Here is a 72089-nt window from a genome sequence, read left to right as displayed (position 1 = left end):
CTCAAACTATCCAATTCACACCTAGGGTCCTGAATAAAAGGTTTTATCCATCTATCTCTTGCCACACTGAGCAAGTAACAGCTGAACAGAGAATGTGGAAGGGTGTCTATTGACCAGAACCACACTGACACACTTGCTCAGAATACAGAACCTTATTTAAACGACTCAACAGGTCCCCTGAGGAACGGCATTCGATCTAGCCAACATAAATAATCATCTGTAATTTGGGATTATCAGGAAGTAGGGTTGCCAGGTGCCCCCTCAGCTCTGGCGGAAGGTTTTTTGGGCAGAGCTGAGTCAGGGACTGCATGCGCATGTGATCCCTGCTTCCAAGCCAGGCATTGGATTGACTGGCAATTGCCTGCCAATCTAAGCGACCTGGAAGCCCCTGTCAGGAAGTCAAAGTATGTTGGCAGAGATTGTGGCATTAAACCTAGAGTTAAAGCTTAAATACTCTACATGCTCTTATCGTAGTGCTTCTAAAATCCAGCTTTTCAAGCAGTTTAAGATTAAAGTAAGAGCTGCTGATGGCCCACGATCTTTTAAGTCGTAAAGAGAGATTCCTAAAAACTGAATATACTGTTCAACCAATTTGTTCCACGAGCTCTGATAAGAATCAGCTCGCAGTAGATACAAGTATCTGTTCGACTGGAGAACAGCGCTCTGGGTATGTGTGGACTGAACATGGGCTTTAATGGGAGTCACAGAGATCAGACTAGCTGCACTGAAAATGCAAAAAAGTTCAGTAAGAAAATAAAATGTGCACACAGAATATGTAAACGAAGCAAGAATAAAAGGAAAGATGATAACACCGGACTTGAATCTAATTGTTCCACTGCAGACCAACATGGCTACCCTCAGAAATTAGACAGTATGGTTGATAATATAGCAGCTTTGACACACTGTATTCTTCTGCTTTGTGTAGAGAACAGTCTAAAATATTATGCATAATAAATAATACTAATAAATAGTCTAGCACATGTAGTGCTGAGACCTGTGTGTAAAATCGCTGCTGAGAAACTCATTCTCCTCTGATCTAGCACACAGTACCTTCTGGGAGGGGGATGGAATAATCAATTATCACCTCAGTTAGCATTCTGCCTGGCTTCTTTCCCTCTCTCCAGTCTCATATTTATGGGAAGGCAAGCAGCCAGGAAGGCAAAGATACCGAGTCAGCAAGTGGGAAACAGCTGGACTAAAGGTACTGAAGGACTAGACCATCAACCATCATTCCTTTAGCAGCTGCTCTCTGCTGAGGACTGGCATGTCGGCCGAAAGGGAATCAGCAGGAGAGACATGCCTGGTGGGCAGGAACTGAGCGTAGAGTTCTTTTGGACTGACATCTGGGTGAATAAAGGGGCTGGGCGAATAAAAGTCCCCGATAGAAATACTTCATCCTGTTAAGATTTATGAGCTGCTTTTGATGTGACACCTTGAAACAGGGTAGGAAAATCTAGAGGAATATATGGCAGTCTATATGGCAGTCTATTTATTAGATCCATTTCTGTTGGTTAGAGTGTAGAAGTGTCGCATGATTCTTCCACATTTCTCTACCATGTGGGCCAGGGAGAGAAGATACCCCATTGAAAAGTATCACTGTATCTTCTCCTTGACAGTGCAATCCTGAACCAGAGCTACACCCTTCTAAACCTAGGGTTGCCAACCTCCAGGTGGGGCCTGGAGATCTCCCAGTATTGCAACAGATCTCCAGACAACAGAGATGAGTTCCCCTGGAGCAAATGGCAGCTTCAGAGGGTGGGCTCTATAGCATTGTATCCTACTGAGGTCCCTCCCCTCCCCGGGCTCCACCCCCAAAATCTTCAGGCATTTCCCAACCCAGAGCTGTCAATCCTATCTAAACCCAAGAATTTAAAAGGGAGTAATTTGGTTTAGGACTTCACTGTGTGTTTCTGTGAGAAAGGTGAACTATAAATGAAGTAAATATGTAATACATTCTAGCTCAACAGTAAGTCAAAAGAAACATGTAAATTAGAGTGTTTAAACTAGTTTCCAGATCTGTAGTTTAAAATCTGGAGTCACAAGATCAATCTGGCATCCTAAATACCACAGATTGCTGTTTTGACAATAACATTTCTGGCCCAGATCCCCCCCTTCATTATTATAATTATAGAAAGCTTTCTAAATTGTCTTGTGGTACTGGTACCTTTTGAAAGCCCCAAGTGTTTGTGATTCTTCCATCTTGGACATAAAGGCAGCAAGTCTAACTGTTTACTATAATCAAATAACCAAGTAACATGACTGAGGTGAAGACATATCGGAGAGACACAAACACTGACGTGCATACTACAAAGATTTGCAACCATATTTGGGGGAACCTAATAGTTAGTGTCTTTATAAACAGATAAGCAGATGCTGAAGATATCTGGGAACCTGGTTTTGGATTAGGGTTGCCAACTCCAGGTTGGGAAATACCTGGATATTTGGGGAGTGGAGCCTGAGGAGGGCGGGGTTTGGGGAGTAGAGACTTCAATACCATACAGCCCACCTTCCAAAGTGGTCAATTTCTCCAGGTAATCTTTATTGCCTGGAGATCAGTTGTAATTCTGGGAGATCTCCAGCTACTACCTGGAAGTTGGCAACCCTAGTTTGGATCAAGAAATTAAGTAGGTGCTAAAGTGAACATCATTTTTTTTTCTTAGTCGCACTTCATTCTTTGTCTATTCATCACAGACAAGAGTTACAGTTTACAGACTTCTGCTTTAGCCTTGGCAGACATTATAATGTTCCTTCTTTCTGTTGGCATATTAAACTTCAACATTTAGCCTGGAAAGTCTACTCATTCCCTCTGCTCTTCAATAGTGAGATTTATCTCAGTGTGTTCACCTCTGCCCTGCAAATCAGTTTTCTATGCAGAATTTCCAAAATCAATATATGATGATTCTGTTTGTATTGGCACATCTAATGCTGACTTGTGAGCATAGAAATCCAGCTGGAGTATTTGGAACTCTATAGCCCTGGGTTTTAGAGTCAGGGTCACCTGAGGTTCCAGACTGCTTTACATTTAATCGCAAAGCATTTTGGAGCCAAATGGAGGGAGAATACTGTAGGCTTTCCACCAGCCTGGAATGTTAGTAGCGTCATCAGGAGTTTGTGCTGCAGGCTGAACCTTCCTGTGGAATTTATAAATGTCTGTACGGCCTTCATAAGAACCTCTCATGCCCATATAAAAGGGATGCTTTTTATGCTGAGGATTGCCAAATATGAAAATGTGACATGCTCTTGAAATAAAGCAGAAACTAACCCATACAGCCTTCTCTCATGTGTTTTTGCTTGAACAGAATCTTGTCTCGTTTGTAGAACGAGTTCCTTGTTTTGAAGTGGTGCATTCAGTTATACTATACAAAATAAGGTCAAATCTATGATATAGATAATGTACGCATTAGTCAGTACATCTTGGCTGATCTTTTTATAAGACGACGAGATTCTGACTTACAGTATGTCTGCACTTCCTCCTTCTGGAATTGAGGGCTTGGTTTTTAATTATGTTTTTTAAACAATACTGGCATTTGAGCAGATATACTTTTGTACGGCTCTAGGATCCCTTGTGTTTAGCAAAGTAAATTTCATGCTTCAGTGCTCTGATTAACTGAGTTAAATTTGCCAAAAGAAAGATTAAAAACAAATACTACCACACCTACCTGAACCATTAGCTTGGAAATTACCTGCACAGTGGAAGTAAATTCAATAGGACTTAACTGCCTAGTAAAGTGTGTATGTGACTACAATCTTAATTCAGACATATGAGCAAAACCCTGAACCATGTGGACTGGCTTGCAGTGGTTGCCTCCTTGCCTAGGATTTCCAACAGGCCTGGAGAAAAATGTCCTGTTCATTTAATAGAGGCTTAATGGGATTTATTTACCATGTGATGTTATTTACCTACATGCCATGAAAAACTTCAACTGCCCATTTCCACACAGTAAGCCTTTTATTAAAGAGATAGGACATTTACCCCCCCCCCCTTTTTCAGGCCTGTTGGCAACCCTATCCTTGTCCTTTTGTGACGTGGAGACAGTGGCTGGTGAGGAGGAGGCAGTCAATCCTCTTCCCACCTGGACCACCCTTCTTGTGACGCTGTCATAAGAAGGGCAATGGTGTCAGTACCACCTCCTCACCTCAGCCATGGCCACTGTTATAATATTCTCTTACTTCAGCCACCATGATCAGTCCGGAAGGTTATCAAGCTGGGGCATGGGGTGGGACATAGGAAGAGAGGTGTGCAACGTAGTGACATCACTTCCACGTGAAGACCTGAAAGTGAGATCACCACATTGACTGTCAGTCTAGGAATTTTCCCATTTGCTATAGTAAAGACCATAAAGATTGGAGGAATTCCTAGAGCGTCGTTTGACACAATGACATCACTAACAAGTGATCACTCTAAAGTGATGCCACTGTATCATGTGACATTGTTCCTTCCCACATCTCTCCCCCCACCCCCGGCTGCTTGATTGAGTGAGCTTGGAGGATGGAGGGCAGGGTAGGGAGTTTGCCCTCCCAGACCAGATGAACGATAAGTGAGTGCGTGGCGACCCCGTAGAGTTTTCAAGGCAAGAGTCATTTGGAGGTGGTTTGCCATTGCCTGCCTCCATGTGGGTTGAGAGAGTTCTGAGAGAACTGTGACTGGTCCAAGGTCACCCAGCAGGCTTCATGTGGAGGAGTGAGGAAATGAAACCGGTTCTCCAGATTAGAGTAAGGCTAAGGGTAAAGCTGCCCTGACCTGGATGGCCCAGGCTAGCCTGATCTCGTCAGATCTCAGAAGCTAAGCAGGGTCAGCCCTGGTTAGTGTTTGGATGGGAGACCACCAAGGAATACCAGGGTTGCTGTGCAGAGGAAGGCACTGGCAAACCACCTCTGTTAGTCTCTTGCCATGAAAACCCAAAAAAGGGGTCGCCATAAGTCAGCTGTGACTTGTTGGCACTTTACACACACATACACAAGGGTAAAGCTACTATAGGAATAGTTGTGGAAATCATTTCCAAAGGCATTTGGAATTTTGACTGAAATGTGCACATAATAAGATGCCCTAAAGACACTATTGTTTGGATGCAGACTAAATTTTCCAATGATAGAATGGAACTTTCCTCCCGCCCCCCCAGTGCAGCCCACTAATCTCCATGAAGTGCTGTTCCTGGGAGAAATGGGGCACAGAGGAAAGACATGGGTGGGGGGAGGTCTGCAGCAAGAAGGGGGATGAATAAGTGGAAATTACTAATTTAGTCTGGTTCCAACCCCATGTTCCTATACATTTTTCCAATTAGAGCTTTTTTTTAAAGAATGAAACTTTTCAGTATATTGTAATTTCAACCCTGTCCAGCAGCTAAACAATAGAATAATTTCCTATATTGCTCGAATTCTTTCCTTTAATATCCAAATACTCCAAATGAAAAAAAGACAGTGTTTTCAATGAGATAGACTGCAAAGAAAGAAAATGGCAGAAAGTCTGTCTAGAGGAGCAGGATTGGATTTAAGAAGTGAGTCAGGTGGGATTTGTTTCACAGTCTCTTGTTAGCATGGCCTAGCGAAGGTTCAACTGACGATGATGCAACTCTATGAATAGCTTCCAGGAAGTAAGCCCCACTGAACAGACCTGAGTTGGATTCTGAATGGACCTGCTTCAGATTGCCCTCTGAAGAGGGGTTGCCAAATGTAAGGAAAACCAGCAAATCTGGTCATTTAGTTGTCAATAGGGTTGCTAGGTCTGGGTTGAGGAATACCTGGAGATTTGGAGCAGAGCCTGAGGAGGGTGGGGTTTGGAGTTGGGAGGGACTTCAATGCCATAGAGTCCAACTGCCAAAGCGGCCATTTTGTCCAGGTGAACTGATCTCTATCGGCTGGAGATCAGTTGCAACAGCAGGAGATCTCCAGCCACCACCTGGAGGTTATTACAAAAAAAAAACACCCTTAATGCTGATACCAAAGGTAAAGTCAATGTAGCATTAAGACTCCAAAAATAATAATAAGTAACAATGATTGGGAGGAACCCACAAAGGTCCAACTAGTTGTAAGAAGCGGTAAGGATGCTGCGGAATAATGAATTAATGCATTAAATGAAAGATTCACAAGCTGAAGAAATATATGAAACCTTAATAAATACTCGAGCAATGCGTCCTTGTGATCTTATGTTCATTTGAACTTGGCAATACATTCGTCTAAAAAGTGCATCATGCTTCCTTTGGAACTGCATCTGGAACTCAGTGAAATCCTATACGTAGTGGAAAGTATACTTACCAATTGGAACTGTTTTGAATTTTTTTGCTTCTCTTATTTGAATTTGCCTCTCCTATTGGAACTTTAGGGTATTTGCATTTAGAAGCCCAATTTGTAACAGGGTTGTTACTTATTATTTTTTGGTTGACTCTCCTTTTCTGTTCCTTATCATCTACCGGATGTTGTAGTGATACCTTTGTATGTGTGAATTTAACACTGTTATTCTATTTTTGCAATATAGTTGTTTTGTGATATATATTAGTTGGTATTATTAGTTATATTCAATATATTGAGATTAGACACGTTTATATACATATTGAGTCTTAATACCACCTGGAGGTTGGCAACCCTAGTTGTCAACTGTGATAATTCCTTACAGAATTTGGGAATGGGGTTAGCTGGGCTGTCCTTGTTAATCATTGATGATCTATCATTACAATTGCAAGGGCAGACAATGCCAGGAGGTGATTACTACATTGCAGACCTGGAGAATAGCCTGAAGGAACATGATGCTGTTCTGCTGCTGAAGATAAACAGGTCTGGCTTTGTAAGCTGCCTTGATGGGGTGAGGTTGTGGAAGATGGGAAAATGCTTGGAAACCATGTGTAAGCTGCTTTCAACTCCTTGAAAGTAGAGTAAGATCTAAGTGTAATAAATAACCTTTCCTTTTTAAACCCACATACAACAGCAGGTTCTAAAGCTTCAAGGAGGCTTGCATACATAATTTATGTGCCCATAACTTCATGCATCACCTGCAATTGTGCACATAAAGCACAAAATGATTTTAAAAAAGGGGGGAGGGACTATTTCCTTTAAACAAACATTTGGAAGCCCATGCAGCAGATACATTTGGAGGTCCCTTGGGAATATTGATTTTTTCCCTGTGCTTATTTTTAATCATAATTAAAGACAATTTCTTTATTTTATTGTTGCTTATCTGACATTATTATTAGCCATGAGGTCCTTGGGTATTTTGCTCTGGGATGATATCCACTGCACAGAGGGGGATTTAATACATTTGAATCGCCATCCTAAGCAGACTTAGAAGGATGTCATTGTTGTTCAAAATGTGATAGATATGAGCAAAGGGTACAGCCAACAACATATCTTTTTTTGCCATCAAGTCACATCTGACCTATGGTGAACGGTGGAGTTTTCAAGGCAAGAGACATTCAGAGGTGGTTTGCCGCATCATGACCCTGATATTCCTTGGAGGTCTCCCATCCAAATCCTTGCCAGGGTCAACCCTGCGTAGCTTCTGAGATCTGACAATCTCAGGCTAGCCTGGGTTATCCAGGTCAAGGCACAGCCACCAACACAGGGACAAGTATTTTTTTTGTTTACAGCAGCCATATACACTGGGTAGGTGGGAGCTTTTATTCACTTTAAGGCGTTTTTATTCACTTTAAGGGTTTTTTATGATGTCCAAATGAACCTATCGATCTTTCCTACTGGAAAGCAGAGGTTGCAGTGAGCAGTGAATTGTGCTGCAGGAGTCTCAGGGGTGTGTGTGTGCCAAATTAAAGTATGGGTGATATGTGGCACCATGGCATAAGAAAGGATTAGTTAAAGGACAGTTGGTGGTACAACTGATAGCAAAGACAGTGTGGATGTTGTAACGAGGGGTTGGAGACACTTTCCTGTCCTGTTTTCCTATAAACGTCAGGAAATTAGTGATAAAAGCTATCAAAGGTACTAGTGGCAAATAAAATATACTGTGCCAGAAATAATTTCTCAGGTAAGGTATTGGTCAGCAGAAAGAACAAGACAACCAGGGCACACATATAAGGAAAGGCAATCCACCCCATTCACTCATCTAACTGAATAAAAATACGTTCTTGATCACCAGCTACATTATTGGTGGGTGGGACTGGCAGACAGATTTTAGCACACTACCTGACAAACCCATTGGTTATGTTAATTTGCCATGACTGTACACACTAAGGGTTAAAGAGCTTTCTGTGGCTGAGAGCAGCCATCTGAGCTCAACATTTCACAAATTTCTGGGAAGCTAATAAGATGTGTGGTGATGCACCATGCCAAGAAATGGGCAAATGGCATCAGAAAAGCATTTTAAGTCACTTCAGAACCCTTGATGAATCATATTATTTCCAGCGTCTTCTGACTGACTCCACATCAAATTAGGAAAGGGACTTCATTTTGCTCATCTTCGAGATTTCTGCAGCTAATTTACAACATCTGTCCTCAAAACAAAACAAGTTCAAAAGTGGAGCCGCTAAGCCATGTGTCTGAAAATCTGATATCCATTCAGTTAACAGAAGTAAACACAAGCACTGCAGATGTGGCACCCACAAACAGCAACATTTTTTTTAATAAATAGACTGTAAAATTGTGGGACCATCATTTGCTCAGAAATGTTAACATTGATACTGTATATTAATCTTGGTTTTGAATTAATGTAATGGAACAAATATGATAACCCATGCCTTGCCCTACCAAGATGGATGACTTCCCACCATGCTGAGGAAACTTTCCATCATAGGTTTAAACCAAACTCACCATTTCTCTGAACTTCAAAGGTGTGGTGGAGTATCGGGCAGCTTTTGGCTCAAATTGAGAACGTCAGGGTGAGTAGGCTTGGTTTTAACTTGAGACTGTATGCCTCCTCCCCTCAGAGCCCTCTTCATGCACGCAAGGGCATAGAGGTATACAGCATCAGTCCCTAGAGATGGCAGGCGGAAGCCTGTGGGATGGCCAGCTTTAACTAGTAGGATCCTAACAAAAGCCACAGTTCTCAGAGATGCTGATTTGGAGAACACAGTGAGGGAAACAGAAGGTACTGTTTTGTTAATTAGGCAAAGACCTCACCCTAGTTCTGAGGAAGGGTTGATGTAGCTGTGTGGTTAAAGTCTTTAGGTGAGCATCTAGTCGGCTTTTAAACATGTACAATTTAAGACTTTTGTTGCTGCAGACTAGTGCTCTTATTGTTCCCCCCTCACACTGTGAGGTTTCCCCCACGCCTTTTGTTGTCCTGTTAGGGTTGCCAACTCTGGGTTGGGCAAGTCCTGGAGATTTGGGGGTGGAGCCTGGGGAGTAGGGTTGGGGAGGGGAAGAGCTTCAGTGGGCATCGGGGGTGTGTGGGGGAGGTAGTTGTGAGTTTCCTGCATTGTGCAGGGGGTTGGACTAGATGACCCTGGTGGTCCCTTCCAACTCTATGATTCTATAGTGTCATAGAGTCTACCCTCCAAAGCAGCCATTTCCTCCAAGGTAAGTGATCTCTGTTGTTTGGAGATCAGGTCTAATTCTGGGAGATCTCCTGGCTTTGCTTGGAGGCTGGCAAATCTGTGGAATATGTATGTTGGCTGTATGCCTCTTGACTAGGGTGGTGGAGATCTCCCGCTATTACAACTGATCCCCAGGTGATAGAAATCAGTTTCCCTGGAGAAAATGGCCCCTGTGGCAATTGGACTCCATGGCATTGAAGTCCTTCCCCTCTCCAAACCCTGCCCTCCTCAGAATCCACCCCCATAAATCTCCAGGTATTTTCCAACCTGGAGCTGGTAACCCTACTCTTGACCCAAACAAAAAACTTGCTGGGTCAAAGAGAGGGTTGGGCTGCTCTTGGTGATTGCCTAATTGTCCTTATCAGTGGTATCCTAAGCAGAGATACACCTTTCTAGATCTACTAAAGTCAATGCTTAGGATTGCACTGGAAGAGGCCTACCCATTGTTCTAATCCTTTGTCAGTTCTCCTAGTTCTAAAGCTTTAAATTTCATGTGCTGTTTAATTATTTTGCCTACTTGTTACATTTGTATTCCACTTTTCCTCCAAGGAGGTCAGAGCAGAATATACATGATGCTTCTGTAGTTTCCCGTCTTAGAAGAGCTCAGGTCCAGACTTGCATAGCTACTGTGAAAGAATTGCATCATGTGCCTTCAGGGCAAGGTGATCTTCATGCTAATATTTCTCATAAATCTGATTAAATCTATCTCTTCATCCAAACTATTAATTAAAAAGCTGGACCGACTTTTAGAATCCTATTTCAACAATAGTGCCCTATTTTTATTTGTTACCCCACAATAGGGTTGCCAACCTCCAGATAATAACTGGAGATCTCCTGCTATTACAAGTGATCTCCAGCCAATAGAGATCAGTTCACCTGGAGAAAATGGCTGCTTTGGCAACTGGACTCTATGGCATTGAAGTCCCTCCCCACCCCAAACCCCACCCTCCTCAGGCTCCGCCCCAAAAACCTCCCACCAGTGGCAAAGAGAAACCTGGCAACCCTACCCCACAATAATTTCTCCTACATTGGAGAACTCAAACTGGTTTACAGAACCCTCCACAAAATTACAATTTAAGACATATATACAAAAAACAGCTTCTCTATTGTTGTGCTGGAGTAATCATACCTGAGTAATCATTCAGATATACACACAAACTACACACATAAGCTGCTTACAAACAGAACCACAGAAGCCGCTCCTCAGTGGCCCCCCCTTTTCCTTTAGCACGAAGCACGTAGGCACACACACATTCCAAGGGCTGGAAAAGTAACGTTAGCTTCACCCAGCAAGGGAACACTCTGAACTGCTCCATAAGATAGGCTCCATTCATTAATGTAGTGAGGCTTGCGCACGCGCTGTAGAAACTAATGACGTTGCATTGACAAGCTAATATTGGATGTTAACAAAATGTATCATTGTTGTATTGGAATGTCAAATGTCTATAAAACCTCTTGCATTTGCCCTGCTTCGGTGTGACAGGATCGTGGAGCTGTTTGTCTGGATCCTGACTCACCCAATTATGGCCAATAAAGCAAGCCGTAAGCTCAAACCAACCTCCTGCCCTCATCGATCTCATTGGACTCGACAATAATGGGGGAGCACATCACTATTAGCCCACAGGCTAAATGCCTCTTAATAATAAAACGTCAGGGTAGATGTCTGTGTTCTTACAATGCCGAGGGTAGGGTTGAACTGCTGTTCTTACTCAGTTCTGGCTGAAACCCATTTTCTCCCTTATTAAGAAGACCACTGATACATAAATTTAGCTTTTGGCTATTGCTTTGACATCAAACACAACTAAAATTATTTTTGCTCATAAATTAAATATTTTAGTTGGTTCTTGTAGGTTATCCGGGCTGTGTGACCATGGTCTTGGTATTTTCTTTCCTGGCGTTTCACCAGCAGCTGTGGCAGGCATCTTCAGAGGAGTAACACTGAAGGACAGTGTCTCTCAGTGTCAAGTGTGTAGGAAGAGTAATATATAGTCAGAAAGGGGTTGGGTTTGAGCTGAATCATTGTCCTGCAAAAAGTTTCAAAGGTAATGTGCTAATCATTGTGGTCCCGATGTAAACTTGTCCACAACTGCAAGATATATGATATACCTACAAACAGTGTTTAAACCCACCAAGAAAATAACCTACAAACAGTGTTTAAACCCACCAAGAAAATACAACAGATGCTACGATCAGCAAAAGACAAAAGAGACCCCCTCACCTCTGCAGGAGTATATCTTATACCTTGCAGTTGTGGACAAGTTTACATCGGGACCACAAAACGCAGCATACAAACAACGATAAAAGAACATGAAAGATACTGCAGACTTGGCCAACCTGAGAAATCAGCAGTGGCTGAACATGGACTGACCCAAACAGGACACAGGGTCTTATTCCAAGAGACTAAAAGACTGGACAATTCTACCAACTATTTTGTCAGATTGCACAGAGAAGCCATTGAAATTCATAAACATCAGCACAACTTTAACAGAAAAGAAGAGAGTTTAAGAATGAATAAGGCTTGGCTTCCTGTCCTGAAAACCTCCAGACTAACAAAGACTACAGTACACAATAGCCATGCAGATTAGCTTTGGATTTCACACATTAACAGATCACTTCAGGATACAATGGTTCCATATTAACATACCACACCCTTATTAGCACATTATCTTGATACTTACAGGACAATGATTAGCACATTACCTTTGATACTTTTTGCAGGACAATGATTCAGCTCAAACCCAGCTGCGTTTGAAGTCAGGAAAATTGCTCAGGGGAAAGAACGCCATGTCACTACCATGATTTGAATAGGGTCCCCCAGCAAAGAAATTGCATTTGAAATCTGTTTATTGAGCTTCCAGCATGTCACCTGGTTGAGTCTGTTCAGCTGAACTACACACAACCAGAGAGACCTGTAATTAGGATTTCCTACAGTTTTCTTGAAAGCCTAAAAGGGGGGGGGGAATCCAGAGCAGGGCCGTATCTTTCCTTCTGCATCATTTCCCCAGTGCAAACTGTTCAAACAAAGCAACAGTTTGCTCCAATGGGGGAAAATATACAAGTCCCATAAAGCATTTGTATGATATTCAAACAGCAATGACATCAAGAGGAATGAGCATGACCATTCCATACGGGGATATGTCTTTAGGACATAGGGCAGTAGAACAGCCAGTGTGGTGTAGTGATTATATATATAGATAAATTTTTTCAAATTAATTCAAATTCAATTACAAATATCCATTAACATATTGTGTAGTCTAACAAATTCTATCTTATCATTTAACTAACATATATATCTTTGACTTCCCCTCTCCCCTCCTCTGTCCACTTATTATCATTGTTACTCTCTTTGTATTTGTCTAATTCATTTAAAATAAATCACCTGTATCTTTATCATATATATCTAGTTGACTATTGTCACCTCTTAATTATCTCAACAAATCTGAATTAGATCAAAACATATCCCTTAATATCACTATTAAATTCATTCCTACAATATATTGTCCATGCCTCCCATTCTGCCACAAATTCAATGTCTTCTTTTTGATTTATTAATGCTGTTAGTTTTGCCATTTCAGCTAGCTCCATCATTTTATCTATCCAATCGGTCTTGTCAGGTATCTCCGACGTTTTCCATTTCTTGGCGTAAACCAGTCTAGCAGCAGTAGTGGCATGTATCAAGAAAGATCTCTGAGTCACTATAGAGTCCGGTATTATACTTAACAGCATCATCTCCGGTGTTTTAGGGATATTTTGTTGTAATATCATCCTTAATTCATTATAGATCACATCCCAAAAATTTTTTGCCTTCTCACATAGCCACCAAACGTGATGAAAAGAACCCAGTTCTTCTTGACATTTCCAACATTTTGGTGACATATTTCCATACATTTTGGATAATTGCTTTGGTGTTAAATACCATCTGTAAATCATTTTATATATATTCTCTCTCAATGATTGTGAACATATATATTTCATATCTTTTGACCAAAGTCTTTCCCATTATGCAAAGAAATGTCATGTCCCAATGTCTGTGCCCAAGTTATCATCGTTGGTTTAATTTGATCTTGTTCAATAACATCTTGTACAGTTTTGATATTAAATGTTGTTTTCTAATAATATTCGTTGAAGAAGTGATTTGTCTTTAATAAAACCATTCATATCTTGTAAAAATACAGATTGTATTTGATGATATTGAAACCAAGTAATGTATTCCTTCAATTCTTCATATTTTTTTAGGGCACATTTATTGTCCTTCCATACCAATAAATCTTGATAAGTAAAAAATTGTGATGGTCTCAATGGTCTCAATGTTAACATCTCTTGTGTAGAGATCCATAAAGGTGTTCTAGGTTCCAAAAGATGTTTATATTTTAGCCAAATTTTTATTATTGAAGATTTAACAATGTGGTGCTGGAAAGTCTTATGAATCTTAAGTTTATCATACCATAAGCAGCCATGCCACCCATATCTATTGTCAAAGCCTTCCAAATCCAGCAACCTATTATTTTTTAATTGTATCCAATCTTTTAGCCATACTAAAGCTGATGCTTCCGCATATAGTCTAAAGTATGGTAAAGCAAATCCTCCTCTTTCTTTAGAGTCAACCAAGTATTTATAGGCAATTCTAGACTTTTTCCCTTGCCATATAAAATTCAGCAAGTCTTTCCTCCAAACATCAAAATATCTAGGTTGTTCCACTATTGGTAGAGTCTGAAATAGAAAAAGTAACCTTGGTAAAATATTCATTTGTGTTACTGAAATACGGCCCAGCAATGAAATATTTTTATTTGACCATGATATCATATCTTTTTTTACAGATTCCCAAAGTTTCACATAATTATTCTCCAATAAATCTTTATTTTTATTTGTAATCCAAGTACCTAGATATTTAACCTTATTAGTTTTCTCCCATCCTGTAATATCCACAGTCTTTTTGTTCTTCTTTTGAGAGATTTTTAAATAAAGTTTGGGTCTTATCTTGATTTATCTTAAAACCAGAAACTTCTCCATATTGCTTCAGTAATTCTAATAGATAATTTGCAGATTGATGCGGATCTGTCAGAATAAATAATAAGTCGTCTGCGAAGGCTCTCAATTTGAATTCTTGTTTATTTACTTTCAAACCATGAATTGCTTCTGTTTCCCGGATCTTACAACATAAAGTTTCCAAAGTCAAAATAAAAAGCAGAGGAAATAACGGGCATCCTTGTCTGGTTCCTTTTTGTATTTCACAGCTTTCTGATATTGATTCATTTACTAATATTTTAGCTTTTTGTGTATTATATATCGCATCAATTCCTGTCCAAAACCTTGTCCCAAAATTCATTTTTTCCAACACTTTTTTCATATATCCCCAAGAAACCATGTCAAAAGCTTTCTCTGCATCCAAAAAGACAAAAGCTACTTTGTGTTGATTATTCTGCTCATGGTATTCAATCGCATCTAATAAGATCCTCAAATTATCTTTTATCTGTCGTCCAGGAACGAATCCCACTTGATCTTCATAAATCAAAGATGTTATAAATTGCTTCAAACGGTTAGATAAAATAGAAGCGTATATTTTGTAATCCACATTTAAAAGAGATATTGGTCTATAATTCATTACTCTTTCCATGTCTCTTCCAGTCTTATGAATCAACGATATGTAGGCATGCGACCATGTCTCTGGGGATAATCCTGTGTCTAAAATTGTATTACATACCTGCAAAAAAGAATTCTTCAAATTGTCTTTAAATGTCCTGTAAAATAAAGCTGTAATTCCATCTGGACCTGGTGTTTTATCTGTCTTTTGTTTCATTATTGCATCTTCTATTTCTGCCATTGTGATTGATGCATCCAAAGTTTTTTGCTGTTCAGAAGATAGCTTGCTGACCTTTACATTTCTCAAATATTTATCCATTTTGTTTCCCGATATATTGTTTTTTTGATATAGTCTCGTGTAAAATGATTCAAATTCTTTCAATATATCTGTTGTTGTATAAACCGGTCCTTTTGATGTCTGTATTTTGCTAATTATCTTTTTCTGCATGGAGTCTCTTAATTGACTAGCCAAAAATTTACCCGGTCGATTTGCATGTTCAAAATATCTGTTTTGCATATTTCATATTTTTATTCATTTCTTCCATAATCACCAAATTTAATTGGTGTTTAACCACCTTAATTTTTGTCACAATCTGTTTCCTCTGGTCTTCTTGTATTTCCAAAATAAGTTTTTTTCTAAATTTTGTAATTCCCAGAGTATGTCATTTGTTTGTTGCAATTGTTTTTTCTTCCACGCAGTATTCTTCTGAATCATATATCCTCTTAGCACAGCCTTAAAAGCATCCCATACAATATTCAAATTAGTTTCTCCATTCATATTGATTTGAAAATAGTCCTTAATAATATCCTGAATTTCTTTCCTTATTTTACCATCTCTCAATAGTCTATCATTAAGCCTCCATCTGAATGCTTGTCTATTGTACCACTCAAAAGCCACCGGGTTGTGGTCTGAAAAAGTCCTCGGTATTATTTGCACCTTTCTCAATTGGGTAAATATAGATTTACTCGCCCATATCATATCTATTCTGGAGTGTGAATTATGTCTTGCGGAGTAAAAAGTATACTCTTTAGCTGTGGTGTTCATTGTCCTCCAAATGTCCTGTATTTTAAATTCCTCAATTAACTGAAAAAAGTTTTAGTCAGGCATCCTTCCCTTTCTTCCTTTGCCATTGATTTCTTATCTAGTGAACAATCTATAACTCTATTAAAGTCTCCCATCAGCAATATTTGTTCTTCTGCAATAAAATATCGTGAAGTTGCTTGTAAAATTGTGCTTTCCCCTCATTTGGAGCATATATCCCTGCAATCAATGTTTTTTGTCCACATATTTTAACTCGTACCAATAATATTCTGCCTTCTTCATCCTTATATACTAATTCTGGAGCAAACAAAGCATGAGCATATATAACAAGTCCTGTTGTTTTTGTTTTAGCTGATGAAATGAAAGATTGCCCCAAGTTTTTCCTCTCCAAATATTTTTTATCTTTCTTCAAGATATGTGTTTCTTGCAAGCATATTAATGAGTATTTTTGTTTTTGTAAAAATTTAAAAATCCGTCCCCTCTTCACTTTTTCATTCAGACCGTTTACATTCCACGATATAGCTTTAGCCATGTTGTCAGAGTTTTAATTATACAGTTTTATAATCCGCCCACTGCTCCTTTGGACATATCCTCGTCTTCTTCTTGGCTTGAATCATGTTTCTGATCTGGTGTGTAGCCTACAAGCTCTTTCTTGTACTTTCTCAGAAATTTTCCAACATCTTCTTTTGTAGTGACTTCACATCTTTGTAAGTGAATGCCAATCCTTGTGGTAACAATCACCTATATTTGATTCTACTTTTTCTTAAAGATGTTGTGAATTCTTTGAATATATTCCTTTTTGCCATCAAGTGTCTTGGTATATCCTTCAAGAGTATCAGTGTGTTGCCTTCCAGCACTATTGGATCTTGATAATGCTGTTGCATTATTATATCTTTCATCCTGATATCATAAAAGGATATCATAACATCTCTTGCTTTTGCTCTTTTCATGTTAGGTGGTAAAGGAATCCTGTAAATTCTCTTGATGGCATGTTCTAATTCTTGTTCATCAATGTGAAACAATTCAGCCAAAATCTTAACCAGTGATTCTCTGGTGCTACCACAATCCTCAGGTAAATTTCGCAGGCGTAGATTAGTTTCTCTGGCCTTCATGTCCATCATAGCAAGTTGGTCCTTCGTGGATTCTTCCTGCATCTGCAGCTGTCCCAGTTGTTTTTCATGTGTGTCCACTTTTTTCTTGACTTCTTTATGTTCTTCCATCATCTTCTTAACCGAGGCATCCATAGTCTTCATGTCAGTTTGCAGTGAGGTGACCTGGGTTTTGGTTTCCTTTACTTTTTTTACTATCTCAGCTAACATCTCAGTTAATTGACTCATTTACTTTTCCTGCTGTTTAGACATCTGCTCCATTTGTTGCTTGGACATTTGTTCCATCTGTTTAGTAAAAGTGTCAGTCTGTTTGGCTAAAAGTTCTTGCATTTTCTTGTCTTGCTTCTCCGCCATAGTATCAGAAGGTTTTGTTATAGCAGGACTATGAAATGATCCAGAGCGTTGCCGTGGAATAGACATGAAATCCGGCAAAAAAAAAAAGTCAAATTTTCAGCAGGTTCCAATCCTTCAAGCCTTGAGAGTTAAGGTACTAGTGTATCCTCCCATATATTTCGCTTTGTTTGGTTTTGGTTTTGTCCTCCGATTAACTTAATAATCAAGTTTTAAAATTTTGAGTACCATTGAGATTGAGGACGCTCTAGGTCGGCTTCTTAGACAGGAAATAGGAAGTGCCGCGGACCTTCTGCCATCTCCTCTCTATGATAAGTAGGATGTATTTACCGGTTACACAGGCTGACGTACTTCCGGTCCTGCGACATCGCTTTGCAGCCAGCTTTCTCTGTCTTCGCCTAATACTCCTCTTTCTCTTTGACTTGCCACACAGTTGGAAATCAATCATACGGAGGCCATTGCTGGAGGAGGGACATCTTTAACTTCCTCCTTCTCTCTCAAGGATTCAGACTTTGCTATTGGATCTCGGTATGTCAATTCTCAGTCCCGTTTGTTTAGTCTATCTTCCAATAGCTTTAATAAGCTTCCTGCTGCTTTAATTCAGAGTCCTTATAGAATCCTGTATATTTATTCTCGAAATCGGGAGGTTAAGAAGCTATGCTTATATTTTGAAAGTCTATTTTTATTTGTTTTCCAAATATAAACAAAGAGATTCTTATCACTCACTCGGATTTTGGAGGGTGAGGCTTTTGTTCCCTTAAGTAGTGGCGTTGATGGTGTTGGGTAAGGGAGAGCAAAGCCTGATTCCGAAAGAAAACGTCCGCAGCGATTTAAATCCTCTCAGCCTGGCGGGACAGCATCTGAGCTTCCGGGAGTCTTAAAAAAGCACTCTCGAAGGACTCAGGAATCAACACCACTCTTCACTGGCAGCAGAAGAATTCCTGACTCCCATTCCACTTTTTAGGAATCAGGCAAGGGGCAATAATTGCCCCAATTTTAGACGTTTCTCGGTCCTTCACTGGGAGCTCCCAGTGAGGCACTTCACTTCGATCAGTGTCCTTACCGGAAGTCCCGTGTGGTGTAGTGATTAGACTGTTGGATTAGGACCTGGGAGAGCCAGGTTCAAATCCCTACTTGCTGTGAAATTCACTGGGTGACTCTAGGCCAGTCAACTTCTCTCAGACTAACTTCCCTCACAGAGCTGTTGTCCGGATAAAATGGAAGGCGGTAATAATTTATTTTTATTTTACTTCATTTATACCCCACCTTTCTCCCCAATGGAGAGCCAAAGTGACTTACATCATTCTCCTGCCCGCTGTTTTATCCTCACAACAGCCCTATGAGGTTGGTCAGGCTGAGAGTCTATAACTGGCCCAAGGTCACCCAGCAAGCTTCCATATCAGAATGGGGACTAAAACCTGGGTCTCCCAGATCTTAGTCTGACACTCTAAACCACTATACCATACTGGCTTTCATGAGCACCTTGGAAGATTTATGTACTACATAAATAAGTGATAAAGATGGCTCTGGGAAACATGATACACTGCATTAAGAACATTTACAATTAGAAGTCTTTTCTTGTGAAAATACTGCTAAACTCTGTATTTAACATCAATGGTCCATATCAGTCCAACAAGTATTTAAAATAATTGTTCATAGAGTCCAAATGTCTTCCATATGAGCTTCTGTCCTTCGAGAGATCGCAGATGGGAAGATAGAAACAATGCCTACAGAATATTTCAGCAGGGATATCTGTATGAATGGATTCTCTGTGTCACTGCTTCATGGGATATGGAATCCAGCTGATGATATCTGGCAAGAATTTTGTAACAGATGATTAGAAAAGAAATCAATAGCTGACCCAGGAAAATGGGGAAACTGACTGGCATTTTCTGCATTCTCTAGTAGCTCCCTAATGATGCAACCTAGATGATTTATTTATGCTCTGGGACTTGGAAGGAAGGCTAGTCTAAAGATGGAAGGATGTTTTTATTAGCCTCCTGGCTTTTAGCTCTCCCCTACAGCTCCACACAGAAGGTTAAGATATTCAGTTCTATCCTCAGACAGGAACCAGAAGATCAAGCAAAGAGAAACCCAGAAATACAGACACCCGAAATGGAAAAATCAGCCAAAGGGACACCTGAATAGACTTCCCCGTGAACCAACAGATTATCATTGTATTAGCCAAATAATCAAGAACATTAACCCAAATAAACATTAATTGTGGCACATAGCTAACACGGAGACTTCGGTTTCTGTATTTATTGCTCTTCTTTCTCCACTGAGATGAGAATGTCTACAGATATGATTATAAAAACCAGAGTTATAGCAGCAGCAACTTGCCCAAGCAGGGTGGCCTCTCCCTTGACTGGGCTTTTGGGGAGTCCCTCCCTGATACCCACAAGTTTATTTGTTGGTCTGCAAATGTCCACCAGCTATGCAACAGAAACATCATGGGCAAAGCAAACAAGAGAGAGATGGTGAGTTCTCTCCGCTTTCTAAACTTCATCAACAGTTCTTATTCTAGCTTTGTGCTGGAAGAATGCCAGAACCAGCATGTCAGGCTCACTGGATCTAAAGACACAGGAATAAGGCATCCTATGGCTGTGTACTGGGAAGCTCTACAACTGATCCCATTGCTCTTCTGCAGTGATCCTCAGCTCACGGGCTGGGACCTTCTGGTGGGTTGAGGAGCTCCACATGTTGGCTTGGGGGCCCCTACCGCTTTTTTTTTTTTTTTTTTTTTTTTGCGATTTGAAAGGAATACATGTGTGGCAAGCTGCAGATTCTGCCTCTCTTTGTACCCACGCTTGAGAAGCAGCAGCATGGAAAGGTGAGGTCACTCAGTGGCGGAGAAGCTTTTGAGCGCAGGCAGGTTGAGAAACTCCCCTTTCAATGAAAGCGGTCTCAAGCTGTCTTCTCTTCTCTCCACCTGGGGCCATACACCCCCAGAAGTCCTCTAATGCCCCCACCCCCGCAAAGACACCAACTTTGTTGTCACGCAACTTCCTGTCATGTGCTTGCAGCTCGCTAGGTCTTAGAGATGGATTCTTCATATATAAAGGTTGAAGACACTGCTCTAGTGCTTCTGGACATAGGTCAGAGACCACTGCAGAACCAGAGAGTTGGATTTAATCTCAAAGTCATATACCCTAACCCACAGGCATACCTAAAAGCCCCAGATATTTTAAAAAATTAAATAAACAATAGGTGGGCTAGAGTACTGATTGTAATATAAAACAGTGCTTCTTATTTGGCAAAGACTTGGAGAGTCTTGTGGCAGGAAACTGAAAAGTAAGCATGTTCCTTCTAGTGTCTTGCCATAATTATTTCCAACAGCTACCGTTTACCAGGGACTGTGTAGAATTAGAAGACCTGAATCAGAACTATTTCAATGCATGTTTATCTACTGAATTAGGATTGGTGTGTGGCTACAGAACCAGGAGATCGTAATTTTCCAGTTTCATAGGAGAAGAGAGTAAGGTGTATCAATCTAGAGGATAAGGCATAAATACTGTATACTTCCAAACATGCTGCAGCATAAGACTGAAGGCTTTGTTTGGGGATTTAAGAAAATCCTTAGAACATACAGACTTTCCCAAAAGCGAACAGAAAGAAAACAACTTTATTCATAATAGTTGTATGTGCTGACAACATGCTCACTGATATTCAAGAAGCAAATTAGCCGTCTTCAGCTGTGAACTTTACACAAAACTAGACACACTATGCTATCATGAAAAAAAAAAACCCACAATTTTTGCTCAATGTACACTGAGAAAGTTAATGCATTTCTATTTCTCTATTATCTGTATATACACAAGAATGGAAATGTTGGTTTCTGCAGTGAGTGCTCATCTATCAAAATACCAAATGACATAAATATTAAAAGAGATTCATCTTTATGAAAGCCAAATAGTAAACTGGCCAGTTCGGTGACTAACAGTGACAAGGAACGTAATAGCTTGTTCCCACACAAGAATCACATCAGTAGGCTGAATTCATCATTGTGGGTTACGTTCCTGGAATGTGCAGAGAATTAATCAGCACACAAAACAGGGAAGAGAAACAATTTTGGCAGCTCTCAAAGAAAGAGGTGCCAGGCAGGGCTTGAAGAAAGGCAGTCAGCTGAAAGAAACAGAACAAGAAAAACCCATTCAACATGTGAGGACAAGCACTCAGTGCCTCCTTTAGCAACCCAGCAAGAATGTTCCCTAATTTTTAGATCCTCGTAATTACTTCATTGGACTGTAGTCAGGTAAGAAAGGAAGGAAAATGCTAAGTTAAGGCGAAGCGGGAAGAAAGCATTTGAAGAGAACAGGACAGTTAATCTTCAAAGAGCAATAGCCCTACATGCATCTGTTTCTAGGGATATGTCAACAATGAATCTCTGCACTGGGTGACAAACCTATCCATCTATTATATTTGTACCCCACCCTTCTCTCAATGTATCTGCACAAAACAACCAAACAACCGTGAGTTAACCTCAGGTAAAGCTGAGAATGACTGGCTCAAGGTCACTCAGCCAACTTCACGTTTGATTAGGGACTAGAACGCAGGGCTCGCCAGTCCTGATGTGAAGCTTGTATGTCCCTTCTCAAGAAACTAGGGCTAGAGGGTTCTCTCCTGCCCCTCCCTTGACCGCCTGTGCTGAACTCCCCTGTTAGAAGCCCTGTTTGAAGCACCATTCGCAAGCCCCGGGAGAACAAGAAATGAGGCAGGAACAGAACCAAACCAGAATAGGCATAATGGAGCTGTCCTACGGCACAGATTATTCCTGTATTGTGAGACTGGTGTAAATCTGCATGCCCATATATGATTCTGCCATCTTACCTCTAGGTTTGTACTATAATCCAACCATTTCCCATCCAAGACCTTCCTGTCTGTTCTGTGGCATTGTAAGAACTGTGTCCCTTGAAGTTTAAATCACTGGAGCCAGCTATCCCTTCCCTACAAATACGCTATACACAAAATTTCTAAACTTTTGCTGTTTTTGTGATACATTATACGTCATGCAAAAATCTACAGAGTCTGGGACAGAACAGTAATTTATGACACACAATGGGCCAATTAATGAACAGAAAACGCAAGCTTTAATACGGCATCAACAAGACAGCATTCCAATTCTAAGCAAGCATTTAAAAACAGGATTGCATCATTTATTTTAATACAATTAATATGAGCTTCTCAAAATCACAAAAAATCACAAAACCACACAAGGTTGGAAGAGACCACAAGGGCCATCCAGTCCAACCCCCTGCCATGCATGATCCCACAATCAAAGCGCTCCCGACAGATCCAACCTTTGATTAAAGACCTCCAAAGACGGGGACTCTACCTCCCCACCCCCAGGCAGGGCATTCTCCGTCAAGGCCATCCATGAACAATGCGCTGCCAGCTTTGCCTGTTGGAAATGTGCATCCTTTGGTCACAAGCCCAACTGGGCTTATTCGTGGATAGCTTTAAATAAGGAAATGATTATGCATTATGCATTTCCAGAATCTCTGTTGAGTAAACACCACTCCCAATGTTTTTATGGAATGTCTGTCTGGAAAATGAGAAAGGGAACAGAAATAGAGAGAGATTTCTATCCTTAGCCTGAAATTGAAATGTAGCCTCTTGTGTCGGTCATGTGAGCTCTAGCTGAAGCAAAGGCGGAGACATTTATCACATTTTAGATGTCCAATTTAAAAATAGTCCCAAGTCTGGGTTCCAGAGAAAGAATCGGTTGTGCCTAGGAAGTATGCGTTTCTGGCAGTGAAAACTGCAAACAAAATTCGTGCTGCTGAATTTTTATACAAAGAAATATTTGTCTTGTTGTAAGTTATCAACACAACCATTTGGTAAATATAAAAGAATCGCTAGCTACAGGCTGTGCTCCACAGCACTAAACCCTTCATATGTTCAGCAGTGTCTTGTGGCTTACAGATGTGATCCCAATAATAGCAAGTGAGCTCATCCTTGGTGCAGAAGATTATTCATTAGGGAGAGAATGGTGTAACTGATACTATCATTACATCACCTTTTCCTGTGCCTTATTCTCATTGCAGCTTATAAGGAAAATACACCTCGGTGCTAAGTTATTTAATAGCCTTCTGCAGAATATAAATATTAATACTGAGTGGCTTGAAATTGCATTTTTTTTCATTAAGGATTTCATGTGATAATTAGTAACAAAACACACAATACTAGAACACTGTTTCTGCACCCCATCCCCCTAGATATGGTTTGTACATATTTGAAGAGGTATGATTTCTCTCAATCGAGGATTTTCCATCAGAGGGACAGTCCAGAAAGCCACTCACATATCTAGAAACATCAGATGGAAACTGCTTAAACAAAGTTACTTGAAGGCAGAGGTATAAACATCTAGGTCTTTTATACACTCGCAATCACCCCTCCTATGACTTCAGGTCTTTGTGTTGATTATGCATGCCGTTTCTGACCATCAGAGGTTGCCTCGCTCTCCCCCTGTGTTTCTCTGCCTTTTGCCCGCGTTTTCAGAGACCCGCTTTATCTCGAATTTGAAAATGTGGGCAAAATGCAGGGAAACACAGGGGAAGAGTGAGGCTACCTCTGACGGTCAGAAATGGCATGCATAGTCAACACAAAACCCCGATGTCATTGGAGGGGTGACAGTGAGTGGAACAGCCATGCATAAAAGACCCTAGAAATGGTTCAGCATATTCAAACCAGTCAGTGGTGTGGTGAAATTGCCTGCAGCAGATTGCAAGCATCTTTTAGGCTGCTTCCAAAGAGTGACAATACTCTATGCTAAGCTATGGAGAATTGCTGCTATGGCGTATCCATAGGGCAGTTCCCCTGTGCTTTCCTTCCTTCAGTCCCTCATGGCTGCCATTTTCTCCATGACACCATCCGAAAATATATTACCATGATCTACTAATTTCCCTGAATTTCCAAGTTTCATTAAAAAGAGAAAAGAAAGCATCTAGCCCTTGTTGTTATGCAATGAAAACGGCTAGAGACTTTATTTTTCAAAAAAAATGAAAAATTAGGGGGCTGAGGCAAGGAAAATGATGTCGCGTGGGTGAGACCTTCAAAATGTGTATCTTCCCATTTACACAGCATGCAAAGGCACTTTGACTATGATCTTTCCAAAAAGATCGTATCAAAGCAGATTTAGGAAAACATTCAGCAAAGGTAGGGAAAACCCAGAAACTGGACAATTAGGGGATGATGCCATGTGGATGCTCTAAAAAAGACCCTACTCCAGTTTGGATGCCAAAACTGGAGGGAAAAACCCATGTGAAAGCAAACCTGGCCTTATTAATTTCACTCTAGAGAGATTTTGAATAGTGGGACATAAGTAGAGAGAGGGAGAGTAAGTAGCTTGCATTCTTTTCTAAAAAAAAAAGCCTACAAGAATGCTTAAGTGAGTAAACACCCACCTTTTCATACCTTAAACTTTTTATATCTTATTAAAAAACACCTAAAACAGTTTTGAAACAGCACCAGCCATTGTGGCGTGCTTATTCATCAGGTGATTACAATAAAATAGAGACCCACCAGAACCACACCAAAACATACTAACAGCTCTTGCAGAAACATGCCAGTCATGTTTCCAGGGCTGGACTGACTTTTCTAGAATGCAGCCTGATATGCTACAGAGACCTACAAAACCAGTTTGATTAGAAATCCTGATAGGGAGGTCGCTTGTACTCTTCATTACTCTGCTCATTATTTAAAACACTTGTAAAACCTCCATTAAATATCTATTTTTTTAATCTCTTCAATATGGGAGTTAACCAACAATCTTTTTAATGTAACCCTCTCCCGTTTCCTTCCATTGTTACAGTTCCCTTTTGTACATCATAAACTCTGAGTATGTGTTACATACGAGGAGCAACAACGAACTTGCACCTTCCTACCTTTTTTGCAGGTACCTCTATGAAGAATTAATGTCATCTCTGGGATCGTATACAGTATAGAACAGTGATATTCACTCAGGATCTACATGTGACTCTTTGACATGCCACCTGTGGCTCTTCTGAGCACCTTTCCCCAATGTGGCACCTGCTCCATGTTTCAGGAAAGTGGGCAAGACCCTCGCCCAGCTGGGCTTGTGGTTGGCACGTGGGTCCCACTTTGAAACATTCTCCACAAAAGGAATGGGTAATTGGCAAGCCTCTCTGAGGTGCAGGCCTCATGCCAGGGCTGGAAGTAAATGTGGCTCTTTTGGTTGAGAGTAGTGGCGAATGATAGCCATAGAGTACCACTGGTATAGAATCCCACAAGGTATTTCAGGAATACTTTTTGGACATCCAGGGATAATTTTTGGACTTCCAATGACATGAGAGCCAGTGTGGTGTAGTGGTTAAGAGCAGTGGTTTGGAGCAGTGGACTCTGATCTGGAGAACCGGGTTTGATTCCCCACTCCTTCACATGAGCGGCGGATGCTAATCGGGTGAACTGGATTTTTTTCCTCACTCCTACACATGAAGCCAGCTGGGTGACCTTGGGCTAGTCACACTTTCTCAGCCCCACCTACCTCACAGGGTATCTGTTGTGGGATAAGGAAGGGAAGGTGATTGTAAGCTGGTAGAGAAAGTTGGCATATAAATCTTCTTCTTCTGTATAATCTTTTAAAGTTGTTGACATATGCCTCCTCACAACCACAGGGGATGGGAACAAGTTAACAAGTTTTCATGGCGAGTTACATTGCACTCCTAAGCAGAGTTACACCCTTCTGAGCCCATTGACTTTAATGGACTAAAAAGGGTATAAATCTGTTGAGGACTGCACTGTAAGGGTATTCAAGATATAAAAAGCAATGAATAGATATTAATGTACCTCGTCATTGTTTTCACATTAGCCACTTCTACTGAACTTACTATGCTGTTCTGATAAATTTAGATTTAGATGCATGTTGATTTGCGCAGGCATAGTTTTCTGAGTATTACAACTTATTATCAAAAGAATATACCATCTTTGCATTAAATAACACAAAATGTTCACCAAAATAATGTATTTGACACATCGAAACATCACTCAACATTTGTCCCATGTTTTGTTTCGGTATTGCCTCATCTGCTCCAACAGATTCAGAGTATATGAGTCTCTGCAGCCTCGTATGGTTAAGTTTATCAACCAGTTTTAAAATGAAAAGGAGAAAGGAACCATTCAGAAGTCCGTAAATAGATTCAAACTCTGTTTTCATGTGACACAGTTTGTCAGCCTATGAAACATGAAACGCTTGAAGGCAAACAGTCCTTCCTCTTTGAGAAGGCACCGAAGGTGACAGCGGCCAGTCACTTGCCTATCAAACTTTCTGTATGAAACCGTTTTAAGACACTCATTTACAAAGGGTGTTAGTGTGGCCTATGAGGCCACAAAGTCCAGAGTCTATACATGTGAGCTAACATCATAAGATGAAGCATTTGTGATGGAACAGAAACAGAGATGGTCCGGAGCAGAATTACACACACACACACACACACACACACACACACACACATATATATATATACCCCGTAACTAATAGTCACAGATGACATATATACAATCCCTCTCGTGTACCTAATAAAATGATATGGTGCTTGTATAGAAAAGTAAACTCTTCTCCTATAAACATTTATATGAGGACTGTGTTTCATATTACCTTGAATGCACAAGGAGTGGAGTGCAATGTCTCCCACTCGTGCTGAGCTAGTAAATATCCCCTAAGACTGGGTTGAGAGCTCCATGGGTATTAGTTTGCTGCAGGACAGAGCTAAGACACTGAATGTGAGGGAGAAGGAAGAAGAAGAGTTGCATAATGGCATAGTGGTTAAGAGTGGCGGACTTTAATCTGGATAACCGGGTTTGATTCCCCACACCTGCACATGAAGCTTGCTGGGTTACCTTGGGCCAGCCATAGCTCTCTCAGAACTCTCTCAGCCCCCACAGAGGCAGGGTAAGGCAAACCACTTCATAATGTCTCTTGCCTTGGAAAACCCTACAGCATTGCCATAAGTCAGCTGTGACTTGATGGCACACACACAACTATTGAGAAAAAGAGGAAAGGGTCTCTGTAAAGCGCTTAAGAGAAGAAGCAATTACTTCAAGAATCCTGAGGTGCTGAATTGTTTGAGAACTACTAGTAGCAATCCTAAGGAAGTCTACTAAAAAGCGAGAACCATATTATTAAATCGAATTTACTCTCAGGAAAGTGTCTTTAGGATTGCGCCCTAATTCTGCTTATGTTGGCTTCTTATCTATTTAAAATGTAGAAACAGCGATGGCAAAAAGTACCAGCAATTTCTTTCTCAAAGGAAAATTAAATCATGTACCACCGTCCCTAGAATTTCTTTTTGCTCAGGACTATGGAGAATGTAATGGGAAATACGCCCAGGACAGAATTTAAGAGTGACAACCTTTCTATTTCTACAACTTTTTGGATACTTGTGAATTCTGGGCCTTATCCAAGCAAGCCAAATTTACACTTGGTACTGGACTGTGCATTTTAAAGGATTAAATATTTAAAAGGTTTTACCATTCCACTTTGTAAAATCAATAGAATTATAGTGAGAAAAACAAAATACAAGGAAGTCATTGCTATTGTACTTTAAAATCCCATAGCTGATTAATTCAGAGGAATTTACAATTGTGGTAACAAATAAATATTATAGGGCAGTGAGATTTAATTGGTTTGATAAAATAATCACCTAACACTTTAGATTAATCAATGAGTCTGAAAGTTAAGGACACTCTTTATAGTTAGTGAGGATATTTTGGTTCTGAAGCATTGATGTAATAGGGGGGAAAAAAGGAAACTTGAAAGAGTATAAATCTACTTGTAAATTGTCTCACATCTCCTCAGTAGCACAAAAAGTACCTAAACTTAAGTTTCAGTAATATGCAAATAGATTACAACCGTGTAATATGCAAATATTGATAAAACTAAATGATGATAGGTTAAAAGGCTAAAGGAAGTCATGATAGTAAATGTGAGATTATATACACTGAGAAACACTAATATTCACTGAGTAAAATGATTGCATGATCAATATTTTGGTGTTAACCCTTCACTGGAAGTCCTCTTTGATGTCATAGCAATCGAGATTTAATAACGCACAATAAAAATCGATTTGTGAGATGTTATCCTTATTTTTCAAAATGATTCCAATGCTGGTCCCATATACCACATTTAGGGAGACATACCAAGATGTTATTGTTTCCACCCAATGGGGTATATGAAAATATATACATTGAATGGGAAAGCATCTGAAAAGTACTTTTCTTTCCCTTTTAGGGCCTATAGCAACGTGTATAACTTTATGGGAGGGCCTTTGACATATTAGATATAACAAGCAAGGAACTTACAGACTCCCAGAGCCTAGTCTAAAACACTAACCACTATACCACACTGGTTTTTGTGTGGTGGCTGCTGTTGAACAGTAGTAAGCAGCTGGGCTTGGGTGAGTCATGGAACTTGTGTGGTATCAAGTAGCCCATGGCTGCTGCCAGGGGTGGCCCTGATGTGACTTCTGTCAAAGGCCAAAACAGCCCTGGAAGAGGGCCTGCACCTGCCCTACCTTTTACTGACAGAAACCAAGTCTTCAAGGTTGGCAATACGATTATGGTTGCCTAGCAACAGCCACAGGGGGTACTTATTTCTTAAAGATGCAGGTACTGCTTCAATTACTTTGGGGTGTGTGTGTTAACCCCCATGTTGTTTTTTTAAAAGATCTGAGATTTTTCTGCAAACCTAGGGCTTTCCTCAGTTCTGTAGAAATATCTGTCTTGTCTGTTCATGGTTCCAGTCTTTAGATTTAAGTATCCACAGATTTGGCCACATTGATGATGGTGAGTGCTTCTAAAGAACTGGTTTCCATGGCTTCCTTCTATCTTTGGAACTTCATTCCCCTGGTGATCCTCCAAAATGTATGTTTTTTTCCAGGAGTGATATAAGCTTTTTAAAAAATTCAGTACACCAACCAGTCACATAGTGTTTACTGTTTGTACCAGATACCCCTTTATAATGTTGCAGCTCACTCCTAGCTTTAAATGTTCCAGAAGCTAGTTTTATGGCTTGACTAGCTGTTTTTGCCAACTGCCATATTTCTGGTCATTTAGTTATACTCCACTCAGACTGCAAAGGACTATGGTGGGTTGCCGTTTTTGTTTTTCTTTCTCTTTCCTCTTCACATGTGGACACATTCTTAGGTCACCTGGATTAATAATTCATTAGACCAACTGCATCAGTGGGCAGCTAAAGATAGTCAAATGCAGTCCTAAATAAAACGAATTAGTTTTTATTTAACGGCAGTCTTAATTAAGATTTTAAATTACAGTGTTTTATGTGTTTCTTGCCATCATTTTTTGTTTACGTTGTAAGCCACCTTGAGTTCTGCAAGATAGAAAGGGATGAGACAAGTTTCAAACAAATAAACAAATAATTTTTTGTCCTACAAATGCTTCTAGTTTAAGGCATTTTGCAAGCTGTATCTCTCCCATTATAGTACACTATAATCCTCGTGATATTGCTTGGTCTCTCGTGGAAGGATGTTACCGTAGCGGTGGAAATAACAGTCAGGAGTCTTTCAGACTGCAGGTTTATTATTCCAGTTAAAGACCAGCTACAGCCCCACACATCTCTGCAGAAAGCCCGTCTCCCTTTGACATTTCCTTTCAGGCAGAGTTACACCATTCTAATCCTACTGATTTCAATGGACTTAGGAGGGTATAATGCCACTTTGAACAGCACTGTGAGCTACCCTTCCCTGATTAACACTAATTAGCCACCTGTAACCACAGCACATAGCCACATTTTCTTTTCCACATATAGTTTGTTCAACCTGAAGGGGCAGAACACCAAATGTGCTTGCTTTAAATTAAAAAATAATAATAAGGCAGACTCCAAGACACCTAAGAAATGTTTAGTATCTTATGCAATTTTTGGCACTGACAGAGAATTCTCCTCTGTCACTTGTAATTACAACCATAAAACCACTTGGATGACGTAAGAAAGAAGACACTAGATATTCTGCCTTTCTATTTTCTGTCTCTCTGCTTGATTCCGCCTCCCCTTTCCTGCCGTTTGGTTGCACAATCCAGGCTTGGCTTATTTGAAGCCCCTGTTTTTTACTCATAACTGTTCTTAATCATTGCTCCCAGACATTCTAGTAGACAAGAATATTTTGTCATGATTATTCTTTTAATTGTTGGGAGCAGTTCAACAGAGGGTAGCTTGCCAAATACTATCTATTTTAGTGGCTTTTGGGAGATCTGAACCCATATCTCCTGAGTTCAAGACCAACATTCTTTATATGGTAATCTCTACTTCAAAATGCAAAACACAGAATGAATTTTCCACAGACTTGTCTCATTCCATCCCACCATCTCCATAGCTAAACCACGAGATGTAACCTGATGGTATGCATATTTCCTCAAAACTCAGTCCCACTGTGCACAATGGGCACACCTGCTTTGTTTGTGAGCCAGCCCTCAAAATCTAGCCCTGACATTACCACTGTGTGAACACCAACTAGGCCCTGATAAGGATTCACCTTCAACAAAAAAACAATGGAGTGGAAATCAGCATTGCCATGCAGATGTTCAGATGGATGTCTGCTTCCTCATTCAGATCTTCCTTGGATCAGGGGGATAGCCTATTTCTGCAAATGTAAAAAGATAAAGCAAATATTTAGCACTGCTGCGATTCTTTTCCTCCTCCATAAAGCTCTATAAAATTTTCATCTGATATAGGATATAGTTTTTATTTCTATTGAAAACGTTAAGAGAGCCTTAAAGGTAAAGGTCCCCTGTGCAAGCACCGGGTCATTCCTGACCCATGGGGTGACGTCACATCCCGACGTTTCCAAGGCAGACTTTGTTTGCGGGGTGGTTTGCCAGTGCCTTCCCCAGTCATCTTCCCTTTATCCCCAGAGAGCCTTAGGGAAAAATAAATTGCTGGAAGCCATGCCAAATTAGGGACTCCAGTCTTTCCCCCATCTCCAAATAATATCCTTCAAGTAAATCATTGTCAAAACAGCTGTGAGACCATCTGATAGTTCATCATACATTCTGTGATAGGATCATGGTGTTCTGGGTCTAAACACAACATATGAAATTAAGCCTGACCGACAGGCACAATGTAGAGCAAGTTTCATGTTTAAATGGGCTCATTTAACCTTCTCCGGGCTAAACCTAATCTCCTTGGAGGAAGGTGAACAGACAAAATTGTCTGTTGGGGTTTTGCTAGTGATGTTCTCATACTTAAGACACATAACTGCCATTTCAGAGTGACTGGGATCTCTCTCAAGCTCCTGATGCTCAAAAATTTGTAGAGCAAAAAGTTAGAAATGCAGGAAGGAGTAACATCTGAACAATGAAAGCCACGGAGAGTGGAGGAAGTAAAGAAATATTCCCAAACACTGGATTTGTGTGTGTGTAAAGTGCTGTCAAGTCGCAGCCGACTTATGGCGACCCCTTTTTTGGGTTTTCATTGCAAGTGACTAACAGAGGTAGTTGGCCAGTGCCTTCCTCTGCATAGCAAACCTGGTATTCCTTGGTGGTCTCCCATCCAAATACTAACCAGGGCTGACCCTGCTTAGCTTCTGAGATCTGACGAGATCAGGCTAGCCTGGGCCATCCAGGTCAGGGCAAACGCTGGATATACAGATCATTTATTTACTTAATTTATACCCCACCTTTCTTCCCAATGGAGACTTTCCAAGCAGCTTAAATTGTTCTCCTCTCCTCCATTTTACCCTCAACCCAACCCCGTGAGGTAGGGTAGACTGAGTGTGTGTGACTTGCCCAAGATCAGCCAGTGAGCCAAGTCTCTCAGATCCTAGATTGGCATTCTAACCACTGCACCATACTGGCTCTCTGAGTATAACAGCAGATGATAAGAAATGCAGTAGCACAGCAGATAATTATGTGAGAACGACTTAGACAGGGATGATGCCGGTGGTCTCTCACAGCTGTCTTGGGGACTGCACATGTTTTTACAACAGGTTAAAAGAGGATGAAGTAGCTTTCAAGTTGTTAAAATGTTTATTCTGCATAACACAGGATAAAACTAGCAATGTTTTGACAGCCACAGTGCTCTGAAAGATAAGAAATAAAATGAGGCCCAATAAAAGGTAATCCCTTAATCATCTCAAACCTTTACACTTAAAAGCAAATTACTGATTTCTAGTGGCCAACTTGTTTACAAGGAAGGGTGCCTTCCAGTTTGACACTGGGCACTCATAGGATTATGTGGTGTAATCCCATAGACAGTTTATGACAACATTTTGTTTGGGGGGGGGGGAGAAATTAATAAAGCCAGTGTGGTGTAGCTGTTCAAGTGCTGGACTAGGGTCTGGGAGACCCAGGTTCAAATCCCTTCTACCACATGCGCTGGGTGGCCTTGGGCCAGTCTTTCCTTCTCAGCTTCATCTACCTTACAGGATTGTCGTGAAAATAAAATGGAAAAGTGAAGAGCAATGTATGCCGCCCTGAACACCTCAGAGGAAGTGAAATCTTGATGCCACTTTATTCGTAATTGATTAGCATCTGCTAATGCAGCCTCTTAATAGTTTCCTCAAATTACGTTGAATAAATTAAAGTTCAGTAAAACGACAACAAAAAACCCAGAACCATTAATGTTTCACACCAGACCTCTACACGTAACATATCCCAGGCGGAAACAACACAGATAGAGGGGGAGAGGGAACATACATGCTGGCCTCACACCCCTGAAATCACTGTAACCTACAGAAAGCCACCTGGGATATGTCACCTGAAAAGGGATACTGTATTAAATCCTTGCAATTTCATATTCAGAATCTGGGTGTAGCACATGTCTCACAGGGCTCTATTTCTGGCATCAGAGTTATGACTCAAGTATTTAAGATGAGTAAATCACAGACACAGGGAGGCTGAAGGGCAACGCTATTAGCGAGTGCAAATTACAGTCATGGAACAATCCAAAATCACAGCCAAACCTCACCAAGGTCACAGCCAGGGAACTCCTGATTACATCAAGCCAGTGATAAAAGAAGAACAAGACATGAGCCAAAAAAACAACAACCCCCCAGCCGCTTCCTTTTCATCCTGTCCTGCGTAGGCTATGACTACTAATCAGCATTGTGCTGTGTAATGCATGTTTGGCTACGTACAAACCTTTGCTCTTCTGGCGTCCTTTAACAAGTATGATAAACGATGAAATATATTGTACGAAATAAAAATGCATCTCAGCTATAAGTATATATAATTTCTACCCATGTTACAAATCAAATTGTAGTGAGATACCCCACAACCCTGCACAGGGGTCCCCAAGCTTTTTCAGCCTGCAGGCCCCTTTGGATTTCTGATACAGGGTGGTGGGCGCAACCACAAAATAGCTGCCATGGGAGGCAGAGCCAATTACAAAACGTCAGGGAGTGAGGTTATGCAGAACTCTGATAGCAGGTCTTTTAACATTTCAGGCAGATGACCTCTTGAATGGGATGCCTTTTTAAAATTAACATTGTTTAACAATATTTTCTTGCATACACATAAAATAAATATACATATTGTGCCAGCTAAGGAACCCGCATCTGGCAGCATTGGTCTTCAATTTTCAGGCATCTCACACACACTTAGAGAAAAGGAAAATGCTTCTTCTCCTGGCTATCCCTTTTACACGAACTGGGGTTGCCAACCTCCAGGTACTAGCTGGAGATCTCCCGCTATTACAACTGATCTCCAGCTGATAGAAATCAGTTCCCCTGAGCAAATGGCTGCTTTGGCCATTGGACTCTATGGCACTGAAGTCCCTCCCCTCCCCAAACCCTGCCCTCCTCGAGCTCCGCCCCAAAAAACTCCCGCAGGTGGCGAAGAGGGACCTGGCAACCCTAACACAAACCCTTCTCTTGTGAGTGCAGCCATTTTTAACCAGCCCTATTACTAGTGACAGTGAGAGTCGGGGCTGCGGGTCTGGTGAGAGCAAGTTGCACATGGGTACGATATGACGGTGATTCTAGCCAGATTTTGAAAGGACCATAAGTGATTTTTGAAGACGGGACAAAAGTTGATGTTGTGAAGTTATTATCAGCTTCCACCTGAATTATAAAAATATATTAAAACTGAGACGATCCGATGATTTCAATAGAAGTTCTACTTGAAAAACATTTTAATTGTGCAGCCCAACTGTGTTTAGTCAGAATCAAATCCCACTGTTTTTAGACTATCATTCCACTGTTTGCACAAGTAAGGTACTTTAAATAACACTACTGTCTCCATTTAAACATCAAAAACTCAAAAAGCCCCACCTGGCCCTGCCCACTTTCTAAAAAGACTCGGGGGACAGAAGCAAAGGGGGGAGGCAGGCACCACATTGGTGGCCCCTTGACCTAGTGCTTCTAAATTAATCTTTTATTAAAATTTAGGCCATATGCTAAATAACAATAAAATAACATCCACAAAACAAGGTAACAATAGTACAATGCACAGCTTCAGCAAAGGTCTTTCATAAACACACACACAAAACCTGCTTCAGCAATAAAACAATTTCAGCGCAGTCCAAACCAAAGCACAAGTAATTTTAACAGGTGTCCCGTGCCAATGTTTCCCCTAGTGCTTAAAAACTGAATTGTTTCTTTGTGGGAAAGACATCCCACAGTTAAGGTGCTACCACAGAAAAGATCCAGTCTCTGGCTGCCCCTTTCTTTTCTTCCTAGGATGGCCCAGAGCTCCCTGGATAAGCACCTAAAATAGTTTTGGCATTCTGACTGACTTAGAAGAGAATAAAAATTCCTGTTTGTTCGGGCTACCCACATTTTCCTCCTCCCCCATAAACTAATATTAGATGCTGGACCCAACCATATCATCGACAATCATTAGAACACCATTGTTGCCACGAATGGTTTATATTGTGCAATCAGTGTACAAGGTGTTTTGCAGAATAACACAGAGGCCCCTTACCCAAGTCACACATTTCTCAGAGCTGCCTGTGCAAACTAAGAAAGGTATATTGAGAAAGGGACCAGCCCTCTGGTTTAAGCATTTGGAATTTGGAAGTTTTAAGTATTTTGCCTGTACGTCTAAGGATTTATCGCCACCTAGAGGCTCCAGAAATTATACAAGCGTCAAAGTCAGAAGGTGTAGCACCAATAAGCAGAAGCCTAGTGGCAAAGGTTAACAAGATTTTATTCAAGTATAAGCCTTTGTAAGCTAGAGGCAAAACGAGTTCTTGATCACAAACATTTATGCTGCAATAACATCTTCTTTTTAGGCTGCCACTAGATTCCTTTTTATAGACTCATGTTAAGACTGAAGTAACAATACAATGTAGGCTTACACAAACACCAGTGGGTGGTGCTGTTGTGCATTTGAGTGTTTGGACGGGTTGCATATGGTTACTACTTGTTATTCTGGTGAGAGCTGACTGTTTAGCTGTCTGTGAGACTTGTGCTGCAGGTGGTGCAGTAGACAACTTGAAAACGTTTCTTAAAGTTGGTTCCCTTGAACAAATGTGTTACAATATCCAATCTACAAAATAAAAGCAGCGGCAAAGCGGAATGACTGAAGGGCAACATTTCTCCAGTGTCTCCCCTTAACAAGAGGCCCTTTGCCTGTCTCTGGGCATTTTGGGGGGTCATTTGAAGCTGTAAAAAGCAATTAATATTATGTTTGTGATTTTAAGAACTTTAACAGAGGCTTGAGAGTATAAGGCTGGCCACACTTTCTCCTTGGTCTTGAGATCCCCACAAGTCTGAAGCGGAGGGCAAATGTCTGGAATTTGAGAGGCAAATTCAGCTGCCTCTTAAGATTTACACCAGGTTGCAAAACTAAGCTTGTCTCCAGCAGGTCTGGGTTCACACAAGCAGGGAAATGAGGCTGCAGAGCAGAAGGCACCATTTTAAATGGAAGGTGGAGGGCCACACTTTGGAATGTTCCCGTCCTAAAACGCCTTGTGTGCTGTCAAGTCACGACTGACTTATGGCGAACCCGCAGGGTTTTCAAAGCAAGAGACATTTGGAGGTGGTTTGCCGTTGCCTGCCTCCGCGTCATGACCCTGGTATTCCTTGGAAATCTCCCATCCAAATACTAGCCAGAGCTGACTCTTCTTAGCTTCTGAGAGGGGCTGTGGCTCAGTGGTAAAGCATCTGCTTGGAATGCAGAAGGCCACAGGTTCAACCCCCGGCATCTCCAGTTAAAGGGACTAGGCAAGTAGGTCACGGGAAATACCTCCGCCTGAGACCCTGGAGAGCCACTACCAGTCAGAGCAGACAATACTGACTTTGATGGACCAAGGGTCTGATTCAGTATAAGGCAGCTTCCTGTGTTCATGAGATCTGATGAGATCGGGCTATCCTGAGGCTATCCACATCGGGGCAAAAACTCCTTACAAATAGAAATCAAGCTCAGAGGGGACAGAAGCTTTCTCCTGTGTGGGCTGGTTTCTATTTGACAGAAGGTTTTTAAAAAAAATACATGCACACAAAGGAACATTCAAAGCTGGAATCCAATACCTGCAGTCCGAAGTGATGCAGTCCTTCCTCCCTCCTCTGCAAGCATAAACCGGGTCTTCCTCATGGTGGTCTTTAAGTATTGAAGGGAAGCAAAATACTCCCATTCAGCACTCACCCCCTGGCTGTCCATCAGTTACCTGACTCAATTCAAGGTGATGGCTCTCACATACAAAGCCCTTCATGGCCTTGACCAGTCATATTTGCAAGACCACCTCCCTCCCTTTGCTCTACCACAACATCATGAGCAGGGCCTTCTGCAAGTGCCGCCCTGCAAATGAACAAAATCAGCAACCACCAGTACACATGCCTTCTCTGTTATGGGCCCCACCTTATGGAATGGCCTGCCTGAAAAGGTTAGGAAGGCTCCCATTGTCCTGGCTTTTCACAAACTGCGCAAAATTGAATTATTCAGGAGGGCTTTTTCACACAGGCAATAGGGCTGTATTGTAATGAAATGGTTCAGAAAGATGCTCTGGTGGATGGATAGGGAGTGCACACTATACTACTGTCATGCTGCTTTAAATATGTTCCTACCACGTAATTTCTGCAGCATTTAAGGTGCCATGTTTAAATGCTTATGCTTTGTTGCAGCTCTGTTTCAAATTTCTGCCAGCCAAACCCTATTGCATTGTTTATTGGATGCCCCATCCTGTTGATCGTAACCGACTCATTGTGTAATCTTCCTTGAGCCTCCGTGAGAAAGGCAGACATAATGGATTAATTCACAGTGGGTCGCCGTGTTAGTCTGTCTGCAGTAGTAGAAAAGGGCAAGAGTCCAGTAGCACCTTAAAGACTAGCAAAAATATTTTCTGGTAGGGTATGAGCTGCAGTAGTAGAAAAGGGCAAGAGTCCAGTAGCACCTTAAAGACTAGCAAAAATATTTTCTGGTAGGGTATGAGCTGCAGTAGTAGAGAAGGGCAAGAGTCCAGTAGCACCTTAAAGACTCGCAAAAATATTTTCTGGTAGGGTAGGAGGTGCAGTAGTAGGAAAGGGCAAGAGTCCAGTAGCACCTTAAAGACTCGCAAAAATATTTTCTGGTAGGGTAGGAGGTGCAGTAGTAGGAAAGGGCAAGAGTCCAGTAGCACCTTAAAGACTAGCAAAAATATTTTCTGGTAGGGTATAAGCTGCTGTGGCTCACGAAAGCTCACACCCTACCAGAAAATATTTTTGCGAGTCTTTAAGGTGCTGCTGGACTCTTGCCCTTCTCTAATAATGGATTAAGTCAACAAGCAAATAAATACTGGCGTCGAAGTTTCATTTTCTGGTCGCTCAGCCAAACCGTGCGAGCAAACTCCGCACACAGCTGTAGCTTCGACCTTGGAAGGAAAGGACGCACCTTTCAATACAGATGTTTAAAACGTTCCGTATAGTGGCAATGCCAATCCCGCGGCTGTTGCACACCCCATTCGGCACCCAGAAGCGCGCCGAGCCCCCCTGCTCGGGGCGGGGACGTTTCCTCCCAGTCCTTTTCCCCCTCCTTCCCGAGCGCTCACTTCCGACTACAACTCCCAGGAGCCGCCGGGCTCGGTCCGAAAGTGAAAACAAACTTTCGGCTGCCCGTTTCGGTGGAAACCCCCACGTTTCGTTTCTCTTTTGTTTCCGCCCGGGGAGCTCCGCGGCGCGGCGAAGGAGCAGCCTTCGGAGGGAAGGAAGGAAGAAGGGAGGGAGGCTTCTCGGCTGGGGAGCAGGAGCTGGGACCCGCCTCGTGGGGTAGAAGTGGAGCCTCTTGCAAGGAGCCCCACCGGCGACCTGCAAGCTCGAGCCCTGGTCCCGGCGCCTGGCTCGCGGCGCCCCCGCGTCTCTCCGGGTCGCTTCGGTTGCCTTCCCCCGCCGCCCCCTTCCTCTCCGGCTGCCATGTGGGGCTAGCGGGAGGGATGCGGTTTGCACGACGACCTTAAGCAATAAATAAACATGGAGGCTGCCGCGAAGCCAGGCGGCGGCGAGGAGGAGGAGCAGCAGCAGCAGCAGCAGCACTACTACCCGGGCGGCGGCGGCGCGCAGGCTCCCGCCGGCTGGGCGATGGACGGCTACTTGCGCTCTCAGGGATTGTACCGCAAGCGGGTGGCCAAGGACGGATCCTGCCTCTTCCGGGCCGTGGCGGAGCAGGTAACCCGCCCTTGGGGGCCGAGCGGGGGGGATCCGGCGCGCGCCCCCGTGTGTGTGTGTGGGGGGAGAGGCGGGGGAAGCGGGCGGCGCGCAAAGCGCCCTTTGGGGAGAAGTTGCGCGCCGGGGCGCAGGGCCGTCTCGCTCGGAGCCGCGTCCCAAACCCTCCGGACTTTGCCCCGGGGGTGGGGTGGGGGTGGGGGTCTCCCTGCGTCTCAAGCTGCAAGGGATCGGGCAAGGCGAGTTTGGAAGCTTCCCCCTGCTTTTTCTGCCTGTTTGCAAAGCGGTGCCCTCTGCTGTGCCAGACCCTCGCGAAGGTGCAGTCAGGGCCGGCGCCGGTCATTGGTGCGCCCCAGGAGGGCGGCTTGCGCGCCCTCCCCCCCCCCGCCAAAAGGGCTCCCCCGTTGCCAAAAGTGTAGAAAAATAAAAGCACAGAATTTTTTTTTTTTTTTTTTAATAAGACGTTACAATGAACTCTCTCCCTTAGCACTGTTGGGGTGCTTAAAATAAATAATAGAACAGTAATAGAGCGACAATAATAGAACAAAAATAATATAATAAATAACAGTTAAAATAAATAACAGTAACAGTAATAGAACAAAAAATAATGGAACAAAAATAATAAATTGATCACATAACAGTTAAAATAAATAGAACAGTAATAGAACAACAGTAATAGAACAAATAGAACAGTTAAAAAAATAGGACAGTAATAGAACAACAATAATAGAACAAAAATAATATAATAAATAATATAACAGTTAAAACAAATAATAGAACAACAATAATAGAACAAAAAATATGATAAATAATATAGCAGTTAAAATAAATAATATGACACTAATAGAACAAAAAATAATAGAACAAAAACAATATAATAAATAATATAACAGTTAAAATAAATAATATGACAGTAATAGAACAAAAATAATAGAACAAAAATAATAAATAAGTTAAAATAAATAATATGACAGTAATAGAACAAAAAATAATAGAACAAAAATAATATAATAAATAATATAACAGTTAAAATAAATAATATGACAGTAATAGAACAAAAATAATAGAACAATAATATAACAAAAATAATATTATAAATAATATAAGTTAAAATAACAGTAATAGAACAAAAATAATATAATAAATAATATAACAGTTAAAATAAATAATAGAACAGTAATAGAACAAAAATAATATAATAAATAATATAAACAGTTGCATTTTTCCCAAGAAACAAATCTGTTTAAAACACCCCCCCCCCATTTCTGCGCCCCTCTGCGGTCTGCGCCCAAGGGAACCACCTGGTTCGCCTAATGGTAGCGCCTGGGTGTAGCCACCTTGGGAAAGAGGCCGGGAAAGAGACTCTGGGTGGAAACCAAGCGTAGGTGTATCAAACGGACTGTCTACGGGGAGTGCAGGAAGGGGCTTTTGGAAGGCTGCAGTGGTGGAAGGAGAATGTGAGACTGAGGTTACCAGGGCGGCATGTGGCGGTCTTATTAAGCCTTTGCAACGTGGAGACTCTTCCCCACTGGTCCTGTTCTGGCCAGCACACTTGTGGAGTTGAAGCTGCAGCTAGAACTGGGCCTGGAGGAGAGGGCAGAGTGAATTAATGCCCCCAGGGCTGCCTTTCAGTTCGGGCAGCTTCCTGTCGCTGTCATGACCCAGCGCCTCCGCACATCCCCACTGTATGCAGGGCCGGTGCCAGTCATTTTGGCGCCCTAGGCAAGGCTAGCTACTTGTGCCCCCCCATTGCTAACCAATTTTCAAAAAAACAGATGTCTTGCAGAAAAAAATAAAAGCCCAAAACTTTTGATAAGACGTTATGATTTATTATATTCCATAGCGCTGTTGTGGGAAAGGTAGTCCCCTGTGCAAGCACCAGGTCATTCCCGACCCATGGGGTGACATCACATCCCGACGTTTACTAGGCAGATTATGTTGACGGGGTGTTTTGCCAGTGCCTTCCCCAGTCATCTTCCCTTTACGCCCAGCAAGCTGGGTACTCATTTTGCCAGCCTCGGAAGGATGGAAGGCTGAGTCAGCCTTGAGCTGGCTACCTGAAACCGACTTCTGTCGGGATTGAACTCAGGTCGTGAGCAGAGCTTGGACTGCAGTACTGCAGCTTACCACTCTGTCAGTTGCATTTTTTCCCAGAAATGAATCTGTTTAAAACTGTGCCCCTCAGGCCAGTTCTGTGCCCTTCCTGAGGTCTGCTCCCTAGGCGGCTGCCTAGTTCGCCTAATGGTAGCACCGGCCCTGCTTGTATGCTTCAACTTGAATGGTTGGAGCTTGACAATGTTGATTGTTTCGTTCTGGTCTCCTGTCCGAGTCGTTCTTAGACATCAGACTTGAATCCTGAAGCTCCAGGCTGAGGACTGGGTTAGGGTAGGCTTGAGAGGCCGAGGAGTTTGTGAGATCTCTGGCATTAACTCACAAAGGGATCGCTTAGGCAAGCCACTCTCAGCCTCCGTTCTTCCACATCTGCAACGTGGGGATATTACTCACCTGCCTTAGAAGGCTGTTGTAAGGATTGCAAGAAGATTTTATATGTAAAGTGTTTGGCCAACTCTAAAGTGTGCAATGATTATAAATAAAGTAAATAAATGCTGATTTAGCTTGCAAACACTAGGCCAATACTATAAATAATGCATATGTTAGTGTTGTTTTGCTATCAGTGCTAACCTTTGAACTCTGTTTTGAAGGCCATTTAGCCCCATTAGAACTGGAGTATTAAAAGTTAGGGGAGAGGCCGTGGCTTAGTGGTAGAGCATCTGCTTGGCATGCAGAAGGTCCCAGGTTCAATCTCTGGCATCTCCAGTTAAAGGGACTAGGCAAGTAAGCGATGTGAAAGACCTCTGCCTGAGACCCTGGAGAGCTGCTGCCGGTCTGAGTAGACAATACTGACTTTGATGGACCAAGGGTTTGATTCAGTATAAGGCAGCTTCATGTGTTTAAGGGCATCCATTCCCACTGTTGGACAGTGTTTCAGTCTTGCAGACATAGTTGCTCGCTAATTTACCACTGATATGATGTATTTGACTTAGCAGGTACATGTCTGTGTGTGCACAAGTTTGAAGCTCAATAATACTCTTACCCTTATCTGTTCATTCGTAGCTTTTGTAACTTTGTTTTCAAAGCACTTCCTCTGACACATTTCTTTTAATTTTAAAATCTCCTCCAGGTTTTCTACTCTCAGTCTCAGCATATCGCTATTAGGATGTCCTGCATAAACTACCTGCGGAAAAACAGAGAGAAGTTTGAAGCGGTAAATAAGCACTGTTGCCTTATGGATGGTCATCATGGTCCAGGCTATTTCTTACCATGTTGCTCCTTGGGTGTGATAGGTCTCTGCTTTCACTTATCTCCTTTTCTTCTATTAGTTGCTGGCTAAGGGCAAGGGTGAAATTGATGGATTGCTTCAATGCACTGATTTATAGATACTTATAAGTTACCATATTCCTCTGACATCTGAAAGACCTTTTCTTTTGTCATGGGGAGGAGGAATGGTGCATTCTGTTTCCAGATCATGTATTTGTATTTACATCAGTAGCAGATGTGCTGCAGAAGTTCAGACAGCTACTGTTGCCTTTGCTCTACTTCCTACCTACTCCACACCTATTCTCATGCTTCTTTGGGGCTCTCTATTCTCATTCCCTAAGTCCTTTGCTAGCCTCTTTTTCTTTCTGTGTGAGATTTTGGTTTTGTTAGTATTGGACACTCTAATAATGCTTCCAGGGGAGGGGATGGCTTCTTAATCACCCACCATAACACTACCGTCAAGCATCTTGCTTGCGTTTCTCTTTCTCACTTGGTGTTTCCTTTTTCAAGCCTGATCTAAATGTAAAACTAGCCGAGGCTGAAGCAGCCCCCCCCCCCAATATGGGACTTGGTGCTTGCCACAGCGTCTCATTTACATTGGGTTGCCATGTATGTATTGAAACCAGGTCCCACGCATGCATCTCCAAGCTGAATGGAGTGATAGAATGGGCTGTACCACTTCAGAGTCTAGATGGAGGATCACGTTTTGGAAGGTTCCGCATATATATTAGAAACTCCATGCAAATGGAAAACAAACACAGCAAACGAAGGGGAGAGAAGCAAAGCTTTTCTTCTCGCTGTGGTAGTTTACTATTTACATGGAGTTCTTATGCAAAGGAACATTCCAAGCCGGAATCCACTGCATACAGTGGTGGTGAATTCTACTACCTTGTTCTCCTGCATGTGTAAACCAAGCAGTAGACCCTGCTATGGAAGTGGCTGGAAGTTGTGTGTCTGCATTAACTTGGCAATGGAGAGCTGCATGTTGTACATGTGTGTTTGTTTATTTACTTGCACATATCATTGGAATGTACCACAAAGATTTGCTTACGTTGCAAGGCCAGACCTAAGCCTGGCTCATAAGCCCAAGTCTGATCCATGTCAGCCAGTTGCACATTCACAATCGGATGGAGCATGCAGGTGTGGCTTGGTGCATCCTAGATACAGTGTTGACTTTCTGGCAGCCATTTCCCCAGTCGTGGTGGCACTATCCTAAGCAACAGTTATTTTTGAAGATTGCTGCTGATAAGCTATGGCGGTTTTTAGGATAGGGCCAGATCGCACATTGTTTGTGTGTTGGCTGTGATTGAGCCTTGGTCCGTAATAGGATGGCCCTCAGAGATCCCGTAACGTTGTTGACATGTTGAGTTGAAGGCTAGAGATGAGAGCCCACTACAGATGACGTTACATGAGTGGATTTCAGCATGTCGAGAGGCGAAGTGGCCATGAGCATTCTGGCCCTGCCCACCCCACCTATGCATGATAACCTTCTCATTAGTATGGGGTCTGTGTTTGGGTGCTGTCCTTGTGATTTGGAATGTTACTTTCTCTAATGTTCTTCAAAGTGCATGTCCCTCACTTCTAAGTAAGCAGAAGGAAAGTCCCTTCAAGTTGGAGGTTAGATTAGGATTTTCAGATCAGAGGTGAATCCCATATGCACAGATTTCCTGTGCATGGAGAATCTGTGCTTATGAGCCCACAATCATATATAGCCAGAGGGTGGGGCCAGTATGCTTGTGCCCATTTTCCTTGTATGCATATTGACCGTTAACACATGTAATGTAATCTGAGAATGATTGCATTATTATTTTTTTGCTGCTCAAATGTGGCTAAATTGAAAAGGGGTTAGGAGCAGTTATGTATTTGTGAAATACTGACAATGCTGCAACTTATTCAGCACTGTAGTAGGGTGATTTTTCTAATTGTGAGCTGGTGTAGGGTAGGAGCTACATGGAAGAGCTGTGATCCAGGAGGTCCCTAGCTATAAATTCACTTAGTTACAAGATCTTGTGTGTGAATCCCTTTGACCATTGACAGTGCTATATAAATGCAACTTAGCCACAAAACAGTGCTGAGGTATTGCTGGTACAGTGAAGAAGTTGTTGCAGACTTTGATCTATAGGCAGTGTTTAATTTGTGGTGGGGCTCACTTGGGTCTTAGCTCCAATACTCTTTTGATGCTAAGACTCACCTCTGAAATATATGACGTAGGAAAATAAGGCTGTGCATGTCCCTCATCACTTGGTAAGTAGAAGGAAAGTCACTTCAAATTGGAGGTTAGATTAGGATTTCCAGATCAGGTGTTGGTTGTGGGTTTACTTGAACCATGGCATGTCTCTTTCTGGAAATTAAGCACAGTCCTTGTGTCACAATGCTTCTAATAAAATCTAATTTTTAACTATGCTTTAAAGTTTATAGAGGGACCATTTGAAGAATATTTGAAAGGCCTAGAAAATCCACAGGTATGTATTGTTGGATTAAGTTTATGTAACATTTCAAGATAAACTGTACAGAATTATTACTGGTATATGTGGTTTGGCAAAGACTCCTAAAAGTTGAACCTGAAACCTGTGCAAGTATGTCTGGCATTTTGCTACTACTCATGAGTTGCTGTTTAAGTCCTGCTGAAAATGGTACTCTAAGGGTGGTGGTGGCAGAACTGCAAAAGGGTCTATGAGTAGTAGCTACAAGTCTTCATTACTTGTGAGATGCAAAGAGCTTTGAAGTCCCTGCAAGGTGGCATGTGGGGATTGTTTCGCCTCTCCTGTGCTGTCTTGCTTGTGGAGAACAAAAAGGGAGAGGCAGAAATAGTTCTAAAAGGCAGTAACTTATTGTTGCATGCAAACTACCCAGTGCTTTTTTGTGGCATTCTTGCTGTGGGGCTTCATGTAGGCCACTGATTAAAATAGTTCTCTCAAGTATACTTTAAGAGAACTAAAGACATGAATATCCTTTGCTTCTGTGAAAGATGGACATGGGCTGTTACCGCATTAGGTATTCCCAGCGATATATTAAGAGTTTGAAAATGTTATAAAAAATACTGTTCCCACTTTCTGTGTATTCCCACCAATGTATTAAGAGTTTGAAACTTATAAAAAATACTGTTCGCACTTTGTTTGGCCCCTTTAGCTGTGAAGATGTCTTCCAACCATTTTTTAGCCGTGGCATCCCAAAACCCTTTTAAAGTGATGTTTTTTTGTAACATTTCCAAACTCTTGATACATCGCTGGGAACACCTAGTGCGGTAACAGCCATGGATAACTTACATATAACATATTATCTTGTAAATGCTGGTTAAGGCTTTGCCTTTCCATGTTTTTTTTGCTTTTGTTTTCTGGTAATACCCATCTCTTGCTCTGTTGGCTGCAAGTTGCTACAGGAGGACAGAATTCAGTACAGCTGGAACATAAATTCCCTCCTTGGAATGTTGTGTTCCCAGATGCAGGGCAAGGGAAGGAAATTCTGCAGTGTTTGAGTAAGGGGCATTGTTTCAGTAGTGGGAATACAGCCTTCTGTTGCGTCACGACTGTGTGGTTTCCCCAGGCTCCTTTTCTCCACAGTCTTGAGTAGAGGGCTAGGGGCGTGGGGTAGGGTAAGAGGATGGAATGCAGTTGTACCCCCACCCACCATCAGATTAGGCTGCTGTGTGGTGGGGGCAAGGGCATGTTTTCAGCGCTGTAATAACTATTCAGGAATTTTCACCTTGACTTTAAAAGTGGAAGTATTTTTCTTGTTTCAAACAGAAACAATGAATTCCCCCCCCCCCCCTGTGGGCACAATCTAGTCCATGCCCAGCATATGCGATTTGTTGTATGTGCAGTCCTCAGTGAGGAGGCAGTGGGGGTAGGGGAGGGAATGATGCTGAGAGATGAGCATGTGCAAGAAAGAGAGAACAATACAGAACAGAATTTTGAGTCACAACATTAGCTTTCATGTTTTCTATCTTTGCACAACCTACGCTTGCAGTTTGAGGGAGATGTATGGAAATAGGGGAATTCATATTATTTGAATTATAGTTTGTTTTTTTGCAGAACTGCCAGAATTATAATTCTGATACCGCTGTAGTGAACACATGTTATCTGAGACATGATAATATTGGTGATGTGGGTAGTTTGTGAGCACACGTGTGTCACTGAGTAACCACTGTGCATTTCAGTGAAGAACATAGATGATGTTAGTTCTAGGCTGTACTGTAACTTAACCTGCATTTGTTCTTACGTAGCAATGCATTTTACTGCATGTCTTTTTCTTCCTCTTTAATGCAGGAATGGGTTGGACAAGTGGAAATAAGTGCCCTTTCTCTTATGTACAAGTAAGAATTCTCTGATATATTCACAAGAGTCAATGCGAAGGGTAAACTATAGCTTGCTAGAAAAATACCTCACAGATGGAACTAGCAGTGGTAGGAGTGGTATAGAGCTCCCACAGGAAAAGGATGCTTTGAAGAATGAAATTTTATCCCCATCCCTAATTGTGTATACTTGAAGCGAAGGTCTCATTTATTTCAAACAACTTTCTTCCAGCAATCTAACTGCTATTAAAAAAACAACACATAGTCTGTTAAACAACCAATGAAAAATGGCATGTCTGTTTTCAACATGGGTCAGTATAATCTGTGAAATGTACATTTGACATTGACGGGATACACTCAATGTGTTAACGTGTTAAATATATATAGGTACAATAGCATGATTTATCGTGTCATATTAATGTTGGGCTGTCACATAATCCAGGACAGCAGAGGTGGTGGTGGTGGGGGGGAGTCTTGTCAAATTTAGGTTGACCAATGTGACTAGTGTTACTACAAATGAACAATGATGATGTACAGTCTGTCTCAGATGACATGAACACATGCTTACCTGTATTGCAGCAGCTATCTGGACTGGTTGTTAGCTTCTGGGTTCAGTTTGAGAGACTAGTTCTGACCTTCAAAGCCCTTTGTGGCCTGTTGTCTGTGTGCGCCAGACAGCATGTTTAAGCATCCCTCACTTCCGTAAAAAAGGGACTTTTGATAGGCCCTACATAAAGCCTTCTCTGAGGAAGTCAGTCCTGATTTAAATGTGAGGGTGGTGGGCAAAGAATTGGTACACCAGAGATGCACAGCCCTTGTGGATATTATGCTGATGTACACATCAGTTCACTTTGCCCCAACTGCGGCACAGTTTAAACAAGACCCTAAGCACCCTCTTTGTCTTGCCAGCTCCAGTATGTGTGCGTGTGTGTATTTTTAGGGGTGGAATAGGGTGAGGAGAGGAGAATCATAGAATCTTAGAGCTGGAAGGGACCACCAGGGTCATTTAGTCCACCCCCTGCACAATGCAGGAAATTCACAGCTACCTCCTCCACAGCAGGGCCTTTGGGCTACCACAGTAAAGGCTCTGAGATACAATGCTTGTTCATACATGAACATCCTGGGAGCAGGTTCTGTGGGCTCTTGGGATTTCACATGTGGGGAGGGAGTTAATGAATCCCACCCTCCGCTCTATGCTAGTAGAAGTGTCCTTCTCTTTGCTGAAGAAGACTTAGGATGCTATCCAAACTGCAGTAAACATTTAAAAAAATGATTGGCACTTGAGATTTTTGGAAATATACTGAAGGTATGAAGGCAGTTTATACAAGAGTTACAGGATTCACACAGAAGGATTGATAGGGATGTAGTAGAAATGTAGGCATGGAAGTATAGAAGAGGAGATAGACTTGAAGGGTGGGAAGCTGAGGGAATGATATTCCAGCTGGTAGCAGTTGCCAGGTCGTACTTCTTGGCATGGGCCACTGGCAAAATAGTACAAGAATTTGGTAGATCCTTTTTGTGTTATATCCCAATGGCTCAGTCTAAGCAATTTTCAAAGAATGGTCATAAATGCTTGCATCCAGTTTCCTTTAGCTTACTGCTGCTAATTAGTTATTTAAAGCCAGTCTTTTAAATAATTTCTCCCCTCTTGTGTGTTCTGCCAGGAAAGATTTTATAATATATCAAGAACCAGACTCTGCTCCTTCACACGTAACTGAAAATGGCTTTCCTGATAAGGTACGATCAGTTCTAAGCTAACCAATCCTGCAACTGATATTAAATAGTACTGACACTTTGGTAGGTCTCGCCTGAGACATTTTTTTCCTACCTAGTGTGCATGCACCATGGTTCTCTATAGTTGCACCTCACCTGTAGCCAAGGTACAACTCTGGGATTGCGCACAGCTGCATGTTTCCCAAGAACTGAGGCCCAGCAACTTCCAGGATATTGCAAAGGATCCTGGTGTGTGTTTTTCACATTGTAACATGTTTAATTGGTGCTGTGGAAAGTAATGTCTCCAGGTAATTGTGCAGCTTGCTTGTACAATTGGGCCATGCCTAGATTTGCAAGGTGTAGACATTGATACAGTTTAAGTAGGATATATTGGGATGTCACGGTAATCCTATTATATTGGCAGTTCTTTTTCTTTTTAAAGCTGTTTTTAAAGTAAATACCTTTAGATGTGGATAATGGGTACACTAGTTCTTAATATAAAAGAAGAGTGTGGCGCTATAATATATATGCATTTTGAATTGGCAAAATTGCTTATACAACATAATGGGGTGGTAGAATGTTGAGGTGGCTGAAATGGATTACCACTTTTTTGTGGGGAGGGGGGAGATACCTTTGAATGCTCCATTATTTATTTATTTTTTTGCTGTCAAGTTGCCCCTGACTTATGGTGTTTTCAAGGCAAGAGATGTTCAGAGGTGGTTTGCCATTGCCTGCCTCTGCATAGAACCTCTGGAATTCCATGATGGTTCATTCTGTTAACTCACTCTTCCACGTGTGTGTGCCCAGCCACAGTTTAATCTTAATCAAATCCATATAAATGGACTTCGATCTAGCATCCTTTTATTTATCCAGTAAAGCATTGTATCCAGTAAAGCATTCTTAAATATGAAGCCGGGAATAATCCCATGTACCAAAGTAGTGAGTTGCTTTAAAGGAGATATTGATTATTATTTTTTGCAGCGGAATCTTTTTTTAAAAGTTTTTTTCCCTATTCTTTTACAGGTATTGCTGTGCTTTTCAAATGGAAGCCACTACGATATTGTCTATCCTATAGAATATACCGTCAACGCTGCACTTTGCCAGTGTAAGTACAATTTACTTTGGAATGTTGTTGTGATAATTCTAGGGCAGAATTGTTCACCCAACTGAAGCTTCTTTTTTAAACCTTTGGTGTAGCAGTTCCTGCGGCTATGAAGATAAACTTGCGCTTAACTAAGAAGGTTTCAACTTTTGGTGCTAAAACGGTTGCGCCTGCTGCAGTGCAGTGATCATAGAATCATAGAGTTGGAAGGGACCACCAGGTTCATTTAGTCCAACCCCCTGCACAATGCAGGAATTTCACAACTACCTTCTCCGCACACCCCAGCAACCCCTACATGCCCAGAAGATGGCCAAGATGCTCTCCCTCTCATGAACTGCCTAAGGTCATAGAATTAGCATTACTGACAGATGGCCATCTAGCCTCTGCTTAAAAACCTCCAGGGAAGGAGAGCTTACCACTTCCTGAGGAAGCCTGTTCCACTGAGGAACCACTCTAACTGTTAGAAATTTCTTCCTAATGTCTAGATGGAAACTCTTTTGATTTAATTTCAACCCGTTGGTTCTGGTCCGACGTTCTGGGTGATTAAGAACTTGAACTGTATTCCAAGGATTGGAAAACTGGCAAAGGGTTTACCTGCGCCTTCCACGGTCGCTTGTGCTTACAGAACGTGTGTTCCAAGGCTGCCCTCACTGTTAATCTTCTGCACGCACAACTGAACACTGGAGTGTGTTATGAGAACGAGTGTTTTGTAGTCATTAGAGGGCTGGACTACCCAGGTTTGAATCCCTGCTCTGCCTTGGAAGCTTGCTGGATGACCTGGGGCCAGTCTCACACACTCAGACTTATGATACCTCACAGGGTTGTTGTGAGGATAAAATGGAGGAGAGGGAACGCTGTAAGCTGCTTTGGGTCCCCACTAGAGAGAAAGGTGGGGTATAAATGAAGTAAATAAACATGTTAATTCTTTTTTTTACAATAATTGGTAGCAGAGATTATGAACGTTATCATTGTCATAGTTTAAAGTCTCCTTTTCTCACTGGAGCTCAAGGAAGATCACAGGTATGAATCTTAACAGCAATGATTCCTAGTAAAACAAAATAATGCTTGTGCTGGGATTGTAGAACGTGTTTGAAAACACAAGAACACCGTGTGCAAACATATCTCCTTAAGGCAGCAAGACCATCAGCATGGGGAAAACTTCATCCCTAATAAACGCCACCTCTTGAGCTGAACCAGTATACCACTGCTTCTCCTACAAGAATGCCCTCCTGAATGATTCTGTTTTGCACATTTTGCAGAACAATAGAAGCATGTATGTGGGTTAGCTAGATTGCAAGCTTGTTTAAACAGTAACATTTTGATAGATTAAATTTTTATCTCTACTGCAGTTCTATCAGTAGTCTCTGTTTATATGTATTATGCGTGCTGGAAGCTTATTTGAGTTTTCTGTCATAAATTCTAGGGTTCAGGAAGTTATCAGGTGAATCTTGAGAGTCAGCATAGTGTAGTGGTTAAGGTGTCAGACTAGGACCTGGGAAACCCAGGTTCAAATCCCCACTCTGCCATGGAAGCATGCTGGGTGACCTTGGGCCAGTCACACACACTCATCCCCTACCCTGCCTAGTATTTGGATGAGAGACCTCCAAGGAATACCAGGCTCCTGACGCAGAGGCAGGCAATGGCAAACCACCTCTGAACATCTCTTGCCTTGAAAACCCCTCTGGGGGTCGCCATAAGTCGGCTGTGACTTGATGGCAAAAAAAGAGAGAGAGTGAATCTTATGCTAACTTAGAGACTCATGTTTCTGAGTATAGTTGCAAGGATGTAGTCTGGTGATTTGCTTTAAGAATCCCCAGTGAAGTGGCTGCTGAGCAGGTGTGGCTTCGCCCAGTTATTCCTTTTGTCTTCCCTCCAGCTGACCCACTTTGAAAAGTAAGGCTGTAGATGTGTTTAACAAGGGTGCAGGGGGAAGGATGGCCAAAAGGACCCAGGAAGAAACAGTGGAAGCCATGGCTGTTTCTGTCTCCTGCTTCATTGAAGATTTTGAAGGAGTAAAGCTGCCTCGAGCAGGTCTACAGAGGGGCAGCTTATCAGTCCTCTACATAAATACGTAAACAATATGATTATCCAGGTTATTACTTTATTACAGCTGTGGCTGAAGGTATTGGGGAAATCCGAAATTACTTTTGCCTACCTGAAGTCTTGAAGACACACTGAAGTTTACCAAGGAGGTGGATCATCAAGTGTTTGTTCTACAGTATACGTAGGCAGAGGGATAATTGTAGCCTGCTTAGGCCAAATGCCATACAAATGTTGGTCATGTTTCTTTAACTCTGGTTTCTTTTGCTGGTAATTTAAGACCCACTGCAAAAGCTACATGAAACACAGCAGGTGTTTAGTACTTTTGAAAAGCAACCTTTGCTGTCTACATTTATCCTCCCTAGTTTTCTCACTAAATTACAAAAATAATCTAATTTTAGGGTTTTTTTAAAAATGAGACTGTAGCACTGCGCTGCATGGGTCATGACCCTAAGGAATCTCACCTGCTAAGTTGTGATCCCTTATACAGCTGCCATGTTTGTTTTGCTGCTGGAGTGCATGCATAGAGAAAGGGTGCCATTCTTCCTCTTGCTCTCTGCATGTTTGCTGAGAGGAGGAGCAGGTGAGCTTAGTTAATGAAGAAGATTCCTCCTTGCCTTGTGCCTCACTACCTTATACCTTGTGGTGCTGTGTTCAGCGGATATTTCCTGTCCCTGACACACTTGGCCTGCTCCTTGTGGTCCGATCTGTGTCACTGTTGAGGTCATTACTCTGCCTCTTGTCTTCCTGTCACATTACTTCCTATCTCACGTGTGCCTCTTAGTAGGTCTGGAACGGTTACTGGAATATTTGTGATGAATAGATCTTGTTTGTTGTTTTTATCCCCACTAGCTATTCTGTATGAATTGCTGTATGAGAAGGTGTTTGGTATAGATGTGGGTAAAACACTAGAAGAGCTCAACCCCCCTGATGTGAACAAGCAGGGCAGCGGGAGCTGTGAAGAGTCTGATTCAGAGGATGAAAACATAGAGTAAGTCTGCAAATTTAAAACCTGTCAAGGATTTACGGTTATTAACCCAGAATGAGAACTGAAACTTTTTTATGTAAGGAAATTATGTTTTGCTTTCTTCTTGAAACTACTATACGTTCGTATTTTACAACATTAAAGACCTTCTCCCCGTGAGGAGAAATATATCTAAAATAAGTACTGGACAGAGAAAGAACATCGGTGACGGATTTGTCTCTGTTCTTAAAGCACTTGTATGTCTGCAGCCTCAGATCCCATGAGTCACTGTACTTGTGTAGTGATCAGTAGGATCGTTTTGGGGGATCTTGTTGCTTATGGGAAGGAACAGCTCTTGGGTTGCCCTTATGACAGGATCTGACAAAATCGGTCCTTGCTCCTGTTGCTGTGCTGGTGCGTCCTTCCTAGGACCTGTTTGAGTGGCAGGAGACCATCTTAGTTTATGGCAATGTGCCTCATTTTTTTCCAAGTGCTTCAGTGAAACGGGATTTTGAATGGCACATGAGATACAAGTGGTTGCCTCCTCCACCCCAAAACACAAGGTACTGCTTTAGCTGTTAAGCTGGAAACCATTAATTGCGATGCAGTAGTTAAAATAGCCCTAGATCTCTTCTTGTGCAAGTTTACTCCAAAGCAAAGCCATTTGAGGTCACTTGGACTTACTGTCAAGCAAGTGCAGAGGAGTGCAGTCAGAAGTGTTCACAGAATAGGGACCTTGTGAGTAAATTTGATAACAAAATTACATCCTCACCTGTAACTCCTCCAAGCATGTTTTGCTAAGGAGTTGAAGGATTTCTTGTTTCCTTTCAATCATTGTCTTTGGTAACTTTTCCATCATTGTCTTTATTTAAGGTGTTTGCATGTGTGTGTTAAGTGCTGTCAAGTCGTTTCCGACTCATGGTGACCCTATGAATCAATGTCCTCCAAAGTGTCCTATTCTTAACTCAGAACTTGCAAATTGAGGGCTGTGGCTTCCTTTTACAGAGTCAATCCATCTCTTGTTGGGTTTCCTCTTTTCCTGCTGCCTTCAACTTTTCCTAGCATTATTGTCTTTTCCAGTGACTCTTGCCTTTTCATAATGTGACCAATAAAGGAAGCCACAGCCCTCAATTTGCAAGATCTGAGCAAGGCTGTCAAAGATAGGACATTTTGGAGGACTTTCATTCATAGGGTCGCCATGAGTCGGAAGCGACTTGACGGCACTTAACACACACACACACACAATGTGACCAAAGTACAATAGCCTCAGTTTAGTAATTTTAGCTTATAGGGTCAGTTCAGGCTTGATTTATTTAAGGTAGATGGTGTAAATGACAATGGCTTTTCTAATTTCAGATGTTTCTAATTTCAGGTATTAAAAGGATGGGTGAACTATGGATGGTGGGGGTTGATAGATTTTAACAGTCTGATCTACAACTGAGTCAAACCAACTCGACTGGATTGTAGATACCTGAGTGCTGCTGAAGTTGATGTGTCTGATTGTCTTAAATGCAAGTACTCCCATTGCATTGTTTCTTTTTAACTTGATTTAATTACTCCCCCCTCCCCCGCAAGTTCTGACTTTCAAGGGGAGTCATTAAGTCAATTTAGAAGGAAACAGTTTAATGAGAGTACTTAACATTTGCCACATTTCACTGATCAATGTAAGGTTAAAATGGAGAATGATAACTGGAGAGCGCCATAAAAGTGATCCTACCTGTCTCAGAATTTTCTTCTGTCCTATTCTACTTTTCACAGAAGCAAAATGGCTACAACTACTGATATGAATGGATTGAACTCTCTGGTCAAGAAGGTATTTGCGTTAATAGTGCAAAGTTCTCTATCTCTGTTTCTTGCCTGGAAGGATGCTAGCATATTTACTTAGAAGCCCTTGTGAGTTAAAGCTTCAAGATATGAACCAGACATTATTTGCATCTCACTGAATTGTAAGATTTTGGTGGGATGTAAGATTGCCTGGTTTTCTTGCACTGTTGTATATGCCTTTTGAGGAGAAAATGGTTTGCTCCTTTAGTCAAACTATTAAACATCATCAGAAAAGGGAAACAAATCATTTTGGTTGTTAAGCAGTGATTCATTGTGTTCTGTTCAGTTGGCATGCTTGTTATGCTAACCAGGGATGGAACAAAATAAGTACATCTGGCTGTTGCTTTTGACTAACTGTCATGAGAGATATTGTCTAGTAATATTATAAAATGTTATTTATACGTAGATGCTTGCATGTGTGGTGTTGATTTAAAAATTGATGCCGCCGACAATGTTCTCAGTCCTGTTTAATTCGTTCACATCCATGCAATGTTGTTGTGACCTGTTGCTCTGAATATTCTTTTTTTGCACAACAGAGTCCCAAAAATGAAAAACCTGCCTCCATCTCCTTGTCTACAAAAGTTCTTCAGTCACTCAATCCATCAGTTTACCACAATACTGAATATGCCAACTGGCAACGATCAAAACGAGGTAAAGTCTAGTCTTTGAGAGGAGAACCCTGGTGGGGAGTGGGAATGAAGCATTTTTTCTTGCATCTACCAAATGGTATATCACACATTTTATTTGTGCTTGCAGATCAGCAAAAGCGAGATTTTTCTATTGCTGCTGGCATGCAGTATTCAGTTGGAGATAAATGTAAAGTAGGTGCTTATTGAGCAAGTTGTCATTCCACTTCCTACTTTGCCTTTCTTCTCTCACCCACGCTGCCACACTCTTTCACTTGGGGTTGCCACCTTTTCCTGGATACAAGTGCTGTGCCTTTAAGAGGTGGCACAAACAGGCAGAAGATCAATAGGGGCATGAAGACGTGGTGGTGGGAGAACATGCTCAAATCCAAGTCACAGAACCTCTCCAGGAAGAAAAGGTGGCAGTCCTATTTTTACTTCATCCTTCCTCTCTTGTTCTTACTACTCCTGGCTCTCTGATTCTACCTCACTCTTCCTCGCCAGCTTTTTGGAGCAGGATGTAGGTGAACATCCCTGAAATCCTTACCTACAAGGTTTGTTCACAGAAACTTTAAACGTTAGAATTCACTCCGTTTTTGGGAGTAGCTGGAATAATTTGTTAAAAGTGGAGTGGTGAAAAATCTAGCGCATGGTTCTCCACCCCCAGCAACCTTTAATGTTCAAAACACAGCTTGAAACATGAAAAGCAAAACTTTTGGGTTTCTTGAAAAGCATGCCATTCAGTGAAACCTTGTCTGACCTCTGGGTACATTTATGTATTGCTCCATGTTTTGGTGCTGATAACTCTGCATCACCCACCCTTTATGGGTGGCAATTCAATTAGTTCTGCTTATCGTGTCTTAAACTGTCTTACATCTGATTTTTTTTCTTTATCTTACTCTGCTGATTTTTCCACTGTTGGGGTTGGACCTTGCCCACTGTGAATAGTGCAAATTCTCTTTGGTGGTTCTGGCCTCTTTTTGTAACACTGTCTGCTCCCATCTTTTTGTTGCTTGTTACATTAATATGTCTCCTTTGGATGTGTAATCGGCATGTGAGCTCTGTGAACTGAGCTCTGACTTCCTACAACTGCTGAAATGAATTTTGTTAGTCTTTGGGGTGCCACTGGTTTTCTGTTTTATTTTCTTGCAACCGACTAACATGGCTACCCCCCTGGAATTTATTTCCATAGAGATTAGAAGTTTGAGTAGCATAAGAAATGCTGTTTGGGGAGGGTTATGTTTTGCCACATTTAATAAATGTGGGATACAATAATCAGAGCTTAATTCTTTTAAATATATCACTATCCTATTGTAGTGATGTTTTTTTGTGCTTGTCAGCATTTCTGAATAGTGGTTGGTCCTTAATCAGGCTGGTGGAATTGGGTATGGAGGTTCTAGTTGTTAAGAACATAAGAACAGCCATGCTGGATCAGACCAAGGCCCATCAAGTCCAACAGTCTGTTCACACAGTGGCCAACCAGGTGCCTCTAGGAAGCCCACAAACAGGACGACGGCAGCAGCATTATCCCGCCTGTGTTCCACAGCACCTAATATAATAGGCATACTCCTCTGATCCTGGAGAGAGAATAGGTATGCATCATGACTAGTATTCAATTTTACTAGTAGCCATCAGTAGCCCTACCCTCCATTAACATGTCCACTCCCCCCTTAAAGGCTTCCGAGTTGGCAGCCATCACCACATCCTGGGGCAGGGAGTGCCACAATTTAACTATGCATTGTGTTCTTCAACTCTGCGTGTCCTTTGCTTCTGGATCAGCAGAACTGGCAGTGTTTGCCCTTTTCGATAGTACATGTGATGTGTTGGGTACTAAGCATGCAGATAGATCTGAGAGGGATGTTGGGGATTAATATGAAGCTGTTTATGGGTTCTTAATAGATGGGAATATATTTCTTCATGGTTTCCAGGGAGGAACATGAGGATGGGAGGTCATATGGGTATCACTGTAGAGAATTCCCATTTCTATTTAAAGGCATACTTTCTCTTTCTTTCTCCATAGGTGCGTTTAGACCACAATGGCAAGTTTTATAATGCTCACATCCAAGAAGTCCAGTCTGCAAATGGACCAGTGGTTGTCTTTGTGGAAGAGCTTGGTGCCAGGTACGTGAGTGTTCAAATACCGAGTTAGCAGTAGTAACATTTTCATGCAGTCAAATGTTGTAGATGTGTTTTTGTTTTTTAAGCTAACTTGTGGTTGACATCTTAGTGCTAGTCTTCTTGCATAGAATGCTATAAAAGGTGCAGGGGTTCTGCAGGCTTTGTGTTTTGCCTGGTTTCCATCAAGAGGAGCTAATGAATACTCCTGGCTAGCTTTAGATCAGAGGTGGGGAACGTCAGGCCCGGGGGCCGTATAAGGCCCTCGAAATCATTTGGTCTGGCCCTTCATGGGTCCTGGTAGATCTCTAGCTCAGAAGGATGCTGCCCTGCCTGAATCTCTTGGGCCCAGCTGGGGACACCAGAGCTCAAAAGCGAGTCGCTCTATGTGGCAGACACTCAGAGCCGTCTCCGGTCGTGCCTCTTGGCTAAATGTTTGACCAAATATAGCAGGCTAATTTTTAAGTTGATAATTTTGTACGGCCCATGAATGATATTATAAATATCCAAATGGCCCTTGGCAGAAAAAAGGTTCCCCACCCCTGCTTTAGATTGTATTTACTTTTAATTCTTTGTGAAACTCTTGGAAGCAAGCCACCAACTGGTGCTATGTTACTATGACAATCAGGTGTGTGTATTTATGTGTGTGGTTTTTAACTGTAAGTATGAAAATGTGCTGGGGAGAAACATTGGTGCACTTACATCAGTGCTCAGGGAATCTACTGCAGGGACATCATTTATATGCAAACCAGCAGTTGCTGAGAAATTGTAATACGCTATGGGTTGTGTGCAGTCAGTGCTAGAAATTGTTTGTTATTTTGGGAAGGAGTGCCGTCTTTGCAACCACTGGGCAGGAGGAGGGTGAAATGTTGTCTTGGGTGGGTGGGGGTAAAACTTTATTGCCCACTTCAGAGAAGGATGATTGCTTGAAATGGCCCAGAGCTGAGCTTGAGGGTTTTGGATTTGGCTAAAGCCAGGAACCGGCGATGCTAGAAAGGCAGGTGCTTCCAAAGGAGCCAGGGTTTGTATTTAAAATAACCTTGGATGTTTTTGCTCCTAAATTTTTATTCCAAAAAAATAATGCATGTGATGATCTTAGGACTATTTCTTAGTATGATATGCTTTCTAATATGTGTGTGGGTTTTTACATTTATTGTTTAAGGTGTTGGAGCTATTGTTGTATTCACAGTGATTCCGTAATAACTCTGCTAATGCACAGCTACTGTCTGTGCGGTGTTATGGCTGGCTAGCTGGAACTGGTCTTTGAAAGGAAAGAGAGGCGCTAATAGATCTCTGAAATGCTCCAGAATTTTGCAGCACTTAGCTATAATTTTAAAGGTGCTGGAGAACTGTTGATTTTGAATTCATGCCTGCTGGTTATTTTGTATGTAGTGATGGGAGGATTTGCTTGGTGTGTGAGCTCACAGAATTACATTCTTGAATGCTATAAAGACATAATCAGTATTAAAAACGCCCTGTTCTACTGGTGGAAGATATTCATTGGATCAAGACTAGTAACTTAGGCAGTTCTTATGACATGACGTGTTAGTTGTGACTTGGAGCTTTGATGGATTCTGTGATGTTTTCTTCCTTACAGGCATTCTGTTCTGCTAAAGAACCTCAAACCACTTCCACAGCCTTCCCCTGTGGAAACCTGGAACACTGTGTCAGGAAAGAAGATGAAAAAGCTCACTTCATCGCATGGGCAAATTGTTCAGACTGGTAAGATTCCTTCTTTTTAAAAACTGTGCCTATCTAATGCCAGGCAGAAGAAAAGAAGAAGAGCCCTGCCGGATCAGACCAGTAGTCTACCTAGTTCAGCATCCTGTTTCACACAGCATTATACCAGTTCTCTTGGAAGGCCAACAAACAGGCGTAAAGGCCTGCCCCTGATGTTGCCCCCTAGCACTGGTATTCAGGAGTTTGCTGCCTTTTATGTGGAGGTTCCTCTTAGCCCCCACGGCTAGTAGCCATTGACAAACCTATCCTCCACAAATCTGTAGAACCCTCTTTTAAAGCTAGCTATTCTTATGGCCATCACTATATCCACTGGGTATAGTGAAGAAAGCTGATAGGAAGAAAATAGATTCCTTTGAAATGTGGTGTTGGAGGAGAGTGTTATGGATTCCGTGGACTGCCAAAAAAAAAACAAATCAGTGGGTTATAGATCAAATCAAGCCTGAACTGACCCTAGAAGCTAAAATGACTAAACTGAGGCTATCGTATTTTGGTCACGTCATGAGACGACAAGAGTCACTGGAAAAGACAGTCATGCTAGGAAACGTTGAGGGCAGCAGGAAAAGAGGAAGACCCAACAAGAGATGGATTGACTCAATAAAGGAAGTCACTGCCTTCAATTTACAAGATCTGAGCAAGGCTGTCAAAGATAGGACATTTTGGAGGACTTTCATTCATAGGGTCGCCATGAGTCGGAAGCGACTTGACGGCACTTAACACACACCCACTGGGAGTGAATTCCACACTTTCATTCACTTGTAGCATTTCTTTTTGTGTGTTGTGAATCTACTGCCTGTCAGCTTCACTGGATCCCCCAAGTTCTAGCATTATGGTCAGTGGGAGGAAAAAAAAATTCTAGCCACTTTGTCCATCTCATGCTTAATTTTATAAACATTTGGCATGTGCCCCTTAGCCGTTAACCCCCTTAGTCATTAACCTGCCTGTACTAAATGAGGGAAATGTGTGTTACAGATGCAGATGGCCGAGGGTCAAAGATTTCCAACAAGCTGATAAAAACTCCATCAGCACGGCCTCCTCGACTGCAAGGATCAAGGGAGCATCCCGTGTCTTACCCTGGCCTGTGCTCTCAACAAACCTCTCCTGAGCACAAAACTCTAGGCAGAAGTCTCTCGCAGGTTGCCAGGTGAATCCAGTGTGTCATTTCAGGAACAGCCCTTCATAGGTTATGGGTTGTGTCTTTTGAATTATCATTAGTATTTTGAAATACTGGGGAGGTGTACCAGAAAGCTAGCTTTTCTATTTGTGGTAAATTATAGGGACTTATTAATTGTAGGGGTAATTTGTGGATTGCCCTTGAGTACTGGATATGCTGTTTAGTTTCAGCAGAAGTCTGAACATAGCTGGGCAAACAGTTAAAGCTGTTACTTTTTAAACGTACTGGAGTTTTAGCTAGGGGTGGTAAATTCAGGCAAACATAATGCTTGTCTAAATTTGTAGGTGAAGCTACAGCGATAAAGAGTTGGTGGTTATCTTGTGTGCTAATGCAATCAACCACATTAGGTCCTCATTGGGGAGAAAGTAAATAAATGTGACTATGTGAGAAAGTGCCCTGACCTGGATGACCCAGGCTAGCCTGATCTCGTCAGATCTCAGAAGCTAAGCAGGGTCAGCCCTGGTTAGTATTTGGATGGGAGACCACCAAGGAATACCAGGGTTGCTGTGCAGAGGAAGGCACTGGCAAACCACCCGTTAGTCTCTTGCCATGAAAACCCCCCAAAAAGGGGTCGCCATAAGTCGGCTGCGACTTGACGGCATTTTACACACACACTCACACACATGTGAGAAAGTACCGTATATACTCGCGTATAAGCCGAGTTTTTCAGCCCAAAAAAAGGGCTGAAAAAAGCCAACTCGGCTTATACGCGGGTCAATACGGTAGGGGAGGGGAGGAGGGAAGAGGGAAACTTACCACTGCAGCCATCCTTCGCTGCCGGCCGGGTCGCTCCGCGTGGCCTGGGAGCGACCAGCGGGGCCTGCCTGGGAGCAGGTAGGCCTCGCGGCTGCCCCCCCACACCCCCCGCCGCCCCCCCCGCCGCCGGCCCACTCGCCTGGGAGTGGCCAGCGGGGCCTGCCTGCTCCCAGGCAGGCCTCGCCGCCGCCGCCACCCGCCTCCCCGCTCGCCTTCCCGCTCGCCTTCCTGCGGCCTGGGAGCGGCTAGCGGGGCCTGCCTGGGAGCAGGCAGGCCTCGCCGCCGCCCCCGCGGCCCCCCCCCGCCGCCGCCGCCTGCCCGCTCGGTAAGCCTGCGGGGGGGGGGAGGAGTTATAAGCCGACCCTCGGCTTATACGCGGGTGCCTAATTTTTCCCCATTTTTGGGGAGAAATTAGGCACCTCGGCTTATACGCGGGTCGGCTTATACACGGGTATATACGGTAAATTATATTTCCTAACCACGTGGATGTGGTGTCAATGTTCCACAGTTCTTTAGCTTTATGTTCTAAAAACTAATTTACAAAAAGAATTTTAAATTACAATTTTTGAGGGGATTATTACAACTCAAGCTAGTTAAAGGTGCCTTTCACAGATTCAGTGGCTGAAAACTATTTTTCTTTGTAGAAAGATGGACCGTGAGAGAGTGAATGATTTGGACTCTGCCAGTAGAGATTATTTTAGCCTTTCTCCGGAGGAACACAAAGAGAAGCAGACTGTAGAAGAAACATGTTCCCCTTGTGAGCTTCAGCTGCAGGATGAAGAAGCCTTTCCTGCTCTTTCTGTATGTATATTGAACAGAGAATGCTTTTTTAGAATGCACCACTTTTTTCCTTCTAATGAAATGGACGCCTGCTTCACTGCAGCTTATTTTCTCATTACTAAAACATTATCTGTATTGTTAAAGGGCAGTTTTGTACAGTATGAACAACTCTAGCTAACAAAATAGCTTTCTGTAAAGGTAAAGGTCCCCTGTGCAAGCACCGGATCATTCCTGACCCATGGAGTGACATCACATTACGGGGTGGTTTGCCAATGCCTTCCCCAGTCATCTTCTCTTTACCCCCAGCAAGCCGGGTACTCATTTTGACGACCTCGGAAGGATGGAAGGCTGAGTCAACCTTGAGCCAGCTACCTGAAACTGACTTCCGTCAGGATTGAACTCAGGTCGTGAGCAGAGCTTGGACTGCAGTACTGCAGCTTACCACTCTGCGCCACGGGGCTCCTATAGCTTTCTGTACCAAACTTTAAAAGGGTTGTAATTTTGTGAGTTTTGTAGAATATATGGTGTGCAGAAATGTGATGTTTCTGAAACGTTCTGATTATCAAAATCAAACCTTGACTTGTAGATACAGTGCAGGTGGATTTTTCTCTTTTGTTTTGAAGGCTCTTTGACATGTATATTTATTTTTAAGTCATAAAAGAGCTGTTAAGGCCTTACAGCAGGAAATGACACTGCCCATGGGTTAACACCCAAACCTTGCTTTGTATTTTAATTTATGCTCTAAGTGGAAACAGAATTGGTACTTAAGACTACTTGGAAGTCCCATAGGATTCAGCGGGCCAATTTCTGAACAAATGTAAAACAGGACTGTTCCTTTTTCTTCAAAATTTCTGTGGAGGATTGGCATGTGTTTTAGCCATGACAATTGATAGCATCATCATCCCAGCAGTAGAATGCCGAATCCCAAGCCATTTCAGATGGTGGTACTTTAATGACTATGGTTTCATGTAAAATACTAGCTACATCAATTTTCAAGTTTAACAACAACAAAAAACACCCTCAATTCTTTCAGAATCCATCAGTGTCTCAGGTATCCACTCAGACCACTGGTAATCGTGGACGGAGAAAACATTTGGTTCCTAATGAGAGAAAAGCCAACCATCTGAAAGAAGAAAAGGAAGAGAGAAGAGACAAAGTAGGAGCAAAAGAAGAAAAAGGTATCCGAACTGGATCGCCCCCTCCCCCACCATGTTGTTTGAGAAGTAGTGTTCTAAGTTTGAGGCCTTCGGTACTTTGCAAAACAATAAAGCTGTGCAATTTGAGAATATTTGGGTGAGCTAATGTTAGTGTAGTGTCATACTAGGACTGAAGAGGTCTGGGTTGAAGTTCCTACTCAGCAGAGCATGGAGAGCCAGCATGGCAGAGTGGATAGAGCAGGGTGTCAAACATATGGCCTGGGGATCAAGTCTGGCCCTTTGGGAGTTCTTATCCTGCCCGTGAGCCAGCTACCATCACCACCCCTGCTACCAATCTAGGCTGGCGAGGCATGCCCTGGCCTGACTAAGTGACATTTATGTTATGTTGAGGCCAGCTACAGTTCCTATATATAAATGCTGGCCTCCCTAACCTCCCCATTGCGGTAATACCTTTTTAATTCAATCTGGTATTTTCCACCTGCTTGCTTAGCTGAAGTTTGTGTGTGTTACAACTTGTACTCTAGAGGCACTTAGATAATTTAATATAATGTTTATATGATTTTATAGGGCTATTTTAAAACATTTTAATGCTTTTATTTATTTAATAGGACTTTTATATTTTGTAAGCCGCTATGAGCCCAGCTTTGGCCGGGGAGAGTGGGGTAATAAATGGAAATAATAAATAAGAAAAAATATCTGGCCCTTGTAACAAATGAGTTTGACACCCGTGGGATGAAGTGTTGGACTAGGATCCTGGGAGACTTTGGTTCTAAAGTCGACTTCTACCATGGAAGCTCGTTGGTTGATCTTGGGCCTGACCTACCTCACAGCGTTGTTGTGGGAGAATGGAGGAAGGGGGGAATTATATTCTAAGCCACTTCAAGTCTCAACTGGGCAGAAAACAGGATTTAAATAAATAAATGCAGAAATGAAATGCAAATGCATTGAACCTCATTGGGTGACCTTGGGCCAGTCTCATTGCGTTGGGGTTGTTGTGAGAAGGGAATGCGGGGGTGGGTGGGGGGCTGTACGCCACTCTGAGCTCCTTAGGAAAAGGCAGGATAAAATTGTGCTAGGAATGTAAAACATCTGGGCAGTCTCCAGAAAAGTAGCTGAGAACCATTCTCGATGAAAAATTATGGTATCAAGACTTGAACAGATTTTCTGGAGTCTCTATTAATAGTGCTTTATTTTGCTATTGCAGACTTGCATCTGACTCAGATCCCTGAAGATCTGAAGCTTCAGCCAGGAATGCCTGAGGTAAATGTTAAGAAGTGTTGGGTACTCCCCAAACTTTTCTCTTTTGCAAGAATGATAAAAAAGCAGCTCTGACTGTCCATTTTGTAACTCGTAGAATAGGGAAGATTACTCCGATCCAGCAGCATCACCTCCCTCAAGTCATGGAGATACACAATCGCCGCCTGTTGAACAAGTAAGAAATACATTCTTAAATGTTTGTAGTCCTTTTTAGTGAACCCTGCTTCTGGGATACAATGAGATTGGGCTAGCCTGCGCCATCTAGTTCAGTTGGCCTAGGGTGCCAGAAACCCACGGCCACCCCTTGTTACTTCAAACTTCCTTCATTCAGATGTTTTAGTGGTTATGGTTCATTGGGTGGTGGGATGTTTCCATGACCCCAGTGAATACAACCTGAGCCAGATATGCCCTTCATCAGAGTGGGTGTCTTGATTTAAAGACTGACTTTTCTGGATCAGGAAGAGGCATAGATATGAGTGTAGAGAATCCTTCTTCTATGAACATTTAATTTTGAAAATACTGAATGTCATGGGGTATATTCTTCTTTTGTTTTACAGAAATTGCCAGAACTCTTACCAAGTGTCAGCCACAGTCCATCTCCGGTTTTTCCTGAGGTGCATTTGGCTCCTGCAGTGCCTTCTGTACCAACCATTGTGCCATCTTGGGCAAGTGAGCCACCAACCTATGGGCCAACAGGTTGGCAAATAAATGCCTTTCCAGTTGAAAAATAATGACTAATAATATTGCATTTTGTTTAGAATTGCTTTCATAGATCTGGTTTGAAAGTTACTGATAATATAGTGGAATGTTTGGGACACAGCTGTTGCAGACCAGGTTGAATGTGAGAGGCCTTCGTAGGAAGTGCATCTGCTATAGAGACTTCCTAAATTTTTGGTCCAATAGACATTGAGGGAACCCAATGTCATCTGGTTTTGTAATCGGCTTTTACCCTGTGCTTCCTATAATCCGTGCTCATATTCTCAGCTCCTGGAGTTCTTAGGCCTGAGCTCCTAGAACCCAGCCAACCATTCAGCTACCCCGAGCCTGACTTTGGTTGGGGAGGGTTATAAATTTAACAAACATATAGTAGTTTTCTGGCTGGCACTTTGAGATGATATGAAAACTACAAACTTGAAGAGCTGTCTTCCTGAAAGGGGGAAGCCGATTCCGACCCCTTCCCCTTAGGCAGACAATCCCTGCCCCCCGTTTTTAAAAACCCATGAGGGCTCTGTCTTTGTGTTAGCTAGAGGGGGTCCCCCTTGGTCCTTGAAAAGGTCTTGCTGACCCCCCCCCCCTTCCTGGGGTCCCGAGACCCCAATTTGAGAAACTCTGTATTATACATTACATATTCAGGGCACTATGCTCAAAGTAGGTGTTCCAGTCTCCAGACCGAGCCTTAAGTCAGGCATAGTGACGCTGCAAAACTCAAGTCAGGCAGTTGCTGCTAGTGTGGCCCAAAGGAGTGTAAGTACAGCCCCTCCTTTTCCTGTCCTCGAACACAATGAGAGGACACAGACTCAGTTAATTTCAATCACTCAGTTCTGAGCACTTCATGGTTGTGGTGTTCTTTCCTTCTTCTCTAGCCAGACTGTTATCCATCACTTTGGTTCTTTTTGAGGGCCTCCCAAGAGATGAAAGAGCTGCATATAAAGTAGACTAGGGATGGTGATGTTCAACCAGCAACATATCTCCATGGCTGCCAAACTAGCTCAAGTGCTGATGCCCCAGGAGCAGCACCTTGAGAATCCCAGAAGAACAATGAAAGACCAAACGTTCTGTTTGCTCTTTCATTGTTCTTCTGGGATTCTCAAGGTGCTGCTCCTTCAGGTCTCTCACCTTATAATCTTGCAGATTTATTTTGGGGTCTCTTTACCCATCTGATCCTAGGTCGTTTTATGGGTGTCTGATCCTCAGCAGCACCCAGCGTCTAATTAGATATGGCATTTAACGCTTAATGAGTAAGAATTTATTTTAAGTCACCTCCCCCCCGTGAGAACCAGTGTGTTGTAGTGGTTAAGAGTGTTGGACTAGTATCTGGAAGACCCAGGTGTGAATCCCCACTCATGCCATGGAAGCTCATTGGGTAACCTTGGGCTAGTAACAGGGTTGATGTGAGGATAAAATGGAAGAGAGGAGAATTATGTAAAGCCACTTTGGGTCCTCATTGGGGAGAAAGGTGGGGGTGTGTAAATGAATTAATGAAATTAAAATTAAACTTCTTCAGAAAGTTTTAAAATAATTAAGAATGGCCAGCGGTTAGTGTCTACTTAAAGCTGTTCTTGGAGTAAACGTGCCATTGTTGCCTGACCATGTGGGCCTTTATTAGATGATCCTGATGATGTAGAGGTTGAAGATCTTAGGTGGTGGGTCATGGCAGCCTAAATGGGTGGTCCTCCAGGCTGCAAACAAAACTAAACTGCTGGTTATTGCACTCTCTGATGCTCTTGGGGAGTTTCTTGGGACAAGGTCACTTCTGGCAAGTTAGACCAAATCTTTGCGCGCTGAGCAAATGTGTGGCATTGGTCACACATTTGGGAACCACAGCTTCCACAGAGCAGGGATCTCCCTTAGAGCTGGTGAGCCACTGGTAGCCTTTAAGATCCAGGAAAAGGTATGTTCTAAGCTTTTTTTAAAGCTTTAATTTCGTGGGATTTTTATCTCTGCTGTTTAGCTGTAGCTTAATTTCTGGTGCTTTTCCTAGTCCATGTTCTGTTTTAAGGACAGAACAGAACTTGGTAATATGCCCAGGGGGTAGCAGTGGGGGATAGTTCACATCACTCAGGAATAAGTATTAAAGAAAAAATGAGTAACTTCTGTATTAATCATGTAATTCCTGTCTTAAACAGTACTTTTAATCATCATCTTCCCTTTTATCACTTTCCTCCCTTAGTGTTTATCCTTAACATCCCCAGGTTTAGTGAATGTTGTGTATTCCTTTTTATCTTAGGTGTTCCACCCCAAATACCTGGCCCATCAGTTATGCCATCTTCAGCCACTGGTCTAGATTCCCCTCTTGCTCAGACAACATCCAGCCCAGTTGCCGGCATTCCAGTACCACTCCAAGCTGTTAGCCAGCCTCTAATGCCGATGTCTCAGACGCTGAATCTGTACCAGGATCCTCTGTACCCTGGATTCCCTCTCAATGAAAAGGGGGAGCGAGTCATGACCCCTCCTTATTCCTTCTGCAGCACAGCGGAGGATCTTCCGAATGGTAAGAGAAGTTTCACCTCATGGCACAGGGGAAACATTTTCTTTGTTGAAATCTAAGTTACAATGGGAGGTAAATGTATGCAATGGTTCAGAGTGAGCACAAACTGTTCTAGAGCCCTCATAAGTATGATTCTGTTGCAGACCTTCTGTAGCTTCGTTCGGAGATCACACACCTGTGTTCATGAACACTGCTTGTTGCCGTACTGGGTGCTTCCTTTGCCTGCGGAGTGTATTTTGGCTTTGGAAACGTTCCAGCCGTTTGCCATAACATCTGAACACAGGCACCTTTTAAACCAGAGTTTAGAATCCCAGTTAGTGGGGAGGAGAAATTTGCTCAGGTGGATGTATTTGAGCATCTTGGCAAATTGGAAACCAGAGAGACCTCAGTTACACTGTTGCTGGGGGGAGGGGGAATATAACCAAGTTTGTGCCCACTGTACACAAACAGGTTTATTTGTAACTTCTGAATGGAGCCTGTACTACATTCAATAATCTAACGTCTTTTTCTTATATCAGAAGAATTCCTTATGACCATACAAAGACTAGTAGCACAACTATCTGTGTCTGTTTATTTAGAATTAAAACCCAGTGTTCAGTCATTTTTACTCCCTAGAGCGTGTGTTCAGAATGACACCCTTATTCTTCTTCAGTAGACTTCCTCTTAACTGGAAGAGTTTATGGGAGTCTGAGGGGTTCTAATCCGATCACATACATCAAGGGTATCAAACATATGGCCTACAGGCCAGATCCAGCCCCTTGAGAGCTCATATCCGGCCCGCAAGCCAGCCATCCCCCATCCTGATCTGGGTTGGCGAGGCATGGCCCAGCCCAACCAAGTGACGTTTATGTCATATCCGGCCCTTGTAGCAAATGAATTCGACACCGATGACATACATGGTCTGAAGCACAGCATGTCTAGGTCTGGCCAGTGCATAGGTGGGCGGCCACCCGCGTGTCGTAAGTTTTCTCCCTTGAGTTCCATGGAAGAGAGGCAGGAGATGAATTCTGATTATTTATTCGCTTACTCCTTATATGTAGGTAGTAAGGGATTTAAACTGGTGAAAGTTATTTTTAAAGATTTTGCACATTGGTGAAAAATGCACCTTTTTGTAAATACCTTGCATTCTATCAGTGTAATAGCTTGGATCCAGAATAATATTTCCACAGGGACGTGGACTGCTACCCTGGAACGCAATTTTCCTGCATCTTCCCCCCCGCCAACCCCACACGCATACCATTTAGTTCTTGGCATCTGTAAAAATGTTAGTCTGGATCCAAGCCAATGTATTCATACAACCACCTTTTCTTCTAATAAAAACTAGTAGCTTTTGTTTGAGAGATTATTGCAGTAACAAACTGGAACCAGTTCTTAAACACAGAATTTGTCCTGTCGTGTTCATATCAATGGATGGGTTGAATAACTTACCAGTTAAGCCCTAGGAATGAAACAATATGCATCTGGGAAGCTATTCACGCAATAGGAAAGACCAGTAAGCTATATCATCCAGAACCATAATGCATGGCTGGTAGGGGTATATATTGGTATAAATGCCAGAATGAAAAAAATGTTGAAATAGCAGACAGATTGCTGTTGAGTTTAGTTCCTTTTTCTCTGTCACACTGTGCCCTCATCTACTCACACTCTGCTTCTCCCCCCCTGCCCCCCCGGCATCATCCTAAAAAGTGTGTGTAAGCAACAATATAGCCAGTACTGAATGTTTCTCTATAGTAGTTTCATCTCCGTAACTGACATGTGTTTAAAACCTGAAATTGATTTCTAGATCAGATAGTAGTATTGGATTATAGGAATGAAAAAATTGTAGAGGTGCTGAGCTGGTCTAAATGGTGAAATTGTGGTAGCTAACATTGGGATTGGAAAACATTGTTTCTTTTTGTTTTTAGATAAAAACATTCTCAGATTTTTCTTCAATCTTGGTGTGAAGGTAATGTCCATGTTTTCATCTTGCTATGGCAGAACTTGATTACGTGATACAATGTTTAAAAATATTAATTTTAGCAAAATTGACACTGTCCTGTCCTGAACGTGACATATTTCAAGTACGGTTGCCTGTGTGTTGAAGCTGCTTGAACAGTTCAAGAAATTTAACTGTGCAGCTATTGCATGCCCTGACCTGGATAACCAGGCAAGCCTGATCTCGGAAGCTAAGCAGGTTCGGCCCTGGCTAGTATTTGGATAGAAGACCATTGAGGAAGATCAGGGTTGCTGTGCAGAGGCAGACAACAGCAAACCACCTCTGAACATCTCGTCTTAAACCATATAGGGTCACCCTAAGTTGGCTGCGACTTGTTGGCAAAAAAAAAGCGATTGCATAACAGTTGGAAAGGCAATTAGTTTGTATTTTAGGTTATAATTTGTTATGTCATTAGAAGATTGATTATATAGTATACTATGTACCTCCAATAGCATACCCAGTGGATGGGTGTATTGTCTTCTGAGTTAGCAATGTATGCTGGCTATAAATTATAAAATCCCCTTGTATGGTCACCCTTTCCTCATGGATCTGTATGAGTTGAAAGAGTGTCATTTGAGTCATACCAGATATTTAATTTAGCAGGAATTTAGCCACTGGATATGAGGGTGATGATCTTCTCTTTAAAGGAATGGATGCCAAATAGAATGGGACCATTTTGACACACTTAACCATTGTAGCACAGTCCTATTTATTTGATTTTATCGATGCCCTGCTTTTCCCCCCAGTGGGGACCTAAAGCGGCTTGCATTGTTCTCCCCTCCTTCATTTTATCCCCACAACCACCCTGAGAGTAGGTTAGGCTGAGAATGTGTGACTTGCCCAAAGACACCCGGCAAGGTTCCATGGCAGAGTGGGGATTTGAACTTGGGTCTCCCAGATCTGGTCCAGCACTCTAACCATTGTACCACATTGGCTCTAAGCTGTCAAAAAAAGGTGGGGGATATTAATTAGCAGGAAAGGCTCTTCTCTGCTGGAGATCATGGAGGGGGTTAAGGTTAGGCCTGTCAGAGTAGACAGTACTGCCCCAGATGCTCTGACTTGGTATAAGGCAGCCTCCTATGATTGCATGAGCTAGATACTGTTCAAAGGGTAATAACTATTCATTTGTGTTTGCAGGCGTACAGCTGTCCCATGTGGGCCCCACACTCCTATTTGTACCCTCTGCATCAGGCTTGCTTGACAGCTTGTAGAATGTATCCGAAGGTGCCCGTTCCAGTGTATTCTCACAATCCTTGGCTGCAAGAGGTACCTTTGACTCAGAATGGAAACGGAGATGTACAAACAGAAGGCCACTTTCCTATGCAGAGTGAAGTCACAATGAACGGCCAAAGTCCGCACACCGAAACCATGCCTCCACCCGTGCCCCTGTTCATACCTACTACTCAAGTGCCTGAAAACCAAGGACTTGTCTGTCTAGAGTCTGAGAATCCAGCACAAGCACTTCATACTGAATACGACGAGTCGTTGGGACAGAAAAGTGTGTTCCCCCAACCTCCATTTGGGCAGAGTCCATTCTTGGGACCTGTTCCAGTTGCACCCATTTTCCCTCACCTTTGGTATGGGTATCCTATTCAGGGCTATGTTGAAAATTCTGTGGCGAGACCAGTTACTGTGCCTCCTGAGGACCCACGAGCTGCTGTGTACTTGCCTAAGGAGTGTGGTTCTCCAGCTCCAGCAGCAGGATGTGTCGAGTCTCTTCAGAAGACCAAGGACGAAAGCAGCATCCATCATCTTCCCTTCCCTGTGGCTACTGCACAAGGTGAATGTGGTGGTCTCAGTATAAACTCAGCCACAGTGCCTAAGGAGAAGCAGACTTTTCCTGCTGCCGTACCTGCTACGCAAACGAAGTCTGTACTCCAGAATCTTTCCACAGAGGATAGCAAGAGGCAAGCTGTGTCGGCACCAGCAGCGCAGCTTCCAAACACTGTGTCTAAGAGTACCTCTCTGTGCCCAAAAGAAAAGACAGATAAAGCTGGTGCGACTAGCAACTTAACAACCAGCTTGGGGGAAAGTAAGATACAAAGGCCGAGGGAAGAGAGTTCTGAAGATGAATGTGAAGTTTCTGATATGCTGAGAAGTGGCCGGTCAAAGCAATTCTATAATCAAACTTTCGGAGGAGGTCGAAGACCCAGAAGTGATTGGAGCTTCCCCCCTGGGAGGGGGGGATACTATTACTCAAGAAATGAGGAAGGGGGGAAGGGGCCATTCACCAGAAGCAGAGGTGAAGGCTATCGCTGTCACCGCAGTTCTAGGGGGAGGCCTTATCGTAATGAGAGAAGAAGAGCAAACACGGGAGATGGTCATCGGGGGCAGCAGTTCCCTTGAGAGAGATTTGGGGTCCTTCCGACATGGATACTACTGCTGAGAGCGCTAAAATATGCCCAAATGCTCACATGCTTTCTGCTTGCTTTAAGGACCAGAATACCCTAGTATTTTTGGAATGAAGTGAGACGGAAGGGGAAATAACCCTTTAGTGTTACTACTTTAAAAAAAATGTTTGGTTTCTTTGTTTAAATTCTTCACAGTTGTGGTTAAGAGAACCTGTGTTACCTTTGGACTCTTTCTTCCCCCAAAGATTTGAGTTTGTGATGGAGTAAAGTGGAACCTTCCTGCAATTGAGTATTTTGACACATTATAATGAAGAATGTTGCACCAAATAGAATGTATATCCTAGCATACTGTATCTTGGGGCTGTGTGATGCTACAAGAATTCTCAGCCTCCTGGACTGTTGTCTTTGTGCTTCCAATCCAAAGGCCTTTCATCTCGAAACTTGTGAAACTTGAATGTGTGGGGTTGTGTGTTTTTGCTTCAGTGGATTGCCATGTACCAGTGGTCAGCTATTCTTGTGTCTTCGATGTTTTATTCATAGGGATATTTTTTAATTTTATAAAGTGTTTCTTGAACTAGTAAAAGCAATTAAGAATACC

The 72089-nt window shown here is 42.3% G+C and overlaps 1 protein-coding gene across 1 annotated transcript; it reads left to right on the top strand.

Annotated features, from left to right (window-relative positions):
• Positions 1-39003: 39003 nt before the first annotated feature.
• OTUD4 (OTU deubiquitinase 4) lies at positions 39004-71564 on the top strand. The gene is made up of 21 exons (XM_056855492.1): positions 39004-39106; positions 42285-42368; positions 44833-44883; positions 46687-46733; positions 48377-48449; positions 49449-49530; positions 52420-52558; positions 54290-54344; positions 54892-55006; positions 55112-55176; positions 57002-57102; positions 58694-58818; positions 59806-59977; positions 61408-61564; positions 62577-62721; positions 63905-63960; positions 64055-64132; positions 64515-64653; positions 66905-67168; positions 69070-69110; positions 70278-71564. The coding sequence occupies exons 1-21, from the start codon at positions 39020-39022 to the stop codon at positions 71484-71486; spliced, it is 3285 nt and encodes a 1094-aa protein (XP_056711470.1). The 5' UTR covers positions 39004-39019; the 3' UTR covers positions 71487-71564.
• The last annotated feature ends 525 nt before the right edge of the window (positions 71565-72089 follow it).

The sequence above is a fragment of the Euleptes europaea genome, chromosome 9 (genome assembly GCF_029931775.1).
Source record: "Euleptes europaea isolate rEulEur1 chromosome 9, rEulEur1.hap1, whole genome shotgun sequence".
Classification (NCBI taxonomy): Eukaryota; Metazoa; Chordata; class Lepidosauria; order Squamata; family Sphaerodactylidae; genus Euleptes; species Euleptes europaea.
This window is presented reverse-complemented; position numbering and strand designations above follow the sequence as displayed.

Coding starts and splice junctions, on each gene's coding strand:
- OTUD4 (XM_056855492.1), top strand. CDS start 39,020: ATGGACGGCTACTTGCGCTCTCAGGGATTGTACCGCAAGCGGGTGGCC. Junction 46,734..48,376: donor GCCCTTTCTCTTATGTACAA/GTAAGAATTCTC, acceptor GTGTTCTGCCAG/GAAAGATTTTATAATATATC. Junction 63,961..64,054: donor TTCAGCCAGGAATGCCTGAG/GTAAATGTTAAG, acceptor TGTAACTCGTAG/AATAGGGAAGATTACTCCGA.